This window comes from Ranitomeya imitator, chromosome 3, assembly GCF_032444005.1.
Source record: "Ranitomeya imitator isolate aRanImi1 chromosome 3, aRanImi1.pri, whole genome shotgun sequence".
NCBI lineage: Eukaryota > Metazoa > Chordata > Amphibia > Anura > Dendrobatidae > Ranitomeya > Ranitomeya imitator.
This window is the reverse complement of record NC_091284.1, coordinates 732,068,368-732,140,456: the sequence shown is the minus strand read 5'-3', so window position 1 is coordinate 732,140,456 and position 72,089 is coordinate 732,068,368. Positions and strand designations below refer to the sequence as shown.

General features: G+C 41.9%; 1 protein-coding gene across 1 annotated transcript; it reads right to left on the bottom strand.

The window, feature by feature from the left end:
- Positions 1–28,186: 28,186 nt before the first annotated feature.
- LOC138672315 (aquaporin-2-like) lies at positions 28,187–58,852 on the bottom strand. The gene is made up of 4 exons (XM_069760262.1): positions 58,403–58,852; positions 38,086–38,250; positions 31,746–31,826; positions 28,187–30,050 (listed from the first exon to the last, which is right to left on the bottom strand). The coding sequence occupies exons 1-4, from the start codon at positions 58,763–58,765 to the stop codon at positions 29,850–29,852; spliced, it is 810 nt and encodes a 269-aa protein (XP_069616363.1). The 5' UTR covers positions 58,766–58,852; the 3' UTR covers positions 28,187–29,849.
- Between the last annotated feature and the right edge of the window lie 13,237 nt (positions 58,853–72,089).

Here is a 72,089-nt window from a genome sequence, read left to right as displayed (position 1 = left end):
TCCCTATTGTTTGAGATTATCAGTCGATCCATTTCAGGGTTCTATGTTATCCAGGGGATGGTTAGGGTGATTTAGGGATAGCCACTGTTGAGTGGGGGAGCCTTCTCTCGTTGGTGGTTGGTTGTGGTGTCACCTTGTGCAACAGCATACCAAGTCACCGGGCCTTTATTGTCACCTTTTTGAGAATTTTAGTCATTTGTGTGGTCTTTTTCCTATATGTTTGATTGGTTTGAATACATTTTTAATAAATGTAGTCTTTTAAAGGTTCTTTATGATTGTGTACTTGGATGACACTGGCACATATAATGTACTTTGTACTTGTCAAGCCTGGACCTGGACAAACCTTGTAATTATTAGGATCAATATTTTGTCAATTACCAACATACACAACAACCTATACCTGTGTAACCCCTGAGTATGAAAGGAGCAGGCATTGATTGTCTCTCAGTAAGAGATATTACCCCTTCCTTCGCTGCATTGTCTTCTGGAAGATGAGGAGCAGCAGCAGAGGACAGCACTGATTGGTTGGGCAAGCAGGAGAAGAAGGGAGAAGGAGACAGTATCGGGGAACAGGAGGTCTGTCAGCCATCACTGAGAAGAGACAGCAGTGGTCTAGAAGGAGAGCACAGTGTGCAGACTGATAGTTCTGAAGTTCTATGTGAAAGGACAGTGAACCTTGGAGCTGGAGCACAACTACAGACCAGCCAGGTTATCCCACCTCCCTCTGTCTTTGTAGAAAGGAGAAAAACTCTGCCTCATGTCCCTAAGAAATTGAATCCTGAAGGTCCATGCTTGAACCCTGTGTGTGACACATAAATGAGTGAGTAGCCTGCTGGGACATGTGATTCCACTCTGGACTAGATTAAAAAAATTATCTATAGGGCAACATTGCTGGGACTTGCGGTTGAACAAACTTACATTTATAATAAGAGCCACTGTGAAGGAGTTCTTGCTGCTATGGCATTATGTGCACCAACAAACTCTTCAAGAGCGCCATCACCCATGGCAACCAGGCCCCAACATTGAGCATTGTTGTTTCCCATTGCTGCAGCCATTTATAGTTAAAGCAGTATTAGTTAGGAGTGTGCTTGTTGCGATTTAAAGGGAAAGCATCATCCCTAGCATTCAGAGTAGCTGCAAAGCCTTATACTATTTATATACTTGTAGATTGTGCAATAATGTTTGTTTTACTGTTACTTGATTTTCCCCTTAACATATTCACCATTTACCCACATCTATATATATAATTGTTTAAGGTCAGCTTCCGTCTGTCTGTTTGTCTGTCACGGAAAACCCGCGTCGCTGATTGGTCGCGGCCGGCTGGGGGCGACCAATCAGCAACAGGCACAGTCGGGACGCAAATTGGTCCCTCTCTTCTCCCCACCAGTCAGTGCCCCCTCCGTACTCCCCTCCAGTCAATGCCCACATAGCGTTTTAGCAGTCCGTTAAAGGACTGCGTTACACCGCGGCATAAATCGGTGTAACGCAGACCGTTAACGTTGCCATTAACCCTGTAAGTGTGTAAGTGTGACCAACTTTTTACTATTGATGCTGCCTATGCAGCATCAATAGTAAACACATATAATGTTAAATATAATAATAAAAAAATCATTACATTCTCACCTTCCGGCGTCTGTGGCAGCCTTTCCCACTCCTCGCGACGTTCCAGTCCCAAGAATGCATTGCGGCAATGACCCCAGATGATGTAGCGGTCTCGCGAGTCCGCTACATCATCACGGGTTATTGCCGCAAGGCATTACTAGGAATGGAGTGTCGCGAGGAGCATCGCTAAAGGTCTGGGCTGGATCCGGGGGCCGCCGGAAGGTGAGTATATACCGTATATACTCGAGTATAAGCTGGCCCGAGTATAAGCCGACCCCCCTAATTGTGCCACAAAAAACTGGGAAAACCTATTGACTCGAGTATAAGCCTAGGGTGGAAATGCAGCATTTACCGGTGAATTTCAAAAATAAAAATAGATCATTATTTCCCCATAGCTGTGCCATATAGTGCTCTGCACCTTCTTTCTCTATCAGCGGTCACCATTACCGCTAATTAGAGAAGTGAATAGGCGGCTCCACCCCTATGGGAGGTGGAGCCGCTTATTCATTTCTCTAATGAGCGGTCCCACGTGACCGCTGAAGAGGGGAAGAAGCTGCAGCACAGAAGACCGTGGGACGGCAGGGACAGCGCCAGGATCGCTGGGACTAGGTAAGTATGCCTCAGCGCCCTCAGCCCCTCACCCGCCGACCCTGCCACCCACCTTGACTCGAGTATAAGCCGAGAGGGGCACTTTCAGCCCAAAAATTTGGGCTGAAAATCTCGGCTTATACTCGAGTATATACGGTAACTTTTTTTTATTTTAATTCTTTTTTTAACAGGGATATGGTGCCTACATTGCTATATACTATGTGAGCTGTGTTATATATTACATCGCTGTGCTATATTCTACGTGGGCTGTGCTATATACTATGTGGCTGTGCAATATACTATGTGGCTGTGCTATATACTACGTGGCTGTGCTATATACTACGTGAGCTGTTTTATATACTGCATGGGCTGTGCTATATACTATATGGGATGTGTTATATACTGCATGGGCTGTGCTATATACTGCATGAGCTAAGCTATATACTACATTGGCTGTGCTACATACTATGTGGGCTGTGTTATATACTGTGTGGGCTGTGCTATATACTACGTGGCTGTGCTATATACTTCTTGGCTGTGCAATACCCTACGTGGCTGTGCAATATACTCCATGGCTGTGCTATATACTACGTGGCTGTGTTATATACTATGTAGCTGTGCTATATACTACGTGGCTGTGCTACATACTACGTGGCTGTGCTATATACTACGTGGCTGTGTTATATACTACATACCTGTGTTATATACTACGTGGCTGTGCTATATACTACGTGGCTATGCAATACACTACGTGGCTGTGCAATATACTACATGGCTGTGCTATATACTATGTGGCTGTGTTATATGCTACATATATGTGCTACAGTCATGGCCAAAAGTATTGACACCCCTGCAATTCTGTCAGATAATACTCATTTTCTTCCTGAAAATGATTGCAAACACAAATTCTTTGGTATTATTATCTTCATTTAATTTGTCTTAAATGAAAAAACACAAAAGAGAATGAAGCAAAAAGCAAAACATTGATCATTTCACACAAAACTCCAAAAATGGGCCAGACAAAAGTATTGGCACCCTCAGCCTAATACTTGGTTGCACAACCTTTAGCTAAAATAACTGCGACCAACCGCTTCCGGTAACCATCAATGAGTTTCTTACAATGCTCTGCTGGAATTTTAGACCATTCTTCTTTGGCAAACTGCTCCAGGTCCCTGATATTTGAAGGGTGCCTTCTCCAAACTGCCATTTTTAGATCCCTCCACAGGTGTTCTATGGGATTCAGGTCTGGACTCATTGCTGGTCACCTTAGAAGTCTCCAGTGCTTTCTCTCAAACCATTTTCTAGTGCTTTTTGAAGTGTGTTTTGGGTCATTGTCCTGCTGGAAGACCCATGACCTCTGAGGGAGACTCAGCTTTCTCACACTGGGCCCTACATTATGCTGCAAAATTTGTTGGTAGTCTTCAGACTTCATAATGCCATGCACACGGTCAAGCAGTCCAGTGCCAGAGGCAGCAAAGCAACCCCAAAACATCAGGGAACCTCCGCCATGTTTGACTGTAGGGACCGTGTTCTTTTCTTTGAATGCCTCTTTTTTTCTTCTGTAAACTCTATGTTGATGCCTTTGCCCAAAAAGCTCTACTTTTGTCTCATCTGACCAGAGAACATTCTTCAAAAACATTTTAGGCTTTTCCAGGTAAGTTTTGGCAAACTCCAGCCTGGCTTTTTTATGTCCCGGGGTAAGAAGTGGGGTCTTCCTGGGTCTCCTACCATACAGTCCCTTTTCATTCAGACGCCGACGGATAGTACGGGTTGACACTGTTGTACCTTCGGACTGCAGGGCAGCTTGAACTTGTTTGGATGTTAGTCGAGGTTCTTTATCCAACATACGCACAATCTTGCGTTGAAATCTCTTGTCAATTTTTCTTTTCCATCCACATCTAGGGAGGTTAGCCACAGTGCCATTGCCTTTAAACTTCTTGATGACACTGCGCACGGTAGACACAGGAACATTCAGGTCTTTGGAGATGGACTTGTAGCCTTGAGATTGCTCATGCTTCTGCACAATTTGGTTTCTCAAGTCCTCAGACAGTTCTTTGGTCTTCTTTCTTTTCTCCATGCTCAATGTGGTACACACAAGGACACAGGACAGAGGTTGAGTCAACTTTAATCCATGTCAACTGGCTGCAAGTGTGATTTAGTTATTGCCAACACCTGTTAGGTGCCACAGGTAAGTTACAGGTGCTGTTATTTACACAAATTAGAGAAGCATTACATGATTTTTCAAACAGTGCCTTTTGTCCACCCCCTTTTTTATGTTTGGTGTGGAATTATATCCAATTTGGCTTTAGAACAATTATTTTCGTGTTTTTTTCATTTAAGACAAATTAAATGAAGATAATAATACCAAATAATTTGTGTTTTCAATCATTTTCAGGAAGAAAATGAGTATTATCTGACAGAATTGCAGGGGTGTCAATACTTTTGGCCATGACTGTATATACTACGTGACTGTGCTACATACTACGTGGGCTGTGTTATTCTCTATGTAGGCTGTGTTATATACTATGTGGCTGTGCAATATACTACGTGGCTGTGCAATATACTACATGGCTGTGCTATATACTACATGGCTGTGTTACATACTACGTAGCTGTGCTATATACTATGTAGCTGTGCTATATACTATGTCGCTGTGCTATATACTACATGGGCTGTGTTATTTGCTACGTGGGCTCTGAGACTCTTTCGCCCGGGGCCCTCAGAAACCTGGAGCTGGCCCTGGCTTCACTGATTGGTCGCGCCCGGCCGGCCGTGACCAATCAGCGACAGACGCAGTCAGGCCGCGAATTGGCACGAGATTTGAACCACGTTTGGCTAATTAGTCACGCCCAGCCGGCCGAATCCTGTGTATTCATTGCATATTCTGAAATCTTCATAAATAAACTACATACATATTCTAGAATACCCCATGCGTTAGAATCGGGCCACCATCTAGTCATAAATAAACCTGTTCATACTTTCAACGCTCGAACCCTGGCAGAAGAGGAAGAAGGTACACCTGCATCCCACTACACCTCCCAGCAAGATTGAGGGTGGAGGCACTGCGCTATATTGAGGAGAGAATTGCTGAACACTCTGCCCACGGAGGCGGCTTAAAGGGGTATTACCTCTATATATTGTACTCTTCACGTACTGCATAAAAAAGTAAGGCTGTGAGAGATTTTTAAATATATGAGTACATTGGAGTTATATTTGTCCTCTTTATTTGTCTTCTCATGTGATTGATTCTTACGTGCGTGTTTAATCGCACTTTGTAGCTATGTTACGGTTCACAGGAATTGCAAAAGCCTTGTCATTTACATGTAAGTAAGGACACATTTGTTCAGGCATTACACATAATAAATAGAACTGCTTTGTTTTTGTTTGTTTGGACACTGTCTGCAAAATGAACGTGACACAGAGTTCAGCCATTTGCCCCGGCTCTTGTGTGGTCATAGCTCAAGCTGAGGGCAATCAGAGGGAAAGACATAAGTAGTAAAGAGGTGCTGCAGTGGTGACCACTGAGCCACGGCGCGTGGGATGCTCCTCTGCTAGAAATGAAGATGCCTAATAAATACATAAATATATTGAGTCAAGACCTTGTTACAGATTTATTATTGGGGCAGTGGGAGCTTCAAATTATGTTTCTGTGGACAGCCAACATGATAGGACATGAATCTGGCACTTCAATAAAACAATATCATTAATTAAGGCTTCAGCTAAAGGGAATCTGTCACCAGCTTTCTGCTATGTAATCTCGAAGCAGCATTTTGCGAGGTCAGAGACCCTGATTCTAACGATGTATCACTTACTGAGCTGATTGCTGTTATTTTGATAAAATCAATGTTTCATCTGCAGCAGATTTACCAGCTCTCTGACTACTGAGTTCCGTATAACCCCGCCCACAGCACTGATTGGCAGCTTTCTGTGTACACTGTGCAGAGGCAGAAAGCTTCTAATCACTCGCGGAGGCGGGATTATACAGAGCTCATGAATATGCTTGACTACCTGGCAGGTTTACTTGTCCTCTAGTGATAAAGTATTGATGAAAACTACACTTAGCAGCCCAGTAATGAATACATCGCTGGAATCAGGGTCTTTGTCTCTACATTATGCTGCTCTAGGATTAAGTGGCAAATAGTTGGTGACAGATTCTCATTAAAGATATAAAATCATCTACCTTGGACTCTGGCACATTTCCTGTGGTCTTATAAGAATCTTATAAGACCTACTAAATGCTCCTTATAACATAGTTTTTCATGTTTTTGCCCATCTATTTATTAGTAAATTGCTCTCATGTTTACCCATATTCTCGAGTTTGTTCTGTTTCGTTAGATAGGCGACATTTCTGAGAGGGTTTCTCTCTGGTATGATTCTTGTCATGATTGTTCAGTCTCTTTATTCATTACTCATTTTTCTGTAAGCTTGTGTTACATTATTTCAATTGTGTTGTACTTGTGATTATTTCAGATTTTGTCATTAAGAATTTGTGACTTTAAAATCTTTAATAAACCCGTACTAAAAGTAAGGTCAATAAAGATCAAAAGTGAAGATGCTTATCATGCTGACATAGATGGCGATTTTAGGGATGAGCGAACATATCCGGTGTGTGCTCAGCGAGCATTTGCCGGTGTTTGATTTCAAACTCGAATCCTCGCCCCACAAGTTTGCCACCTGTTACACAGCCAATACGCATGCGGGATTGCATGCGAGTTATTACAACCCCTGGCAAAAATTATGGAATCGCAGGCCTTGGAGGAAGTTCATTCAGTCGTTTCATTTTGTAGAAAAAAAGCAGATCACAGACATGGCACCAAACTAAAGTGATTTCTGGCTTTAAGAAACAATAAAAGAAATCAAGAACAAAAAATGTGGTAGTCAGTAATGGTTACTTTTTTAACCAAGCATAGGGGAAAAATTATGGAATCACTCAATTCTGAGGAAAAAATTATGGAATCATGAAAAGCAAACAAACAAAAGAACACTCCAACACATCACTAGTATTTTGTTGCACCACCTCTGGCATTTATAACAGCTTGCAGTCTCTGAGGCATGGACTTAATGAGTGTCGCACAGTACTCTTCATCAATCTGGCTCCAACTTTCTCTGATTGCTGTTGCCAGATCAGCTTTACAGGTTGGAGCCTTGTCATGGACCATTTTCATCAACTTCCACCAAAGATTTTCAATTGGATTGAGATCCGGACTATTTGCAGCCATGACATTGACCTGATGTGTCTTTTTTCAAGGAATGTTTTCACAGTTTTTGCTTTATGGCAGGATGCATTATCATCTTGAAAAATGATTTCATCATCCCAAACATCCTTCCAATTGATGGGATAAGAAAAGTGTCCAAAATATCAACATAAACTTGTGCATTTATTGAAGCTGTAATGACAGCCATCTCCCCAGTGCCTTTACCTGACATGCAGCCCCATATCATCAATGACTGTGGAAATTTGCATGTTCTCTTCAGGCAGTCATCTTTATAAATCTCATTGGAACAGCACCAAACAAAAGTTCCAGCATCATCACCTTGCCCAATGCAGATTCATGATTCATCACTGAATATGACTTTCATCCAGTCATCCACAGTCCACGATTGCTTTTCCTTAACCCATTGTAACCTTGTTTGTTCTGCTTAGGTGTTAATGATGGCTTTCGTTTAGCTTTTCTGTATGTAAATCCCATTTCTTTTAGGTGGTTTCTTACAGTTCGGTCACAGATGTTGACTCCAGTTTCCACCCATTCGTTCCTCATTTGTTTTGTTGTGCATTTCCTGTTTTGGAGACATACTGCTTTGTTTCTGGTCTTGACGCTTTGATGTCTTCCTTTGTCTACCAGTATGTTTGCCTTTAACAACCTTCCCATGTTGTTTGTATTTGGTCCAGATTTTAGACACAGCTGACTGTGATCAACCAACATCTTTTGCAACATTGCTTGATGATTTACACTCTTTTAAGAGTTTGATAATCCTGTCCTTTGTTTCAATTGACATCTCTCGTGTTGGAGCCATGATTCATGTCAGTCCACTTGGTGCAAGAGCTCTCCAAGGTGTAATCACTCCCTTTTAGATGCAGGCTAACGAGCAGATCTAATTTGATGCAGGTGTTATTTTTGGGTATGAAAATTTACAGAGTGATTCCATAATTTTTTCCTCAGAATTTAGTGATTTCGTAATTTTTCCCCTATGCTTGGTTAAAAAAAGTAACCATTACTGACTACCACATTTTTTGTTCTTGATTTCTTTTAGTGTTTCTTAAAGCCAGAAAGTTGCCATTTGAAATTACATTAGTTTTGTGCCCTGTCTGTGATCTGCTTTTTTTCTACAAAATGAAACAACTGAATGAACATCCTCCAAGGCCGTTGATTCCATCATTTTTGCCAGGGATTGTATAATGCTGTAGCCATCTTGGAAGCGGCATTACTGTGATTGGCTGGCCATGTGACATCATAAGGGATTATAAAGTACAGGCGCCGCCAGTCTTGGTACACTGACACCATTGCCCAGCTTTCTGACAGTTGTTATTGGAGGAAGAGAATACTTGCCCAGGCCTGTGTGTGCACAGTTTAACCCCTTAACCCTCAAGGGTGGTTTGCACGTTAATGAGGGGGCAAATTTTTGCAATTCTGACCACTGTCCCTTTATGAGGTTATAACTCTGGAATGCTTCAACGGATCCTGATGATTCCGAGATTGTTTTCTCGAGACATATTGTACTTCATCAGAGTAGTAAAATTTATTTGATATTAAATGTGTTTTTTTGTGAAAAAATGGAAATTTGGCGAAAATTTTGAAAATTTAGCAATTTTCCAACTTTGAATTTTTATGCCCTTAAATCTCAGAGATATGTAACACAAAATACTTAATAAATAACATTTCCCAAATGTCTACTTTACATCTGCACAATTTTGGAACCAAATTTTTTTTTCTGTTAGGGAGTTATAAGGGTTAAAAGTTGACCAGCAATTTCTCATTTTTACAGCACCATTTTGTTTCTACATCACATTTTGTGACTACATCACATTTGAAGTCATTTTGAAGGGTCTATATGATAGAAAATACCCAAGTGTGACACCATTCTAAAAAGTGCACCCCTCAACGTGCCTAAAACCACATTCCATAAGTTTATTAACCCTTCATATATTTCTCAGGAATTTTTAGAATGTTTAAAAAAAATGAACATTTAACTTTTTTTAACAAAAAATTTACTTCAGCTCCAATTTGTTTTATTTTACCGAGGGTAACCGAAGAAATTGGAACTTATCTAGATGTGTGGTGAGCATTTTGAGCCACCAAGTGCTTCACAGAAGTTTATAATGTAGAGCCGTAAAAATAAAAAATCATATTTTTTCACAAAAATGATTTTTCGCCTCCAATTTTTTTCCCAAGGGTAACAGAAGAAATTGGACCCCAAAATTTGTTGTGCAATTTGTCCTGAGTATGCTAATACCCCATATGTGGGGGCAAACCACTGTTTGGGCGCATGGCAGAGCTCGGAAGGGAAGGAGCGCCGTTTGACTTTTCAATGCACAATTGACTGGAATTGAGATGGGACCCCATGTCGCATTTGGAGAGACCTTGATGTGCCTAAACATTGAAACCCCCCACAAGTGACACGATTTTGAAAAGCAGACCCCCTAAGGAATTATCTAGATGTGTGGTGAGCACTTTGACCCACCAAGTGCTTCACAGAAGTTTATAATGTAGAGCAGTAAAAATAAAAAATCATATTTTTTTAAAAAAATGATCTTTCGCTCCCAATTGTTTATTTTCCCGAGGGTAACAGGAGAAATCGAAGAACAAACATTGTTGTGCAATTTGTTATGAGTATGCTAATACCCCATATGTGGGGATAAACCACTGTTTGGGTGCATGGCAGAGCTCTGAAGGGAAGGAGTGCGTTTTGACTTTTTAATGCAAAATTGACTGGAATTGAGATATGACACCATGTCACGTTTGGAGAGCCCCTGATATGCCTAAACATTGAAACCCCCACAAGTGACACCATTTTGGAAATAGACTCCCTAAGGAACTTATCTAAATGTGTTGTGAGAACTTTGAACCTCCAAGTGTTTCACTACAGTTTATAACGCAGAGCCGTGAAAATAATAAAAATCTTTGTTTTCCACAAAAATTATTTTTCAACCCCAGTTTTGTATTTTCCCAAGGGTAACCAAAGAAATTGGACCCCAAAAGTTTTTGTCCAATTTTTCCTAAGTACGCTGACACCCCATATCTGGGGGGAACCACCGTTTGGGCGCATGGCAGAGCTCGGAAGGGAAGGAGCGCTGTTTGGAATGCAGACTTAGATGGATTGATCTGCAGGCGTCATGTTGCATTTGCAGAGCCCCTGATGTACCTAAACAGTAGAAACCCCCACAAGTGACCCCATATTGGAAACTAGACCCCCTATGGAACTTATCTAGACGTGCTGTGAGAACATTTAACCCCCATGTAACATAGTAACATAGTTAGTAAGGCCGAAAAAAGACATTTGTCCATCCAGTTCAGCCTATATTCCATCATAATAAATCCCCAGATCTACGTCCTTCTACAGAACCTAATTGTATGATACAATATTGTTCTGCTCCAGGAAGACATCCAGGCCTCTCTTGAACCCCTCGACTGAGTTCGCCATCACCACCTCCTCAGGCAAGCAATTCCAGATTCTCACTGCCCTAACAGTAAAGAATCCTCTTCTATGTTGGTGGAAAAACCTTCTCTCCTCCAGACGCAAAGAATGCCCCCTTGTGCCCGTCACCTTCCTTGGTATAAACAGATCCTCAGCGAGATATTTGTATTGTCCCCTTATATACTTATACATGGTTATTAGATCGCCCCTCAGTCGTCTTTTTTCTAGACTAAATAATCCTAATTTCGCTAATCTATCTGGGTATTGTAGTTCTCCCATCCCCTTTATTAATTTTGTTGCCCTCCTTTGTACTCTCTCTAGTTCCATTATATCCTTCCTGAGCACCGGTGCCCAAAACTGGACACAGTACTCCATGTGCGGTCTAACTAGGGATTTGTACAGAGGCAGTATAATGCTCTCATCATGTGTATCCAGACCTCTTTTAATGCACCCCATGATCCTGTTTGCCTTGGCAGCTGCTGCCTGGCACTGGCTGCTCCAGGTAAGTTTATCATTAACTAGGATCCCCAAGTCCTTCTCCCTGTCATGTGTTTCACTAGTTTATAACGCAGAGCCATGAAAATAAAAAATCATTTTTTTCCCACAAAAATTATTTTTTAGCCCCCCAAATTTTTATTTTACCAAGTGTAACCAGAGAAATTTGACCCAAAAAGCTGTTGTCCAATTTGTCCTGAGTACGCTGATACCCCATATGTTGGATAAAACCCCTGTTTTGGTGCACAGGGGAGCTCGGAAGGGAAGGAGCACTGCTTCACTTTTTCAACGCAGAAATTGCTGGAATTGAGATCGGACGCTATGTCGGGTTTGGAGAGCCCCTGATGTGTTTAAACAGTGGAAACCCCCCAATTCTAACTGACACCCTAACCCAAACACACCCATAACCCTAATCCCAACCCTAACCATAACCCTAACCGCACCCCTAACCCAAACATGCCCCTAACCCTAGTCCCAACCACACCCCTAACCCCAACACACCCCTAACCCTAATCCAAACCCTAACCACACCCCTAACTCCAACACACCCCAACCCTAATCCCAACCATAACCCTAACCACGCCACTAACTCTGACACACCCCTAACCCTAATCCCAACCTTAATCCCAACCGTAAATGTCATCCAAACCCTAACCCTAACTTTAGCCACAACCCTAACTTTAACCCCAACCCTAACCCTAACTGTAGCCCCAACCCTAACTGTAGCCCGAACCCTAGCTGTAGCCCTAACCCTAACTTTAGCCCCAAACCTAACCCTAACTGTAGCCCCAAACCTAACCCTAATGGCAAAATGGAAATAAATACTTTTTTTATTTTATTATTTTTACCTAACTAAGAAGGTAATGAAGGGGGGTTTGATTTACTTTTATAGCTGTTTTTTTAGTGGATTTTTATGATTGGCAGCTGTCACACACTAAAAGAAGCTTTTTATTGCAAAAAATAGTTTTTACGTCTCCACATTTTGAGAGCTATAATTTTTCCATATTTTGGTCCACATAATCATGTGAGGTCTTGTTTTTTGCGGGTCAAGTTGACATTTTTATTGGTACCATTTTCGGGCACGTGACATTTCTGGATCGCCTTTTATTCTGATTTTTGTGAGGCAGAATGACCAAAAACCACCTCTTCATGAATTTCTTTTTTTTTAGGGGGGGCGGGGGCGTTTATATCATTCCACGTTTGATAAAATTGATAAAGCAGTTTTATTCTTTGGGTCAGTCTGATTACAGTGATATCTCATTTATATATTTTTTTATGTTTTGTCGCTTTTGTACGATAAAAAAACTATTTTATATAAAAATATTTTTTTTTGCATCGCTTTTTTCTGAGGACTATATCTTTCTTACGAAGCTTTCCATAGCGAAACGCGCGTCGGGTGTGGTGGGTCCCTGTCTCCTGGCTCTTATTGGGTAAGCATATGCTATATATTTTACATATGGGCTTTATTGGTGATATTTGTTAAATACTGAGGGCAGTTGCGTTCTGGCATTTTCTTACTTATGTTCTTATACTACAGAGTGTAGTCTGACTACATATACTATGGTAATGCACCTTATATTTATTATGTGATGCTTGATTGCTGCTGCCCGCAGTTTGTACTGATACAATATATATTAATATATAATTGTGTGAACAATTAAGTGTTTAGTCCCGTTATGTATTTGATATAAATTAAGTCATTCTGTAGCCATACCCACCGGTCTTTTTCCTGTACTTGATTCCTGTTTTTTATTTTTTTGTGTGTTTTTATTATATGGTAATATATTTGATAATAATAAAGTTTATATTATTTAAACCAGCATTGTGGGCGGTAGTTGGTGAATATTTGTAGTTTTTGCCTTATGTTGGTATTTATTATTGGGTTCACTGATTGGTGTTGATAAAAATAATTTTTTTTGCACGCTTTTTTCTGAGGACTATAACTTTCTTATTTTTTTGCTGATGATGCTGTATGGTGGCTCGTTTTTTGCGGGACAAGATGATGTTTTCAACGGTACCATGGTAATTTATATCAGTCTTTTTGAACGCGTGTTATTCCACTTTTTGTTTGGCGGTATGATAATAAAGCGTTGCTTTTTGCCTCGTTTTTTTTTTTTACGGTGTTCACTGATGGGGTTAACTAGTGGGACAGTTTTATAGGTTGGGTCATTATGGACACGGCAATACTAAATATGTGTACTTTTATTGTGTGTTTTAGATAAAGAAATGTATTTATTGTAACAATATTTTTTTTATTATTTAGGAAATTTTTTTACACATGTGAATATATATTTTTTACTTTTTTACTTTGTCCCAGCGTGGACATCATAGTATAGTGTCAGATCGCTGATCTGACACTTTGCAAAGCACTGTGTCAGATCAGCGATCTGACAGGCAGTGCTTCAGGCTTGCCAACACCTGCTCTGAGCAGGCGCTTGCAAGACACCTCCCTGCAGGACCCAGAAGCCATTTTGGATCTGGGGCCTGCAGGGAGGAGTACGTAGGAGACCATCTGAACAACACGATCACATCGCGTTGTTCCGAGAGTCTTAGGAAAGCACGCAGGGAGCCCCTTCCCTGTGCAATGCTTCCCTATGCCGACAGAACGCTGCGATCATGTTTGATCTCAGTGTTCTGAGGGTTTATGTGCCAGGAATGGTCTGTGACCACTCCTGGCACATAGTTCCGGATGTCAGCTGTAATAATCAGCTGACACCCGGCGTCGATCGGCTGTGCTTCCCCCGTGAGCACGGCCGATCGCCTATGACGTACTATCCCGTCCCTGGGAATTAAGTCCCAGGTCACCATCACGGGATAGTATGTCATATGGGATTAAAGGGTTAATGAATCATTGTATTTTAGTGTTGAAACTGGTGCTGAAGCTGAACCATCATACTAACAGTCCTTGTAAGGGCTAATTTTGTGCTTCGCTGTTTTTATCAGAAACAATATGCATTTAGTGTAGAGAGGGAGAAAGAGTTGCAGGAGCAGGGAGAGTTGAAGACACAAAAGAGAATGGTAAAACCAAAAACACTCAGTTTGAAAAAATGTTTGCAGTAATCCGCAAGTGCTAGTAAAAGATGTAAATAACAGGGTATTTGGTTGATACGTTTTTTGCAAAAAATGTATACTAAGCTGCTCTACCAATCTTCACGGTATACCCATATCAGAGCAGTCCTAACTAATGTATGCAATCCCTATCTGATGTATTTAAAAACCTGATCATCTGTATATTACCTGTGTGAACAGGGTTCAGAGAGGAAAAATCCATGTGTGCATACAGGGCAGAACAGCTTTTGTGCAGCTAGCCCAAGAGGAGTGGTGGAACTCCCCAGTCTTGTAGACACAAGAGAACAATCATGGAAACAGGAACACATGGGCTACTTGCACAGTGAACAAGTCTGTAAGAACATGTTCACACACCACCAAGAAACCTGAAGACACAAAAGAGAATGGTAAAACCAAAAACACTCAGTTTGAAAAAATGTTTGCAGTAATCCGCAAGTGCTAGTAAAAGATGTAAATAACAGGGTATTTGGTTGATACGTTTTTTGCAAAAAATGTATACTAAGCTGCTCTACCAATCTTCACGGTATACCCATATCAGAGCAGTCCTAACTAATGTATGCAATCCCTATCTGATGTATTTAAAAACCTGATCATCTGTATATTACCTGTGTGAACAGGGTTCAGAGAGGAAAAATCCATGTGTGCATACAGGGCAGAACAGCTTTTGTGCAGCTAGCCCAAGAGGAGTGGTGGAACTCCCCAGTCTTGTAGACACAAGAGAACAATCATGGAAACAGGAACACATGGGCTACTTGCACAGTGAACAAGTCTGTAAGAACATGTTCACACACCACCAAGAAACCTGAAGACACAAAAGAGAATGGTAAAACCAAAAACACTCAGTTTGAAAAAATGTTTGCAGTAATCCGCAAGTGCTAGTAAAAGATGTAAATAACAGGGTATTTGGTTGATACGTTTTTTGCAAAAAATGTATACTAAGCTGCTCTACCAATCTTCACGGTATACCCATATCAGAGCAGTCCTAACTAATGTATGCAATCCCTATCTGATGTATTTAAAAACCTGATCATCTGTATATTACCTGTGTGAACAGGGTTCAGAGAGGAAAAATCCATGTGTGCATACAGGGCAGAACAGCTTTTGTGCAGCTAGCCCAAGAGGAGTGGTGGAACTCCCCAGTCTTGTAGACACAAGAGAACAATCATGGAAACAGGAACACATGGGCTACTTGCACAGTGAACAAGTCTGTAAGAACATGTTCACACACCACCAAGAAACCTGAAGACACAAAAGAGAATGGTAAAACCAAAAACACTCAGTTTGAAAAAATGTTTGCAGTAATCCGCAAGTGCTAGTAAAAGATGTAAATAACAGGGTATTTGGTTGATACGTTTTTTGCAAAAAATGTATACTAAGCTGCTCTACCAATCTTCACGGTATACCCATATCAGAGCAGTCCTAACTAATGTATGCAATCCCTATCTGATGTATTTAAAAACCTGATCATCTGTATATTACCTGTGTGAACAGGGTTCAGAGAGGAAAAATCCATGTGTGCATACAGGGCAGAACAGCTTTTGTGCAGCTAGCCCAAGAGGAGTGGTGGAACTCCCCAGTCTTGTAGACACAAGAGAACAATCATGGAAACAGGAACACATGGGCTACTTGCACAGTGAACAAGTCTGTAAGAACATGTTCACACACCACCAAGAAACCTGAAGACACAAAAGAGAATGGTAAAACCAAAAACACTCAGTTTGAAAAAATGTTTGCAGTAATCCGCAAGTGCTAGTAAAAGATGTAAATAACAGGGTATTTGGTTGATACGTTTTTTGCAAAAAATGTATACTAAGCTGCTCTACCAATCTTCACGGTATACCCATATCAGAGCAGTCCTAACTAATGTATGCAATCCCTATCTGATGTATTTAAAAACCTGATCATCTGTATATTACCTGTGTGAACAGGGTTCAGAGAGGAAAAATCCATGTGTGCATACAGGGCAGAACAGCTTTTGTGCAGCTAGCCCAAGAGGAGTGGTGGAACTCCCCAGTCTTGTAGACACAAGAGAACAATCATGGAAACAGGAACACATGGGCTACTTGCACAGTGAACAAGTCTGTAAGAACATGTTCACACACCACCAAGAAACCTGAAGACACAAAAGAGAATGGTAAAACCAAAAACACTCAGTTTGAAAAAATGTTTGCAGTAATCCGCAAGTGCTAGTAAAAGATGTAAATAACAGGGTATTTGGTTGATACGTTTTTTGCAAAAAATGTATACTAAGCTGCTCTACCAATCTTCACGGTATACCCATATCAGAGCAGTCCTAACTAATGTATGCAATCCCTATCTGATGTATTTAAAAACCTGATCATCTGTATATTACCTGTGTGAACAGGGTTCAGAGAGGAAAAATCCATGTGTGCATACAGGGCAGAACAGCTTTTGTGCAGCTAGCCCAAGAGGAGTGGTGGAACTCCCCAGTCTTGTAGACACAAGAGAACAATCATGGAAACAGGAACACATGGGCTACTTGCACAGTGAACAAGTCTGTAAGAACATGTTCACACACCACCAAGAAACCTGAAGACACAAAAGAGAATGGTAAAACCAAAAACACTCAGTTTGAAAAAATGTTTGCAGTAATCTGCAAGTGCTAGTAAAAGATGTAAATAACAGGGTATTTGGTTGATACGTTTTTTGCAAAAAATGTATACTAAGCTGCTCTACCAATCTTCACGGTATACCCATATCAGAGCAGTCCTAACTAATGTATGCAATCCCTATCTGATGTATTTAAAAACCTGATCATCTGTATATTACCTGTGTGAACAGGGTTCAGAGAGGAAAAATCCATGTGTGCATACAGGGCAGAACAGCTTTTGTGCAGCTAGCCCAAGAGGAGTGGTGGAACTCCCCAGTCTTGTAGACACAAGAGAACAATCATGGAAACAGGAACACATGGGCTACTTGCACAGTGAACAAGTCTGTAAGAACATGTTCACTCACCACCAAGAAACCTGAAGACACAAAAGAGAATGGTAAAACCAAAAACACTCAGTTTGAAAAAATGTTTGCAGTAATCCGCAAGTGCTAGTAAAAGATGTAAATAACAGGGTATTTGGTTGATACGTTTTTTGCAAAAAATGTATACTAAGCTGCTCTACCAATCTTCACGGTATACCCTTATCAGAGCAGTCCTAACTAATGTATGCAATCCCTATCTGATGTATTTAAAAACCTGATCATCTGTATATTACCTGTGTGAACAGGGTTCAGAGAGGAAAAATCCATGTGTGCATACAGGGCAGAACAGCTTTTGTGCAGCTAGCCCAAGAGGAGTGGTGGAACTCCCCAGTCTTGTAGACACAAGAGAACAATCATGGAAACAGGAACACATGGGCTACTTGCACAGTGAACAAGTCTGTAAGAACATGTTCACACACCACCAAGAAACCTGAAGACACAAAAGAGAATGGTAAAACCAAAAACACTCAGTTTGAAAAAATGTTTGCAGTAATCCGCAAGTGCTAGTAAAAGATGTAAATAACAGGGTATTTGGTTGATACGTTTTTTGCAAAAAATGTATACTAAGCTGCTCTACCAATCTTCACGGTATACCCATATCAGAGCAGTCCTAACTAATGTATGCAATCCCTATCTGATGTATTTAAAAACCTGATCATCTGTATATTACCTGTGTGAACAGGGTTCAGAGAGGAAAAATCCATGTGTGCATACAGGGCAGAACAGCTTTTGTGCAGCTAGCCCAAGAGGAGTGGTGGAACTCCCCAGTCTTGTAGACACAAGAGAACAATCATGGAAACAGGAACACATGGGCTACTTGCACAGTGAACAAGTCTGTAAGAACATGTTCACACACCACCAAGAAACCTGAAGACACAAAAGAGAATGGTAAAACCAAAAACACTCAGTTTGAAAAAATGTTTGCAGTAATCCGCAAGTGCTAGTAAAAGATGTAAATAACAGGGTATTTGGTTGATACGTTTTTTGCAAAAAATGTATACTAAGCTGCTCTACCAATCTTCACGGTATACCCATATCAGAGCAGTCCTAACTAATGTATGCAATCCCTATCTGATGTATTTAAAAACCTGATCATCTGTATATTACCTGTGTGAACAGGGTTCAGAGAGGAAAAATCCATGTGTGCATACAGGGCAGAACAGCATTTGTGCAGCTAGCCCAAGAGGAGTGGTGGAACTCCCCAGTCTTGTAGACACAAGAGAACAATCATGGAAACAGTGCAAGTAGCCCATGTGTTCCTGTTTCCAGGAGCAGGGAGAGTGTCTGAATACATTGTCTAGGCAGAGATTAGGGCTTTGCAGTCCGATGCTAAATATATAGCTGTTGCAGGTGACCACTTTTTGGAGGAAGGTGTGAAGAAATGGACTATATTGTCATCTATATACTATTACGTGCTCAGTGGTACATTTCGGTGGCATATAACACTTCCGAAAAGCATTTAAAAATGTTTCTGCATTCAATTATTCCTCCATATACTATTATATACTCAGTGGTACATTTCAGTGTTAAATTACAGTCGAAAAAAGAGTTGAAAATTTTATCTGGATTCAATTACCCAGCCACATACTATTAAATGCTCTGTGGTGCAATACGGTGTATTTTTCAGACTATAAGACTCACCGGACCATAAGACTCACCTAGGTTTTAGAGGAGGAAATTAGGAAAAAAAAATTGAAGCAAAAAATGTGGTAAATTCTGTACTTAATAGCCCCTATCCTGGTAAACATGGTCCCTTCATCCCCATTCTGATACACATGGCCCCCTCATCCATATCCTGGTGCGCATGGCCCCCTCATTCCTATCCTGGTGTGCATGGCCCCTTTATCCCTATCCTGATATGCATGGCCCTCATCCCCATCCTGGTATGCATGCCTCCTCATCCCTAGCCTAGTATGCATGCCTCCCTTATCTCTAGCTTGGTAGGCATGGCCCCCTCATCCCTATCCTGGCAGGAATAATCGCCCTCATCTCTATCCTGGTATGCAGGGTCCCCATCTTATCCCAGTACGTATGGCCCCATCCCTATCATGGTATGAATGGCCCCATCCTTATTGTGATATGATTGGCTCCATCAGAAAACATTTAAAAAAAGCATTACACTTACCTTCCCAGCGTTCCCTCGCAGCGTCCTGTCCTGAGTCAGGCAGCTGCTTTATGCTTGTAAGCAGTGAATGGCAGGGACGTCATGCGCTGCTTGCAAGCCGAAGGGCAGCTGCTGGAATACTCACTGCTCTGCATGCCAGGACAGTGTTCGCAGAGAGCAGTGAGTATTCATTGCTGGGATCAAATCCCACCAAGGACAACATCTGCAAAGAGTTTGTATGTTCTCTCCGTGTTTGCGTGGGTTTCTTCCGGGTACTCCGGTTTCCTCCCACATTCCAAAGACATACTGATAGGGAATTTAGATTGTGAGCCCCAACGGGGACAGTGATGATAATGTGTGCAAACTGTAAAGCGCTGGGGAATATGTTAGCGCTATATAAAAATAAAGATTATTATTTATTATTATTGCTCTGTAGTAGCGCGCACAGTGTCAGACGGAGCCTTCCTGCAGCTGCAGGCGGTCACGTGTGCCGCTACTTAAGAGAAATGAATGTTCACCGCATGCCCATTGAGCCTTTAACACCTTATTGGGTATTTTAGTCATTTTTCTGGTCTTTTTTTCTAATGAATGTAGCCTTTTAAGGGTTCTTTATGACTGTCTACTTGGATGGCCCTGTACTTGTCAAGCCTGGACAAATCCTATAATTATTAGGATCAATATGCTGGCAGTTACCAAATTTCACAACAACATATACCTGAATATTGCGCCCTTCATATTCTTCTTAAAAAGGCACAGGAGGTTTGTGAGGGATGGCTAAATGAATGAGTAATGGAGATATATTTGTTTGATTCTTACGTGCGTGTTTAATCGCACTTTGTAGCTATGTTACGGTTCACGGGAATTGCAAAAGCCTTGTCATTTACATGTAAGTAAGGACACATTTGTTCAGGCATTACACATAATAAATAGAACTGCTTTGTTTTTGTTTGTTTGGACACTGTCTGCAAAATGAACGTGACACAGAGTTCAGCCATTTGCCCCGGCTCTTGTGTGGTCATAGCTCAAGCTGAGGGCAATCAGAGGGAAAGACATAAGTAGTAAAGAGGTGCTGCAGTGGTGACCACTGAGCCACGGCGCGTGGGAAGCTCCTCTGCTAGAAATAAAGAGGCCTAATAAATACATAAATATATTGAGTCAAGACCTTGTTACAGGTTTATTATTGGGGCAGTGGGAGCTTCAAATATGTTTCTGTGGACAGCCAACATGATAGGACATGAATCTGGCACTTCAACAAAGCAATATCACTTTTTAAGGTTTCAGCTAAAGGGAATCTGTCATCAGTTTTTTTGTTATGTAATCTGGAAGCAGCATATTGCGAGGTCAGAGACCCTGATTCTAATGATGTATCACTTACTGGGTTCCTTTCTGTTATTTCTATACAATCAATGTTTCATCTGCTGCAGATTTACCAGCTCTCTGACTGGCAGCTTTCTGTGTACACTGTACATAGGCAGAAAGCTGCTAATCACCGGTGGGGGGGGGGATTATACAGAACTTGTGAATATGCGTGACTGGCTGGCAGGTTTACTAGTCCTCTAGTGATGATCGATTGATGAAACAGTGATTTTATCAAAACTACATGTTTTTATATTGATTTTAACTATATGTTATTTATAACATTTTTTCACGTTTCTGCCCATCCATAAGTGAATTACACATTTATTAGTAAATTGCTCTCATGTTTACCCACATTCTCCAGTTTGTTCTGTTTTGTTATATAGGTGACATTTCTGAGAGGGTTCCACTCTGGTATGATTCTTATCATGAATGTTGATTCTTTATTCATTTCTTTATTACTCATTTTTCTGTAAGCTTGTGTTACGTTTTTTCAATTGTGTTGTACTTGTGATTAAGATTTTTTCATTAAGAATTTATCGTTTTAAAATCTTTAATAAACCTGGATTAAACCTAAGATCAATAGAGAACAAAAGTAAATATGCTTAACATACTGGCATAGCAAAAGTGATCACCTGTAGATGCAGATTTCTTTACATTTTTTCGTTATATTGAATGGACAGGCTTTGTGTTGATGCTGGAGCCGAACTTACTGCCCCATATTCCGCACCCTGGAATCACGATCCACCCGCGGCTATTTGCTAGTTAAATGCCGCTGTCAAACTGACAGAGGCATTTAAATGGTGCTTCTACGCACATCGGTGACCTGCGTCACATAATCGCGGGTCACCAGTGTGTCGGCATGACTACCCAAGGTCCCCTGGAGACCTCTATGGTTGTCACTGCCGGATTGCCGTGAGCGCCATTCAGTGGTCAGCGCTCATGGCAAGTCAGCAATTCTACTACATAGAGGTGATCTGACGATCGCCTCTATGTAGCAGAGCTAATCAGGCTATGGCAGCTTCTAGTCTCCTATGGAGACTATTGAAGCATGCAAAAAGTAAAAAAAAAATGTTTTTAAAAATATAAAAAAATTAATAAATTATAAAAGTTCAAATCACCGCCCTTTCGCCCCAATCAAAATAAAACAATAAAAATAAAATCAAACCTTCACATATTTGGCATCGCAGGGTTCACAGTCACCCAATTTATCAATAAAGAAAGGATTAACCTGATCGCTAAATGGCGTAGCGAGAAAAAACTGAAAACGCCAAAATTAAATTTTTTTGGGTCTCCGCGACATTGCATTAAAATGCAATGATGGGCGATCAAAAGATCGTATCTGCACCAAAATGATATCATTAAAAACAACAGCTCGGCACGCAAAAAATAAGCCCTCACCCGACCCCAGATCACGAAAAATGGAGACTCTACGAGTATCGGAAAATGGTGCTTTTTTTTAACAAAGTTTGGATTTTTTTTTCACCACTTAGATAAGAAATAACCAAGACATGTTTGGAGTCTATGAACACGTAATGACCTGGAGAATCATAATGGCAGGTCAGTTTTAGTATTTAATGAACCTGGTAAAAAATGGCAATCAAAAACAAGTGTGGGATTGCACTTTTTTTGCAATTTCACCGCACTTGGAATTGTGTTCCCGTTTTCTAGTACAGGACATGGTAAAACCAATGGTGTCATACAAAAGTACAACTCGTCCCGCAAACAACAAGCTCTCAAATGGCCATATTGATGGAAAAATATAAAGTTATTCTTTAGGAAGAAGGAGCGTGAAAAAGAGAAACACAAAAACGAAAAAAGGCTGCCGCATGAAGAGCTTAAGTAAAGGGCATGGTTTGCCATGAAAATTTGCCAAGGTTGACTTCATAATTTTTTTTATATTGAAGTAAACAGACAATGTAATTCTTATAATGCTTTTACATTGCATTTAGGCACCAATTCAGTGGCCCAGTTGGGACATATGAATACCCCACAAAACTAGATTCGGGCATATGCACCGACAGGGCCAAATACTATAATGGTGCCAACAGAGCCAATGTGTGTTCTGACATGCATTATGTTTGGCATATATATCTGCTGTAGGCGGACACCCAGATGCAGTCTGCTACGGCTAGACGTCCAACTCCAGTATACTGTACATACACATCCAAAAATTATGCATGTCGGACCACACATTCACTCTGTCGGCATCATTATAGTCTATAGCCCCGTTGGCCATATGTTCAAATCCCGTTTTGTGGGGGCTTCGGAAACAAATCCTGATGGGGCCACTGAGCAGGACGCAAAATACAATGTGAAAGTACACTTACTGCAGAACGAAATAAAACATTTTTTTTATTTCACCTCTATTATCCATCAAATATTTGGCATGCAATGAATTAACTTTAATCCAACCGTGTGTTATAAGATATTTTTCATTGGGGCGTGTACTTTTGCCTCCTGTCTGACAATGACAAATCATAACAAGTAGCAACATAGAGGTGCAGAAGGACTTGTAATCATAAGAGTCACATGACCTGAGTCCACAGGTCCTATCAGCAGCAGTGTACAGCCTAATTGAGCACTGAAGATAAATTACACAGCACAGAAGTGTGGATCTATTTACTCGAGTTAACAGCTCCACACTTCTGTGCTTTGCATCATATCTTTCTAATATCACCACAACGGAGAGGAAAAGTTAAAACACAAATAAAAAGATTCCATTCTGCTGTCATTACTACATGATGAGTGAAGTTCAATGTAAAATACATGTATTTAGTTACAAGTCATCGTCAAATCAGGGCTTTACATAGAGAAAATGGCAGCCTGTTGCAAAACTCACTACTGATCTTGGCTCAGGCCATCAAATGATTTTCATATCCCATCTCAGAGCGAGGGCACTCTTGTAGCTTGTTTACTAGCATTGCTAGAATGATAAAGAAGGGGAACTTTGAGCACATGGACCTAAATCAAAGGGGAAAGTGCTGGTTTTCTTCTCATAGGTGGCACAGCAAATGCAAAATGGAAGCGAAAGAGCCACTGGTGCTAGATATTTCACGGGCAGATGAGATGCAAGGCAGCTACGGTGCTTGTTACTGTACCTGGGTAGCACCAATTTCTTTTCATGAAGAAAACAGGTAGTCCAATTGGACATCATATTCGTTATTATCCATCTAATAACCATCATATTGATATTAATATGCCTTGAGCACCAAGAGAGCATGTCCTGCTCATTCTGTGGTCAATACACTACAGGCAGTAACCCTGAGACATTTTTGCATTTAGCACCTTTCATTCCAAAGTGATGCATACCATGTTTAAGATGAAAAATCAAACCAGTATTTCCTTCCTTTATTTTATGACACCAATCTACTAAATACATATAGATGTAGACAAATGAATTATTACACCACAGCTTAAAAAATATATCTGCACATAAATTAAATATGGATTTTAGGCTTTCGCTTTTTCTTTGTAAGCATAACATATTTTGTCAGGCAGTGAAATAATTACATTTCCTATTCCTATATAAGATCATTCTTTGTAAATAGTTACACTTCGTATAGCATTTATAACAAGCTCCCCTGAGTATAACGATGGACTTTATTTTGGTTGTTTTAGTAGGGTCACGGCTGTTGTCTGCATTGCTCTAGGAATTCATGGGCTCATGAAAAAACGTTATCGCCCTCCATATCCATATCATTTTTAATTTGATCTTCATTTTTTTTTATCTTTGCCCCACCACAACATATTATGAACTAGCTATTGAACCCGTTCTATGCCCGGGTGGCGAGCATTTATATTGGTATATGGTCTCCATCCTGGTATGTGCTGCTCCATCCTGCGTCCCCATCCTGTCATGTGCTGCTCCATCCTGCGTCCCCATCCTGTCATGTGCTGCTCCATCCTGCGCCCCCATCCTGTCATGTGCTGCACCCATCCTGCGCCCCCATTCTGTCATGTGCTGCTCCCATCCTGCGCCCCCATTCTGTCATGTGCTGCTCCCATCCTGCGTCCCTGTTCTGTCATCCTGCTCCATAAGATGCTCCATAGTATATGCCCCGTATCAGGTGGTGTAAGTAACAAATAGCTGTGGCACTTCATGCCACAGCCTCATGCCACAGCAATTTGTTACTTGGGCCACCTGATTCCTTTCCGCCGCCATTTTCTTGGTCCTCCTGCTGGCAGAATTGGTGCCTGTGCAGTCCGCGCTTTCCGGCGCCATTTTCTTGAAGACACACTGCAGTGCGCAGGTGCCGATTCCGGCAGCAGGATAAAGAAAATGGCGGCAGAAAGGAATCAGGTGGGGTAAGTAACAAATTGCTGTGGCATGAAGTGCCACAGCTATTTGTTACTTACGCCATTCCTTTCCGCCCATTTCTTCGTCCTCCTGCTGCCGGAATTGGCGCCTGCGCAGTCCACGCTTTCCGGCGCCATTTTCTTGAAGATACACCTGCAGTGTGTCTTCAAGAAAATGGCGCCAGAAAGCGCGGACTGCGCAGGCGCCGATTCCGGCAGCAGGAGGATGAAGAAAATGGGCGGAAAGGAATGGCGTAAGTAACAAATAGCTGTGGCATGAAGTGCCACAGCATAAGCAGGATGCAAATATGTGCACGGTGTCCCGCTGCTCCTGACCCCCTGCTCCCGGCAGTCCGCGCCTTCCGGTTCCATTTTTTTTTCCTGACACTCTATAATGTAATGCTAGGAGCGTCGCGCCTGCGCAGTGTATAAAGGCTTCGGACAGAGTGACGCTCCCAGCGTTATATTATAGATAAGGTCTTATAGGTTCTTTTTAAATCGTCCCATAGTTAGTAGAATTTGCTTGCCTTCTGCTGCATTTTTGGGGCCCTTTTGAATTAGAAGTAATCTAATACAACTTGTCTAAAAAATTCTTTGAGATCTCTGATTCCATGTGGATGACACATGAATTAATATTCTCCCCCTTTACATTTTGTAGGTTCTTTTGTTAGTAAATGTAAAGGGGTGTTCCAGGGGATATTTTTCATTAACGTCTTAGACTGTTCTAAAATAAGAAAATATATTATACTCACTTTCACACGATTCTTGTTCTCACACATCGTGAGATCCTAAATGATCTCTGCTTGCTGCTCTTCCAGAAATATCTGAAAATGCCTGGTCAGTAGAGATGAGTGAATCAATTGGGGTGGTATTGAATCCTACTCAAATTTTATAAAAAATCTATATTCGCCAAAATCCAGATTTTTGGTAATTTGCCTCAGTGCAGATTCAGCAGAATGGCTGCTAGTTTTCTGAACCGTAATGGGCCAATGAAGGTAAAAAAATGTTGTTTTTCTCACCTCTCTGCTCACTTCTTCGGCCCCTCCTCTATTTGCTGCCACCTGTCCTATCCTCACCAAATCTTCTGATATTCAGTGGCTCATAATGGAATCTTCAACCCTCCTTCATCTTACCAAACTTCTGGGTGCTATGGCACCTGGGAGAGTTCTGCACAGGTGCATGGAAGGTCAACGGCATAATGACATCACAACATGCGCCATTGACCTCCCACACACCTGAGCAAGACCCTAATGGGCACCATGACACCCAGAAATTCAGCACAGAGCAAGAGGACCAAAGATTCCAACACGAGTGCCTGGGGATCAGAAGATGTGGCAAGAACCATAATGGTGGCAGTGAGTGGCAGAGGGACCAGAGCGATAAGCCAAGGATGAGTATAATGAATATTTTATTTTGTACACAATGCGTTTTTAATGCTCTGGGGTCTGGAAAAACCACAGAGCATAGTAACACACGAACAGGCAAATTCAAATGTTCCTTAATCACTATTGGTCAATTAATCACTGGCTGAGCTGGATCACCATTGCAGTTATTATTTAGCTGAGTAGCCAATTTAGGACATTAGCCTTGGGTTGAGGACGGGACTAGAAATCAGAGGCCATAAGGGAGCAGATGAGCCAGAACTGGACCTGTCGAGCATTGTGTAACATTTTTTTATTTTTAATTAAATTCTACTTGAAGAACGGTTATAGAAGTGTTCAACTATCTATAATACATAAGACAGAGCGTGACATGCCGCATAGTGAAAGCTTTCTTTGTTTTTCGCTAAAGGGAATCTGTCAATAGGTTTTTGCTACCTTGAATGAAATAACCAGTTTCCATCAATGTGTCACTTATTGAGCTTCTTATTGTTGTTTTTATAAAACCACTGTCTTATTAGCAATTGATTATCACTAGATGACTAGTAAACCTGCTACCAGGTAGTCCACCACCAAGCCCACTAATGAACGCCTACATTCTGCTTATGGTCAGTGTACACAGAAAGCAGCCAACCAATGGTGCAAAGCTTAACATTCAAAGAACTGGCAGATCTAAAGCAGGTATAATACAGTGGTATTTTAACTACATACATACAATCTATATATATAATTGTCTAAGGGTTTTTCCGTCTGTCTGTCTGTCTGTCTGTCTGTCTGTCCTGGAAATCCCGTGTCTCTGATTGGTCGAGGCCGCCAGGCCTCGACCAATCAGCGACGGGCACAGCATCGACGTAGAAATCCCGCGTCTGTGATTGGTCGAGGCCGATGTCATAACGGTTGCCATGGCGACGATGATGTCATAAAGGTTGCCTCGACCAATCAGCGACGGGTACAGTCTGCCGCGAATTCTGGAATCATCATTGTCCATATACTACGGGGACATGCATATTCTAGAATACCCGATGCGTTAGAATCGGGCCACAATTTAGTAAATAATAAAGAGCTGTAAAGTAAAAAAAATATATATATTGGTATCTAAAAAGGTTTCTGTAGCTAATATTTCCCTTATAATTGACTTTATAATCTTCTGGTTAGAGGTAAAATGTTGCCAATATTTCTCATGTAGCTGGCAGCAATTGTAAGGACTATGGAGAATCATGGCAGTATCATGATTTAGGGTTACGGTGATGCCATGGGTCCAGGACAGCCTGTTATCATTGAAAGGAATCTCTCAGCAAATTTATGCTACCCTAACCTCAGGCAGGTTCCCCTAATGGAACTTTGGATTTGTATATGTATTTCAAATGCTATAGCAGAATATTCAGGCTTTGTCCATTAACATCAGCTGGAAAGAAAGTGAGTTTTGCAGTAGAACCACAACCAAAGGAATGCAAAAAACTTCAAGCTTAGTATCCATTATTATAACAAAATGTAAAAAAAAATACACTGGTATAAAATAGTTTTAAAAAATGCATGATTAAGAAAGGCAATTAATAAGTAGTGATCTTATTCCAGTTTAGCAGGTGTGAACGTCACCAGTTTTATTCTGGTGATCAATTATATTTTCAATATTTATTAACAAATTGCCGTTACAACACATCAAACTCCCATTTTTCTTAGTTTATTGGATTAGCTTTTGTTTCCATTACATATTGTTCTAGTTTTGAAAGGCAGCTTGGCGAATTTAAACTTGTATGTGAAAGGATCTGTCAGCAGGTATTTGCAATGTAATCTGTGGACAGCATGAGACATGGGTTAAAACATTGAATTCATCGATGTGTGATTTATCAGCTTTTGTCTTGTTGTTCACTTAAAATGGAGGTTTTATCACCAGGACATTATCATTGTGAGGACTAGTTGCCTCCTGATCTGACTCCACTCCCTCCACTGATAAGCAGCTCAGTGTCTATAGACTATGTATACAAAGCCTGGTGTGGGTGGAGGGGGAAGCTTTCTCAGCTCTGCTACATGCTACATTATTGTGTCAGAACTGCTGTATCCGGTAAACTAAGTGATAGAGAGCTAGAGATACCGGAGAGAGATAGCTTTAGAATGAGCGCTGTGAATTACAGAAGAGGGATCTTTTGAAATTCTCATTGGCTTCCTTCGTCGAGTTTTTGAAATGACCAAAGCCTCCAATTTCCCGGAACACATGTGATCTCCTAGGAAAGTATTGAACATTTTTCAAGCTCTTTATTGCAAACACAACCTTAGTAACCCCAACATATATTTCTATTGATGAATGGATGGTAGTTGATTTTTACTGCTATACTATAACACACTATCTGCAATTTTTATTCACTGTTTTATTCACTCTCTGTCCTCATCTCCGTTACTAAACTGTGAACTGTGACATCTTCTCACTATCCAGATTCACTAGAAAGTGACTGCTGCATTCACTGCCCCTGCTTTTATACAGGCTATTAATGGCTGATTGGCTGTGCTATACCATGTGATGTGATAGCTATAAAGCATTATCGGGAAGCCCATGTGAGTTTATTTGTGCTTTCTCCGGCTCATCTTCTGCTTTGTGTAAAACGGTGATGAGCATTTTTTTTATGTTTTATGTGAATTAAAGTGCAAATTGTTCCAATTTGTGAGGCCCAGAAAGTTTCCTACAATTTGACATTAATTTGATTCACATCGAATCACTCATCTCCAGTATAAGAAAACTCTATGGTCACAAATATTCTCATTTCTTCAGTTTCTCTAATGCATCAAAAATGAAAAATGAAGCAACTACAATTTTACTTTCTTCCTATCGTGCATTTGATAGGTTAACAAATAGCATGGGGAAATGTAGAAGGGAGCGCGGGTTCTGGATCAGACCACACATGATTTATTTGTAGTCTGTAATCTGTAGTCCAAGGAGACGCGTTAATTTGCATAGCGAGTATGGAGACAATATAATAAGGTTTTTTTTTATGAAGACTTAAATATTTTCAACAGTTTTGTTATTTGTCATTTTAGATGCATTTGAGCTATGCAAGCGCTGCATTGGTGATCTTATTTGATTTAATGTGTTGAACATGATATTCCTGTGATAATAAGCCAGTAATATTGTCCGCACATACTTATTTTCCCACCACACACTGTCTTCAACAGCTTTATAGAAAATGCAATGAGTCTGTATTTTATATTAAAAACTGTATTTCCTTCATTTTTAAGATTTTCCAACCTATCTTCTATCTTACTTATAGTCTCCTATAGAATATGACAAGTTAGAGTGTCATCACGGCTCTTTTTCCGCCAATCCCATAAAGTAAAGGTTACAATGTCTGAAGTTCCATGGATTTTCTCCTGGGCTGTTCCTGTCTTTCTTCCCAATCTTCTTCTACTTCTCTCAAAGTTGGCATTCTTCCTAGGAGCATAGACAACTTCTCAGAGAAGCTTTGCTCTTGGGGACATAGCACATAATTATAGATTAAGGAAGCTAGGATAGCCCCTACCATTGGTCCAATCCAGAAGATCTGCAGAGATAAGAAAAATATAGAGAGAGATAAAGATTTATCCTGATGTTTGTATAAGATAAAATATTGTCTGTTAGAGCCTCAACTATTAATAAATAAAGCCAAGCATTATTGTGGACAACCCCCGGGGCCCTGCCTTGTCCGTGTACAGGGCGTGGTGTGGATAGGAGGCCAAACACCACCGCTCCCAGCGCTAACGCTATTCAGGGGTCCCTGAATGCCGGACTCTCCATCATCAGCTGCTGCCAAGTTACATGCAACACTATGTCTCCTGGTTCAGGTATGGGGTGGGAGGTTCCTTTCTCAGCGCCCTCCTAGCCCCTTCCTCTTCCTCTCTGGACAGAGGATGGAGAGTGAGCGTTGCCACTGCGGTGTCAGGTGATCCATGAGAGGGATATTTAATCCCACCATATCCTCTTGCTCACCGCTGATTATTAAGCCACACTTCAGTGGTACAGTTGGTAGTTCTTGGTGAGTGCTTCTTTAGTCTGTCTCTGGCTCTTGTGTATTGTGACCTCTGGTTCCTACATCCCTGTTTATGCTCCCTCACCTTCCAAGTTTAGTTTGCTAGGTTCGTCTCTGCCTTATCAGTATAGCTTATTGGTGTGTTTGACTTAACTGTGGCAAGTGTGCCCAGCCAGCAGCCACCCCGCTATTGGCACCTGGGAAGGGCTCTGCAAAAGTCCCCTCTCTTTAGTGGGAGTGGGTGAAGAATACACCTGACCCTCAAGGATGTGTATAAGCATGACGGCTTGGGCCAATTGTGTCTGGCATTCTGCTATTGTTGGCCTTCAGTCCGGTTATCTCACCATTACTCTGATGTTGCAATATGTGTTCTAAGTGATAATAGGGCCATCATTATTTGCCCATCCGAGATCTTATTCCTTGCTTTTCAAAGTAAGCGGCGCTGTGCACAATAGGAGCTGAAGAGAAGCGGACAGAGGCTCTGTTATGCAAAACTGCACTTACTTTGAAAAGACCATTATCAAGGTCCTCCAAGGTTCGATTTGCTATATGTTGATGAATTGGAACTTATATACATTATCATTGACCAAAAAGATTTCCAAGACCTTTGGTCCAGGGTCTACGTCGGTTCTCCGAGGCAGCCGGACCAATGCAGTATAGAGCCTCCTTGATCATCACATTTATTCAGGGTTCCTATGCACCTCTTGTGAGTACTATCATCGTGATATAGCATGAGGCATAGTGATCGGGTCTGGGTATGTTAGTTAATAGGCCTCCTGTAACATGATGATGTTGTGGAGCCGAGCAATCATTAGGTAATAACACGGCACATAGGATGCCAGCATCCAGGAGTCAACTAAGGAAGCATTGTCCTGGTCTAACTGCCACGGGGTAAGATGTGGACACTGAACAAGGCTCCTATGAATCTTTTTGCTTAACTCTACAGTAATATACACAGACTACTATTCGGTCATTACATATACGTTTGTGGCATTTTGTTACGTGTTCTGTTACAGAGTTGAAACCCATACAGCAAAAAATAAAAATAAACTTCCTTTATCATTTACGGTACATCTATTTTATTTTTTATAAATATCCAACAAATTGGAGAAATACCTAATGCAGTCGCCATTTTTTACACCCAGTGTCATAAATAATGTAATAATTTCCACTTATTGTCATCTTTTCAGGGTTTTTACTGCATTTTAGAGGTCTCTTCATTTGTCTTACCCAGTGTGTGTTGAAATTTCCAACTACCAGAGCTGGTCCAAATGAGCGAGCTGGATTCATTGAACAGCCGGTGAAATAAATCTAAAGTCAAGGACGAAAGAACAGTTTATATTGGGATATTACATCATCTAGTAAGAAATATATTAATGTTATTATCTGCAAGTGTTGGTGGCAATTCAATCATTACAACAGATTATCACAAAGAGCCCATTACCATTACTCACATAGATAAACATGTAACCCGTGGCATGATAATGTGATGCAAGTAGATGAAAGTTATTTTGTTTACTTTTGTCATCATTGGGCAGAAAAGTATTCACATCGATTTGTTTACTTTTATAAGCTGATATCAATCAAATATTTCATGTTATTAAGATTAACAAAATATTTAAAGGCATTGATTGCTTTAGTATTAAATTAATAGAATAATCCCACAACAATAAGCGGATTAACTAGTTTAAGACCTGGACATTTTTTCCCTATTGATGACCAAGGACAGTAACATAATTTTCAAGAGTTTTAAAGATTTCTTTCACTTGGATAATCAAATGACATTTATTGTATATATATATATATATATATATATACACACACATGTATATATATATATATATTTATATTTAAGTTTTTTTGTTTAGGGCAATCTTGCCTTGTGCAGGCGTGTACTACGGAGGACAGAGAATGAAATTCAATCCAATATTGCAGCCAGCATGCAGCCAGCGGGTAAAGAAAGGGTGAATCAAACACCCGAAAACCCCGCCTCTATGGCTGAAGATTGTTCCCTCCAAATTCAGGTGACAGAGTCCCTTAAAACATTTAAATGCTGCTGTCAATCATTGACGCAGCGTAAGCACAGGGTTGTCATGGTAGTCGAGCGCCTCCTGGAGCTGCCATCTTTGTCCTACTGTGAAGCCCAGCCAGAGAACATAATTTTTTGTATATACTGCAATGCAAAAGTATAGCAGTATATTGGTCAAGGGATCTAGTCTTGATCAGTAAAAAACAGTAATAAATAAATAAAAAAATTAAATATATATAAAAAATATATAAATATTTGAATCACCCTCTTTTCCCTTCATTAACAATAAGGGAGTAAAAAAGAGAATAAGGATATTTGATCTTTAAAAGCATAAAATTAATTAACATCTTTCTGATGTTAGACATACTAGTGTATCCAATGTCGGCTCCCTTGCTTTTGATGTGGGCTCATGAATTAAGCCCTCATCCTTGCTGGTAGATGATGGCTGTGTTAGGCTACTTTCACACTAGCGTTGTTTGGCGGCGTACATCGCAATGCGTCGTTTTGGAGAAAAAATGCATCCTCCAAATGTGCCCGCGGGATGCGTTTTTTCTCCAAAGACTTGCATTAGCGACGCATTGCGACGTATGGCCACACGTCGCAATTTAACGTTTTTTTGTGCTTCAAGTCCGCCATTTTCGACCATGCATGCGTGGCCGAAACTCTGCTTCCTCCTCCCCGGACATTACAATGGGGCAGCGGATGCATTGAAAAACTGCATCCGCTGCCCCCATTGTTCATTTCTTTCACAACATGCGTCGGTACGTCATGCCGATGCATGGCAACGGCCCTGTACCGATGCAAGTGTGAAAGTAGCCTTACTCAGCCATCATCTGCTACTAACGCATGCTGCGGGTATCCTGTTAAATGCTGCTGTCAATCTGTGACGGCAGCCTTTATAGTGTGATGCAAGGAACAAGGTATTCTAACCACCCACTAGGTTCAGGCTTGAGATCCAACTACCAATTAAGTATATCAGGTGATGTGCATCTCTGCAATGAGGAGGGGTGTTGTCTAATGACATCAAAACCCTATATAAGGTGTGCTTCATTATTAGACAACCTCCTTTCCTTTGGCAAAATGGGTCAGAAGAGAGATTTGACGGGCTCTGAAAAGCCCAAAATTGTGAGGTGTCTTGCAGAGGGATGCAGCAGTCCTGAAATTGCCAAACTTTTGAAGCTTGATCACCGAACAATCAAGCGTTTCATGGAAAATAGCCAACAGGGTCGCAAGAAGCGTGTTGGTCAAAAAAGGCGCAAAATAACTGCCCATCAATTGAGGAAAATTAAGCATGAAGCTGCCAAGATGGCATTTGCCACCAGTTTTGCCATATTTTAGAGCTGTAACGTTACTGAAGTAACAAAAAGCACAAGGTGTGCAATACTCGGGGACATGGCCAAGGAAAGGAAGGCTGAGGCTGAAAAACGACCACCTCTGAACAAGAAACATAAGATAAAACGTCAAGACTGGGCCAAGAAATATCTTAAGACTGACTTTTCAAAGGTTTTATGGACTGATGAAATGAGAGTGACTCTTGATGGGCCAGATGGATGGGACAGAGGCTGGATCAGTAAAGGGCAGAGAGCTCCACTCTGACTGACGCCAGCAACGTTGAGGTGGGGTACTGGTATGGGCTGGTATCATCAAAGATGAACTTGTGGGACCTTTTCGGCTTGAGGATAGAGTGAAGCTCAACTCCCAGACCTACTGCCAGTTTCTGGAAGACAACTTCTTGAAGCAGTGGTACAGGAAGAAGTCGGTATCGTTCAAGAAAAACATGATTTTCATGCAGGACAATGCTCCATCACATGCCTCCAACTACTCCACAGCGTGGCTGGCCAGTAAAGGTCTCAAAGAAGAAAAAATGACATGGCCCCCTTGTTCACCTGATCTGAACCCCATAGAGAACCTGTGGTCCCTCATAAAATGTGATATCTACAGGGAGGGAAAACAGTCCACCTCTCGGAACAGTGTCTGTGAGGCTCTGGTGGCTGCTGCACGCAATGTTGATCATAAACAGATCAAGCAACTGACAGAATCTATGGATGGAAGGCTGCTGAGTGTCATCATATAGAAAGGTGGCTATATTGGTCACTAATTTTTGGGAGTTTTGTTTTTGCATGTCAGAAATGTTTATTTCTACATTTTGTACAGTGATATTGGATTACCTGGTGAAAATAAACAAGTGAGATGGGAATATATTTGGTTTTTATTAAGTTGCCTAATAATTCAGCAGAGTAATAGTTACTTGCACAAACAGATATCCTCCTAAGATAGCCAAATCTAAAAAAGACTTCCAAAAATATTAAGCTTTGATATTTATGAGTCTTTTGGGTTGATTGAGAACATAGTTGTTGATCAATAATAAAATAATCCTCTAAAATACAACTTGCCTAATAATTCTGCACACAGTGTATTTCTACGCAGCTGAATGCTCTGGTCTGAACCGCCGGCGGCAGTGCCAGGAATTGATGTGAGAGACTCTCGCGAGTTTCTCGCATTGCACACGCAAGTGTGACCCCGGCTTAACCTAAAGAATCAAGTTGCAGGATAATTTTTACTGCATAAAGAAAACCATAAAAACAAAACTAAAAAAAATTGATGAAAATAAGTTTTTTTGGATAATTTTACTGCACATGGAATTGTGTTCAAGTTTTTCAGTACATTATATGGTAAAGTAAAAGGTGTCATTCAAAACTACAGCTTGTCTTATATAAAATAACCCTCTTGTGGCTATGTCAATGGAAAAGCAAAAAAAAACATTCAACTCTTGGAGAAAGGGCAGAAAAAAAAATGATACTGCAAAACCAAAAATTGACAATTGCAAGGGGGGATTAAGGGGTGCCTACTTTTCAATTCTCTTTGAAAGATTGGTAAGAAACAAGATCATTAACTAAGTATAAGTATCACTAACGCTCAGCTACACACTGACATTTTTAAGTTTTTCCTTCATAAAATTGAAATATAGTAGCATTTATTAGAATAATACCATCAACAGCAAGAAATATTGGGCATCATAATGTAAAGTTATGACGGGCTGTAAAAGTTAATGAGAGTTTCAAAGAAGATCTGACATGTAAATTTCCATCTCTCTTCCAAGAATCCATCTGCTCAGATCTCCTACTGTGTGATGTATCATGGACAGAATACTTTATGTAGTCATCAATGACAGGCAGAAATAATTACACAATATTAATGAATGTTTAATGACATGCCTGAGGTCTCCTCGAACGTGCGTGATTTACCATTACTGATGTCAATACTTGGTTACTGACATCACAGTCTGAGCTATTAGGACGCAGTAGTCAGCTGAAAAATGACAGTAGGACTTGACACATTGTATTGCACAATCCTAGGAGTTTCTCTTGAATTTTCATTAAAAGAGTTCAACAATTGAAGAAAAGGCAAGACTTTGTATGAGACTTCACCTTAGGGCTCCCTCACATGAGCATTAGTGATGAGTGAGTGTACTCGTTGCTCGGGTGGTCTCTGAGTATTTGTGACTGCTCGGAGATTTAGTTTTTGTTGACGCAGCTGCATGATTTACAGCTACTAGCCAGCCTGAGTACATGTGGGGGTTACCTGGTTGATAGGGAATCCCCACATATATTCAAGCTGTCTATCAGCTGTAAATCATGCAGCTGAGGCAAGGAAAACTAAATTTCCGAGCAGTCACAAATTCTCGGAGACCACCCGAGTGTGCTCGGGAAAACCCGAGCAACGAGTATACTCGCTCATCACTAATGAGCATATAACATGGCCGATTGCTCATTGGCTAGGACTTGGCACAATGTTATACTATAGGGAAGTGCAGATCTGCTATTTTTTTCATACCGATTCAGCATGACAAACAAATTGCAGCATTCTATTCCACGAATTCCAGAATTCGGATCAAACGCACCAATACAAGTCTATCGGTGCACGTGAAACGTTGGACTGCACTCAGATGTCAGCGGACTGAGACTATGGAGAAGATGGAGAAATTAAGTTCTCCATCTTCTCCACACCTGTGATGCGATTCTCTCATGTGAAAGAATCAGATCACACTAAAATGACACTCGGCACAGACTCTGACGGAGTTTGAGCCGAGAGTCATTTCGAATAGCAGATCCGATACTCTTGCAGGAGAGAATCATTGGTCGCGTGACCCCAGCCTCACTGCCCAAATTAAGTTTATTTGCCACGGTTAACTCCATACCCTCCCAGGGGATTTTTTTTGTTTCTGCAATTTCATTTTTTTTTTATCAACTTCTTTGTGGCATTGACAATTTATTTATTTTATTTTTTTCTTTTGTTATTTTTACACTGGGAAGAGTAGCGGGATTGAAACTTTTATATTTTTTTATTTTTTATAAGCTTTTTTTCTTCATTTTACTTTATTTTTCTAATCCCTTTGGAAGACTTGAACTCGATCGCTTGATCACTTCTATATACAACAAGCTTGTGGCTGCCATGGCAACTGATCGGGAGCCCACAATCTCATTGTGGGTGGGAAGCTGTGGGCACCAGAATTAGGATAGTGCCAATTAAACTCTGCTGTCAGAGACTGACAATAGCAGGTAAATTATTTGACAGCAGCAATTGGAGCTGATATTAGATGAAGATGCTGGTGGAAAGAGTTAATCTAACAGATTTGGCATGAGAAGGTACATTTACTTGAGCGTATTATTGTATGCGTACAAAATCATGTGATGGTTTGATATTATTCTTGCTGATAGCGCCAAAAACAGCTGTTTGTCCTCATATTAGTACAAAATAGTTGTCCCATTACCAAGATGAGGATAATAATAATATAGTTAGGGAAAAGCATTATGTGACACCTTAAAATCAATGAAAAATATAGAAAAACAGCAATTCGGCCATTTTTTTAAAACTTTTTTATTATGATGCACATTTATTTGGGGTATTGACCATTTGAAAAAAAAGTTAACTTACAAGATATAATTACATCGACTTAAAGGGAGCTTGTTAGATCATAAATGGGTTCTGAACTAAGCACATCAGCTTTTTGGACTGCTTGCCCTGAGAATATTTGTACCTGTATTGTCAAAATACGTGGTTTATGTTCCCAGAAAAAATTATTTATTTGATAGCTGGTCAGTGCACTGGGGGGCGGTCTGATACACCTTTTCTCAACCCATCTCCCTCCCCCTTAAAGACAGCGATGGCTTCAGTTGAGCTCTGTATCAGGGCAGGCGCAGAACAGACACTCCTAGGGTTTATCTTATCCTGATTTTGAGCCTTCACGGGATTTGAGGCCAGAAAGCACTTCAAAGCTACGGCATAGCGCTTAGAAACACACTTGAACTTATCAACAATTTTCAAGGAGGTTTAGGCCCCAGCAGTGACTCTTACTGCAGTGTATAAGACCATTCATATACAGCATTTTTTTTAGAAACTCTCAATGTCCTCCTGGCTCTACAGATATAAGATCGGAAGATCTTTATAGTGGCTAAGCTTTGCTAAGTTACACAACTATTTACTATAGAAAAGGCATAATACAAAAAATGGGCATAACCCAAATAAAATACCAGCACTTACCCCAACTAAGTGACCCACCACCACAGAAAGACCAATGGAAAGTGATGGTGAGCCCACATTGTCATCCCGTCTGTCGTCAGTAGCGGCATAAATGCAGAGCACTAGTTGCAGTGTCAGGATGATTTCCACAGTCACGGCCTGTCCCTCCGTTGCATTATTACTAGGCTGGGAAAACAGACAGAAAAAGAACTTAATGACATTTCAAATTCCCAAATGCCGTCAGACGTGATGAAATTACTTACTGTTTCCCTTTGATAAACGAGCTTCATTAAGATATTATTTTTATTTAATAGCTTTTATTGTATTATCCGCACTGTCGTATTAGATGACAGAGCAGTATCTGATTCTTACATGGAAATGGAATAATTTATTAGCATTGTAAAGTGATACATTCTTCAGTGCAAATATAATTTCCAGGGGGCTGATATTTAAAAAAAAAAATGAATATTTCTGGATATGAAAAAGTGCTGGTTTTATGTTTTTCCATGTAAAAAAAAAAAAATAACTACACAGCAAAGTTACTTTTCAGCTTTGCTGTGTAGACTGAGACCAGTGGCAAATTAAATTTACCTTAAGCTCCTTACAAAATTTGGGCTTCCTCCCTAATTCTATAGTAACAGCGAGCGGGCAGACATATTTTGACCTGTTATGCATTTCTGATCCAATGCAGTCAGAAGCAGAATAAACAGCTATTAAATCCCATGACTCACAGGTGGTATTTCCTCAGATTGTAGTGATTCACTTTCCTTTTCATCCATATTCAGTTCATATCAACATGATGACTTCTTTAAGTGATGACTTAAAATGGAAATATACTTTCCACAAACTTTGCATAAATCAATAGTATAGGAGGATATAAGAACCTCTGTTATACATATTATCAGGGAAATCCACTACCTCTCTCTCCCACTTAGCCACTTCTACCTCTCCGCTCTGCTTCCTGAACTTATTCACTGTGAAAATCAGCTCTAATCCTTCTTGCCCTGACAAGAAAGACTGCAGGAGTCTTGTAACTTAGCCTGTTATACTCTATGGAGCGGAGCAGAAGGAAGAAGAGTAAGGAGCAGGGACAGGAAACAAGCAGAGGGAAACATAGAAAGATTGTGGTGGAATTCTAACAAGTCTGTTACCTCATCCCAAAGCTGATTCACATCCTGACAGCTGAACATTATAGTATTTTGTCCTCTATGTTGTTGCTTGTCTCTATGTGCTAAAAAGTGAGTGATGAGGACAAATCCATCTCTGTAAGCTGTGCTGTTGTAGGAGAGATCACTGCAGCACATGGATTGCGAATTAAAAAATGGAGCATGCAGACTGGTAAACTAGTGATAATGTAATATTTACGTCATAGACTGGCCAGATATAGTGTTATTCTTCATGTATACACACAGTACAGCTTATTCTGAAAAGTTACTCAACAGTACAGTTAGCCTTTATTTCTGTACTGCAGACAGTTTTGCGCCACCTTGAAAGGGACAGCAAGAAGCCTGAGGCACTTGGTGCAGGGGCAACAAGAAGAATTTGTTGTGCGTGCACGGGGGGTAACAGAAACAGTACTGCACATGGGGCAGGGAGACAGGAAGGACAGTGTGGAACCTAGTGTATGGCGGGGGAAGGACAGGGAGAAACCTGGTTTGGGTGCATGAAGTCTCCATAAATTAGCATGCTTTTTAGCAAGGTTCACCAACAAAATTGGGAAATGTGTCACCTCACCAGCTGTGCCGATACTGTGTAGCTGCATGCACCATAGTCTTTATCCCAATAAAGGAGTCAGCAGGACCATACTACCAATCGTGGGTCATATGATCAGGGCAGTTTCAGTCAACAGAGCTACAAGCTCTGGGTACAGAGCTACAACACCTAGAGAGGCTAGAGAGCTACAACAGCTAGAGAGGCTAGAGAGCTACAACAGCTAGAGAGGCTAGAGAGCTACAACAGCTAGAGAGGCTAGAGAGCTACAACACCTAGAGAGGCTAGAGAGCTACAACAGCTAGAGAGGCTAGAGAGCTACAACAGCTAGAGAGGCTAGAGAGCTACAACAGCTAGAGAGGCTAGAGAGCTACAACAGCTAGAGAGGCTAGAGAGCTACAACAGCTAGAGAGGCTAGAGAGCTACGACTAGTGGGATAATATGAGTCATGTGGGGTAAAATGTGACTGGCCATGTTTTAAAGGAAGTGTGTCACCAAGTTTTTGCTAGCCCAAAGCAGCATGATGTAGGTGCAGAAATCCTGATTCTAAAGATGTATCACTTACTGGTCTACTTAGTGTAGTTGTGATAAAAATCAACTGTGTCCTGCAGTTTTTATTTAAAAAACTGTTTTCTCTGCTACAAATCTAGCGGTTCTCTAAAGGCTGAGCTCTGTATAACCTCCGCCCACACCACTGACCGGCTGGTTTCTGTGTACACTGTGCATAATTAATGTCTACACTTGAATACCAAAGTCATTCACAAACCACTCATGCACATATAAAATATATTCTACATTTTTATTGTACAAGGTTAGGAATATAAAAAAATAAAAATACGCTTAAAAATAAAGTTTAAAAAGAGACTAATCAAGTAATGAGGACGTTGGCTATAGTAAAGGGCAAGGTTAGCAGTTCACGTATGTTAAGAATAGCTCCAATTTATAAATGACCGATCCTGCACAATGGCCTATAGACACAGGGGTATCAATATACACACGTCACACAGTACTGCTACTGCCCACCCATACTGCAGAGCAGAGATCACCGCAGCCATATCGAAGTGCTTTTTACAAGAAATGCTTTGTCAAAGGATCGGAGCCATTCTTAACATATGTGAACTGCTAACCTTGTTGTTTACTTGAGCCACCTTACTTGATTCATCTCTTTTAAACTTTATTTTTACATTTATTATTGTTATTTTATTTCATTTGAATATATTTTATATATGTGTGAGTGGTTTGTGAATACCTTTGTTATTCATACAGTATGTAGGCACTAATATTGGAAGAATCCACTCCACTGATTGTTTCTAAGCATCGATAGGGAGTCTGATATGAGTATGTTTCTAGCCAATACTAATACATATGCATGCTTTATAAATATTTGTTTGTTACACTATACATAAGCAGAAAGCTGCCAATCAGTGGTGGGGTGTGCAGCAAGTCAAATAGTCTTCTAGTGATAATCTTCTGCTGATAAAACAGTGATTTTATAAAAAATTCTCTAAGCAAACAAGCAAGTGACACATCACTGGAATCAGGGTTTCTGCTGCTCTCATATTGGATGGTAAAAACCTGTTGACAGATTGCCTTTAAGATAATGGCCTGTGAGGATCTAGAGCAGTGTTCCCCAACTCCGGTCCTCAAGAGCCACCAACAGGTCATGTTTTCAGGATTTCCTTAGTATTGCACAGGTAATAATTGCATCACCTGCACAGGCAATAATTCCATCACCTAGGCCATACTAAAGAAATCCTGAAAACATGAGGACCGGAGTTGGGGAACACTGCTCTAGAGAATTGGGCCTAAACTGCCCATAATATAACTCACCAGCCCAGCACCAGGTATAGGGAGGGCAGAGTAATCTCAGTCATTATCATTAGAGGATTTACTGATAGATGACAGCTTTATTGCACTGCTGAAGACCTAAATTAGATTGGGTATACACACAAATATTGCTCTCTAGGGGAGAGAGCTGTAATCGACTTCTTCCTGGAGACTGCTTTTGTCTAGAGACATTCGTTCCTACATTTAACAGTTGCTCCAATGTGGAAAATGCATGGGATAGAAAACAGATGGCTCCAGTACTTCAAACCTACCATAACAGCCATATTATTGCTCCTCTATGGAATTAAAGGTATTGCAGAGTTGTGATCATGCTATACTCTCCTATTTCAGCAACAAAAAACTCCCATAATGTGTAATACTTATGGGAATATGAAGAGATCCAAAACCAATAAATGATAAAATTAAGCTTTATTACATAGCAGTTACAAATACCATCTAGCAAAGCAAAATACCATCCAGGGACACCAAGCGAAAAAAGAGGGAAGTTACATCAAAGTGGGTACAGATAATCAACAATATGAAACTCATATACCAACAAGCCCAATTTATATAACACATATAATGAAATTTTGCTGGAATCTTTGAAACGCTTTTTAATTAAAGATCAAAATTCTAAGCCAAGAATGCCAGACTTTCATAAAGGGTTCTCAATTCCGTTTCTGTAGGAACTTCGTGGAACATTTTCCTTAAAAGCTTTAGTATTTGAGTTTCAGTCCAGTCAAAATCAGAGTCTCAAGTGAACTAGCTCACAATATAAGTTGCCATGCCTTCTTCTCTACACTGCTGAAATCACACCCCGCTCACACAGCAGAGAATGGGAAAAGACTTGAAAAATATATCTTAAATACAAAAATATTAAAACTTGAGAGTCCTCAAACTGCACTACTCTATGTCCTTTTGTGTATAAATATGCGACTCTTCAGATTTTGCGTTACATAATGCTTAAAGAGGAGACCTGAGTAGTCTCGAAAGCTTGACATTTATTACCATCTTTTCCGTAAGCCAACAAAAGATATCAATTACTGAGGACTCTCAATTTTAATATTTGTCCGATGAAACACTGTGAATCTCTGACTCAGTGTAATTGCTGTAATCACAAGACATTGTTAGCTAGAAAGTTGCCTGTACAAACTGAAAAAGAGCACGGAATTCCATTTCTGTTAGATATTCAAGTCATTTAAGCTTTCTGTTCTTGTAAATTACATTATTTTAGATTTGATGCTTAAATTTACAGTTTGAAGTGTATCTTCTTTTAAGTGGATCACTAGAGGTTAGCTTTTGGGCTACGATCACTCAGCTTTGGTGCTGCTTTTGAAAGGAAAGATTAAATTGAATTCAGCAAGTTTTTACTTAATTTTCATTTTTTAAATCTACTACTGGATTTTGCTAAAAAAAGACTGCATCAAACTTAAAAAAACAAAAACAGGTAGGATTGTGATTCCAGACAGAATTCCAAATTCTGAAAATTTGTCTCAAAATGTAATTTTGTTGGCAGTGGATTAATCTCTGTACTGTTCAGTTGTTCAACAGTGAATATATATTTATTCAGGAGCAAAGATAACACAGCTTACATCCGGTATTTCTTATAGCTTATGATCTTAGCATCTTGTCTGTCAGATTGCAAAGAGAAAGAAAAATATGCTCCAGCTACACACACAGTGAGCAGGAACTTCCTGTTTTGTTGTTTTTAACAGTGCTTTACTGGCAATATAACACTATTGCTGGAGACAGAAACTCATGCACTACCGAACAATAGAAAGCAGTAATTGTGGCAATATATACAATAATATGCATTATTCCAACACCCCCACTTAACAACCACTTATCCTCTTAGTCTTATAGTGGTTCTGAATTCTTCAAATTTGGCTCTTGGATGTGATTTTCCCATAACATCAGCTATCATCTGGTCAGTCTCGCAATAAACAAATTTAATTACGCCACATTATATAAAATCACGCAGGATTTTCCAGAGCTGACTACTCCCACCAGTGGCACCCTGTTTTTGGCGGGCACTCACAGAGAAGAGATAACAACAAGCTTAGGAAGCTAACCAAGAGCAGTGAAGTATGTAGCCACGTGACCTAATTGTTCCAACCTTCAAGATGTCTATGAGGGTTTAGCGATGGTCAATGGAACAGATCTGTGTTCTTCCAGCTGAAGCCATGGTTTCCTAACCTGGCATCCTGCAAATTCACTTGAAATAGAGGCAAAGTTTCCTTATATAGTTCACAACTGTCCTTCAAGCCATCAATAAGGGGAAGGGGTGATGAGGTTAACCCGCATTGTTTGATTATTCATAGTTTATCCTTCAATGTTTGCAAGTCAACAAACTGCATGGCCTGGTATAATGTATAATCAACAGATCAGCAAACATCACTGTTCAGTGACGTTGCGTCCCTTTTTTGTAAAGATAACAGTATAATAAACTGTAGGAGCTGATATAAGAGGTAAATAACAACCATTCATCAATTTGCAAATATCAACTCCATCTACAAGAATAATCAATAATTCAGACAATAGTCTATGATTCTGGGCCTACAGAATTAACGTCTGGCAAAATTAAGAAGAAATTCTTTGTCATCATAGTCATGTACAAGTCCTCTTCAATTTCACCATTTAAAACGGCAGTTTTGATGTCAAAATGTCTGACAAACATCTTTTGTACAGCACCTATAGCCATTAGAGTCCTGAATGTGGTCTGTTTAGGAACAAGAAAAAATGTGACAGCATAATCTTCACCATATTTCTGAGAATATCCATATGCGACTAATATTGCTTTAAATCTGTGAACGTTGTCTTCGGAGTCATACTTGGTCTTACAAACCAATTTACATTTGATTGCTTTCTTGCCTTGGGTAGTTTTTTGAGTTTCCAAGCTTATAGAAGAAGAAGGGATTTAATTTCCTCATTAGCAGCATTAAGCCACTTAAGTTGTTCATGGACAGATAGTTGTTGCAAAAAAGTATGATAGACACTTAGTTGGTATACCCTTGTTTGATCTTGACAATTTCCTGACTTCAGGTTCACTTGAATTTTCTGTTGCTTCTTCAGTGGTTTCCTTGTTATTTTGAAATTGTGAATGAGATTGTTGTTGCTTTAGATGGACTACTGGTATGATGTCATGATATGTCATCATGGTATGAATTGAGTAACACGATGTTCTCATTAATCATTACATCTCTTCTTATTGTGACCTTGTTGGTTCCTGGGTGCAAGATCCTATATCCTTTTTTGAGTTTAACTATACCCCACTAGAATACCCTCCTTTGCATGAGATTCCCACTTGCCACATTTTTTTTGGGGGGGGGATATGTACAAATACTTTACTTCGAATATTCTTATGTGTTGTAGTTCAGGCTTCTTGCTGTTCCATTGCTCCAATGGAGTGTTCTCAGTAGCTTTACCTGGTAGTCTGGTTTTGAAGATAGCAAGCTGTCATGATTGCTTTGCCTCAATATGTTGTTGACAAATCTGTGTCAAATAGCATATTTCTTACACTTTTACAAAGTGTCCGGTTCCTTTGAAAAGGGTTGTATGATACAGTCGTCTGAAACACGCTTCTGTTTTCCTTAAAATGCTTTGTGTCTTATTACTTGTGTATTCAGTTCCATTATCTGCATGTTGAATTTTTGGCATTTTCCCAAATTTGTTATATACTTCAACGAGATATATTTCAAGTTTCTCTGGAACTGCATCTTTGCTGTGAAGCAAATAGCCAACTGTGAATCTTGAATGCTCATGGATAAATGTGAGAAAATACCTCTTCTTTCCACCAGTTTGAGTACTCATTGAACCACAAACATTTGTGTGTATTAAGTCCAGAATCTGTTCTGATTTTGTAGTTGTATTATTAGATTACCAGACCAATGCCCAAACCCCATAACCTACCTATCCAACATCACTGAAGGGGGGCTTAATTGTCTCCTCTCCAAATCGCACCTCACCACCTGTGTGCTCAACCCCATCCCATCCCACCTCCTCCCCAACCTCACCACCACTCTTATCCCATCCCTAACCCACCTCTTCAACTTAACTTCTGGCACTTTCCCTTTTGCTTTCAAACATGCCACAATCACGACTATCCTTATAAAGCCAACCCTCGATCAAATAGCTATGTCCAGCTATCGCCCAGTATCGCTGCTCCTATTTGCTTCCAAACTCTTGGAGCAGCACGTCCACGCTGAACTTTTCCTCCCACCTCCCATCAAACTTTCTCTTTGACAATCTACAACCTGGTTTCCGCCCCATCACTCAACTGAGACAGCCCTGACCAAAATCACTAATGACCTATTTACACCCAAAGCTAACGCACAATACTCTGTACTCCTCCTTCTAGACTTGTCCTCTGCTTTCAATACAGTTGACCACTGCCTCCTACTACAGATCCTCTCCTCCTTTGGCATCAAAGACCTCGCCCTATCCTGGATCTCATACCTTTCCAACCGCACATTCAGCGTCTCCCACTCCCACGCTACCTCCTCATCCCACCCTCTCTCAGTTGGAGTCCCCCAAGGCTCTGTTCTAGGACCCCTACTCTTCTCAATCTATACACTTGGTCTGGGACAACTCATATAGCCTCATGGATTCCAGTACCACCTTTATGCTGATGACACTCAGATCTACCTTTCTGGTCCAGACATCACCTCTCTACTGTCCAGAATCCCGGAGAGTCTATCAGCCATATCCTCCTTCTTCTCCTCTCGCTTCCTCAAACTCAATGTGGACAAATCTGAACTCATCATCTTTCCTCCATCTCATAGATCTTCCTTACCTGACCTGTTATGACCTGGTGGTAAGGACAATAATGGACCTGGTGGTTAAGAGCACACGGAATGACCTGATAGTTACAAATAATATAGGACGAGCTCTGAGACGTGGGAACTCTGCTGACCGCAATCCCTAATCCTATCACACACACTAGAAATAGCCGTGGATTGCTCCTAACGCTCCCTATGCAACTCGACACAGCCTAAGGAACTAGCTAGCCCTGATGATAGAAAAATAAGCCTACCTTGCCTCAGAGAAATTCCCCAAAGGAAAAGGCAGCCCCCCACATATAATGACTGTGAGTAAAGATGAAAATACAAACACAGAGATGAAATAGATTTAGCAAAGAGAGGCCCGACTTACTGAACAGACTGAGGATAGGAAAGGTAACTTTGCGGTCAGCACAAAAAACTACAAAAAGACCACGCAGAGGGCGCAAAAGACCCTCCGCACCGACTCACGGTGCGGAGGCGCTCCCTCTGCGTCCCAGAGCTTCCAGCAAGCAAGACAAAAATCAAAATAGCAAGCTGGACAGAAAAATAGCAAACTAAAGAAAAACAAGCAGGAACTTAGCTTCTGCTGGGAAGACAGGTCACAAGAACGATCCAGGAGTGAACTAGACCAATACTGGAACATTGACAGGTGGCATGGAGCAATGATCTAAGTGGAGTTAAATAGAGCAGCCAGCTAACGAATTAACCTCGTCACCTGTGGAAGGAAACTCAGAAGCCGCAGCCCCATGGACAGAACCAGCCGAAGTACCATTCATGACCACAGGAGGGAGCTTGACAACAGAATTCACAACACTGACCTATCTATCGCAATTAATGACATCACGCTTTCCCCCAGTCCGCTGCTTTGAGGTAACCCTTAACTCTGCCCTGTCCTTCAAACCGCATATCCAAGCTCTTTCCACCTCCTGTCACCTCCAGCTCAAAAATATCTCCAGAATCTATCCTTTCATCAACCGTCAATCTACTAAAATGCTTGTGCATGCCCTCATCATCTCCCGCCATGACTACTCCTTTTCTGTGGCCTCCCTGCTAACACCCTTGTACCTCTCCAGTCCATCCTTAACTCTGCTGCCTAAATCAGCTCTCTCCTCACTACTCCTCCCCTTCCCCCCTCAGCAAATCTCTTCACTGGCCCCCATTCCTTCAGCGTATCCAGTTCAAATTACTAATACTAACCAACAAAGCCCTCCATAACCTGTCTCCTCCATATATCTCTGAACTAATCTCCCGATATCTTTTCTCACGTAATCTCCGGTCCTCCCAAGACCTCCTTCTCTCCTCCACACTTATTCGCTACTCACCCAACTGCCTCCAAGACTTCTTCTGAATATCCCCCAACCTCTGGAATTCTTTGCCCCAATACGTCCGACCATTAACCACATTCGGATCCTTCAGACGGAACCTGAAAACCCACCTCTTCAGGAAAGCCTACAGCCTGCACTGACCCCGCTGCCTCCTCACCACTACTGAAGCTACCACCTCACCAACACCGGAGCTCCTGCAACCCTTAACCTATTGTCTCCTTCCCCACCATCCTGTAGAATGTAAGCCCGCAAGGGCAGGGTCCTCGCCCCTCCGTATCATTCTGTAATTGTTAGTTTGCTTACTGTGAGTGATATCTGTAATTTGTATGTAACCACTTCTCATGTACAGCACCATGGAATCAATTGTGCTATATAAATAAATAAATAATAATAATGATGATGATAATAATATTAGGAAAGGATTTTTTTGACATTTTCACCAATGGCAGTGCTTCAGTCTGGACTTCAGATGGAAAATGAGATTCAGTCATATCTACCGATGAAGCCATTGAATTTAATAAAGCTGATGGAGTCACTTTGTGGGCGGCCTGACCTCACTTTCGGCATTGTCCTCCTTTTGAGGTGGGCACAAAAAACGTGGTCAACCATATTTTTATGAATTACTCGAAAAGGATGACAATTCTAAAACTGAGGTCAAATAAAGCACAAAGTGACTCTATCTCAGAATCAAAATTCTATGCCAAAAATATCAGAACTGAGAGTTAAAAAAGAAAGCATGCTACTACTAAACACTTTCATACTTATGAGACTGCATATTTTGGCTGCTAAAACCCCTTCAACCAAGGGACAATATTCTTCCTTGATATGCTTTCTATTCAAGACAGGTTTATTTGTACCTTCATGGAAGATATAAGGAATCTACCATATTTGTTCAGTATTACAAGCATAGAAGCTCATTTACGAGTAGTAATTCTCCTTGATGTGACAAATGATCTCCGTGCGTTAAATTGTACGTAAGAATATCATTCCAAGGGTAATTGCCCTCTTGTATTCAACCAATTATCACTTAAGTGATCATCAATGGGAGTTGTTGCAGTAAGTTAAATCAAAGATATCATTAAATACCGAGCATCAGCCCATTAAGATCTATAATTAATATTCTACATGTGACATGGCAAAAAGTTATGAATGAGGTCATGATGCAAATGTGGAAAATCACCCTACAATAAGGAAGTAAAAATAAAGTTTTAGGTTAAAACTGAAAATTAAAAGTAGTTATGATCTTTAAATCGTTTCTGGTGTACCTTCAAGTATATCAATCATTGAAGCATAATTTCTATGTCTTCATATCCCAATTTCTATTGCGGCAAAAATTTCGGAAGTGCTGAAGTTATAATTAAAGCACAGGGAGTATTTATATTTGTAAAGTATGAGACTCCAAATCCATGAAAGCAAATTATGACAGGACCAGGAAAACACTTTGGGAAATCCCTGTATGCTGTGTTAAAGGGGTATTCACATCTCCAAGATCCTATTCCAATATGTAGTAAGTTTAATAATAATAATAATAATAATAATAATAATAATATTAGCAAATACCTCCAATTAGAAATGTGGTGTATGTTTTATGATTTGATGTGTCTCTTTCCTCATGCGCGGGCATTACAGGACCTTAAGTATTCATGGTTACGACCACTCACAAATAACTCTCAGTAGAACAGTAGTCATAACCATAGATACCTAAGGTCCTCCAATGCCTGAACATGAGGAATGTGACACAACGAATCATAAAAACTATACTACATTTCTAATTGGAGGTATTTGCAAAAATTGTTATTATTACACCTACTACATATTGGGATAAGATCTTGTAAGTGGAAATACCCCATTAAATTTATTAAAGAGTTAAGGAGATATAATGAACAAAAGCTCTCTAAAACAGAACCTGCAATAGAGTATAGAAGAAAAACTTAGACCCCCTGGGCGCTACTGAAATGCATGATGGCTCATAGGTAGAGTTATTGGTCACTTTATTGAGGTACCATGTGCTTCAACAACAAACAGGAACCTTCATCAGGCCTTTCAGTGTTGAAATGTGTTGCCGCAATACCGTGACCATTCCTCTTCCTATGAGTCCTCGTTCTTTCCTTCATTGGTTCCCTTTTTCCTATGTGCTCCATGGCGCTTACTGCGGTTGCCATCTCATATAACCAGCACATGGAGGAGCAGCAGTTGATGCAAGTTTTCGGACAGAGATGTGCCAGTTAGAAGCTCATCTCCTTAAGGTGAACAGTTCCGATTACTCTCACAGTTAATTTATTCACTCAAACCTCTATTCTGTCGAGCACCGCTTTTTTATCTTTTTCCATTAGATTTAAATGTAGCCTTTCATGTATCTGATCTGCAGGCCGGATGTTATAGAGATGAAGTAGCTGTGGGATTTGTGGGAAAATGTTCAGTAATCCTTTCATATTATTAATTGACGTCTCTGGTATTTGTATGTAGCTGAGTCCAGTGGGCAGTCATAGTCAGTATTTGAAAGTCTTCACTACATGACTGTGTTTGCAGATATAGCTCTGAATCATTTAGGAGGACCGCCAACAGGTCTAATGTTCTAAAAAAAACAGGGATGTCAGTGACTAATATGCAAGTCATCCTTAAAGGGAACCTGTCACCCCCAAAATCGATGATGAGGTAAGCTCACCGTCATCAGGGGCTTATCTACAGCATTCTGGAATGCTGCAGATAAGCCCCCGATGTTACCTGAAAGAGGAGAAAAAGAGGTTAGATTATACTCACCCAGTGGCGGTCCCACTGCGGTCCGGTCAAATGGGCGTCTCAGGTCCGCTCTGGCGCCTCCTATCTTCATTCCATGATGTCCTCTTCTGGTCTTCACGCCGTGGCTCCGGCGCAGGCGTACTTTGTCTGCCCTGTTGAGGGCGGAACAAAGTACTGCAATGCGCAGGCAGCGGGAAAGGTCAGAGAGGCCCAGCGCCTGCGCACTGCAGTACTTTGCTCTGCCCTCAACAGGGCAGACAAAGTACGCCTGCACCAAAGCTGCAGTGTGAAGACAAAAAGAGGACATCATGGAATGAAGATGGGAGGAGCTGTACCAGACCTGAGACGCCCACCAGAGCGGGACCGCCCCTGGGTGAGTATAATCTAACGTTATTTTCTCCTCTTTCAGGTAACATCGGCGGCTTATCTACAGCATTACAGAATGCTGTAGATAAGCACCTGATGACGGTGAGCTTAACTCACCATCGATTTTGGGGGTGGCAGGTTCCCTTTAAATGTTTACTGAAAAAGTAGATATCATTTTGCTCAACTACTCCTTCTCGGTTTCTCAACTCTTCCATTATCTTTTGTCTGTCATGCTTTGCAATTTGGTATCACAAAGAGATGCCAACAGAAAGCAGCTGGTCTGTACTTGAAATCTCGAGGCTGACATATAGTAGGTATTAAAGATCGCTCCTGTCAAACCAATCTAATCAGTTTTTATGAAGAGGTAAGCTATAGACTGGACCACGGTGAGTCATTGGACGTGGTATATCTCGATTTTTCCAAAGCGTTTGATACCGTGCCGCACAAGAGGTTGGTACACAAAATGAGAATGCTTGGTCTGGGGGAAAATGTGTGTAAATGGGTTAGTAACTGGCTTAGTGATAGAAAGCAGAGGGTGGTTATAAATGGTATAGTCTCTAACTGGGTCGCTGTGACCAGTGGGGTACCGCAGGGGTCAGTATTGGGACCTGTTCTCTTCAACATATTCATTAATGATCTGGTAGAAGGTTTACACAGTAAAATATCGATATTTGCAGATGATACAAAACTATGTAAAGCAGTTAATACAAGAGAAGATAGTATTCTGCTACAGATGGATCTGGATAAGTTGGAAACTTGGGCTGAAAGGTGGCAGATGAGGTTTAACAATGATAAATGTAAGGTTATACACATGGGAAGAGGGAATCAATATCACCATTACACACTGAACGGGAAACCACTGGGTAAATCTGACAGGGAGAAGGACTTGGGGATCCTAGTTAATGATAAACTTACCTGGAGCAGCCAGTGCCAGGCAGCAGCTGCCAAGGCAAACAGGATCATGGGGTGCATTAAAAGAGGTCTGGATACACATGATGAGAGCATTATACTGCCTCTGTACAAATCCCTAGTTAGACCGCACATGGAGTACTGTGTCCAGTTTTGGGCACCGGTGCTCAGGAAGGATATAATGGAACTAGAGAGAGTACAAAGGAGGGCAACAAAATTAATAAAGGGGATGGGAGAACTACAATACCCAGATAGATTAGCGAAATTAGGATTATTTAGTCTAGAAAAAAGACGACTGAGGGGCGATCTAATAACCATGTATAAGTATATAAGGGGACAATACAAATATCTCGCTGAGGATCTGTTTATACCAAGGAAGGTGACGGGCACAAGGGGGCATTCTTTGCGTCTGGAGGAGAGAAGGTTTTTCCACCAACATAGAAGAGGATTCTTTACTGTTAGGGCAGTGAGAATCTGGAATTGCTTGCCTGAGGAGGTGGTGATGGCGAACTCAGTCGAGGGGTTCAAGAGAGGCCTGGATGTCTTCCTGGAGCAGAACAATATTGTATCATACAATTATTAGGTTCTGTAGAAGGACGTAGATCTGGGGATTTATTATGATGGAATATAGGCTGAACTGGATGGACAAATGTCTTTTTTTGGCCTTACTAACTATGTTACTATGTTACTATGTTAAAGTCTTTGGGTTTATTAGGTTTTTAGTCTCTAGGTTTATTAGGTTCTCTTCGACTCCACAGAAAACTTTATCTGTGGTGGAGAGTCTAGTAAGAAAGACTACAGATAAAAATTGTGAAAGAGTAGAAAGACCTTCTGCTCCACAACAAAGTACAGGAAGCCGCAACAAGAAGGGATTCGCCATGGCATCCAGAAAACTGTCAAATCTCTATGTGGCTCCCTAAGAACAAGGGCTTACAAAATCAGAGGAAACAATCGAGTTAGTCCAAAACAAATTAAGTGGCTTTGTTGAAAGGTAAATTGCACTTAGTGTTTTGACTCCATGAGAAAAATACTTTGTTATCGATTAAGGGCATGTGCAGATGTTCAGGAATTGGCAGCGCTTTGGACACAGCACATGTCCACTACATGAAAAGCCCTGTCGGCTATTGAACGCAGGTGAATCCGCATGTGTTCATTGAACCGTGCAGATTCAATGTGTCCAATACATTGTACGGGTGAAATTTATCTCGCGTCTCCACAAGATAAATAGACTTGCTGCAGTCTGGAAAGATGCGCCGCATGTCAGTCTCCGCGAGTGATCTGCGGGCATCTGTGCACGCATAGTGGGCATTGGATTTCTTGAATCACATCCACTATGCTGTAACATCTGGAAGCTGCGGGTTGGACACTGCACAAGTACGCAACATCCAACCCGCAGCGTTTACTGATCGTGTGCACCTACCCTAATAGTGTAAAGAGTTGCACCAATTCCAGTTCAGACACTGTCATTGCCCCCATAATAATTGTCATTAATTCACTAGACTGTTTCAGAACCTGCACTCATTGGTGGCTGGTTTGGTCGAACAGCAAGCCTTACAAACGCTATCTAAAAAGGACTCTTCAAATAAATGTACAGGTGGGCCATGTATACGGATACACCTAAATAAAATGGGAATGGTTGGTAATATTAACTTCCTGTTTGTGGCACATTAGTATATGGGAGGGGGAAACTTTTCAAGATGTGTGGTGACCATGACGGCCATTTTGAAGTCGGCCATTTTGGATCCAACTTTATAAATGGCCCACCCAGGTGTGTCCATATAAATGGCCCACACTATATAACACAATCTACAGTCTGTCTTATATTTCTATTATCTTTGAAGGTAACAGTACACCATAATCCCTTAAAATCTTGTACTTAACCTGTTAACCTTTATAGACTATTATTTCCCGGGTAAAGGGCTTTTCGCCTAATTTATCTACTTCGCATCTCTATTCACATCACATGTGCTGTATTGTTTAAAAGAGAATCTGTCAGGAAGATCACCCTCTCTCCTCCAGCTTCAAACCACATAAAGGGGCATGCAGCTCCTTGTAATGTAAAACCATATACACCTTCATATCTTCTATGCTGCATAACCAAGTACTTAGCATTTAAATCATATGCAAATAAGGAGTAACTTGATCTATTCATAACAGAGTGCCTAGGGAACAACTGCCTTCCAAGGCCGTTTCCCCTCCCAACACCAGCCTCTTTAGCTTGATTGATAGCTCACTGCTTTTATGAGGTCAGCCACCAGGCAAGGAAATTATATAGTTAGCTATCACCCAAGCGAAGGGCAATTGCAGACGGTCATATTATAGGTCCAACAAAACATCAGATCACACTCGGACCAATATTATTGGGGCTGCACACGTCTGATTAATCCTCAGAGTCTTTCTGAAGAAGAAAAAATTGCTGCATTCTCGAGTTTGATCCAATATTCGGATCACTCTAAGCCATGCAAGTCAATGAGTGCTTGGAAATTTCCGCGCACTGGCACACTGGAAAAGATGGTGAAATTTTGTTCTCCATCTTCTCCCAGTGTTCTCCGATTCTCTCATCCAAGAGAATTGGATCACACTATGTTGAAACTCTGATCAAAGTTTCATTAGAGTGTCATTTGCATAAGCGGCCTGATTAAATCGGATGAGAGACTCTGTGGCCATCTGCATGAGCCCTAAAGAGGATAATGGTAGATGGGGAAAGAATCTCAGGAGGCAATGGCTCCTTACATTCTCTGTCATGCACAGAGCAGCTCCCTGACCTCCACTGGATGCCGATTATGCCAGAACGTCACAGTACTGGAGGGGAGTATAGGCTGTATTTATTTTATAGGGTGCAATATAGCAATTGAGAAGGGGTTGCTTGAGTAATTGACCACCCCCCCTTTCAGTTCAGCACAAAACTGTGCTCCCAAATCATGGCAAATGTTTTCCTGGCCAAGAAGCTGTCTACAAGCCGTTCATCACCAAACTCAATGTAAAGTGCCATAGCGTATAGTGGAAAGGCTTATTCAATGGAGAAAAATAAAGTATGCCAACATATTGTGTCCTATTGCTTACCAAATGGATAAAGTTACGCTAAGCTAATACATGAACATATTTGTAGGCAAGTGCTCCTAAGGCTACGTTCACACTAGCGTTCGGCTAGTGTGTGTCGCGCTAGCGTCGGGCGACGCAGCGGCGACGCACGCGTCATGCGCCCCTATGTTTAACATGGGGGACGCATGCGTTTTTGCTTGTTGCGTTTTCCGACACGTGCGTCTTTTTTGACGCTAGCGTCGGACCAAGAAAACGCAACAAGTTGCATTTTTCTTGCGTCCGATTTTCGTCAAAAAACGACGCACGCGTCGAAAAACGCGTTTTTCGGTGCGTTGTGCGTCGCGTCGCCGACGCAGCGGCGCACAACGCTAGTGTGAACGTAGCCTTATACAGGGTGGGCCATTTATATGGATACACCTGGGTGGGCCATTTATATGGATACACCTAAATAAAATGGGAATGCTTGGTGATATCAACTTCTTGTTTGCGGCACATTACTATAAGGGAGGGGGAAAACTGTTCAAGATGGGTGACGACTATGGAGGCCATTTTGAAGTCGGCCATTTTGGATCCAACTTTATAAATGGTCCACCCAGGTGTATCCATGTAAATGGCCCACCCTGTATATATGCTGGATGGATATTACAGATGTAATAGAGCCCTACAAATCAATGTTTACATAATTAGAGAAGTTTTCCAATTTCAGAAAACTCCTGTAACTGGCTTTTAATATGTATTAAAAAAAGCAAAATAATCTTTACTTACCCTTCCCGGTCCAGCGATGAGTCCTGTTGTCTATTATTATTATCGCTGTGACAGTGCTGTAACCAATCAGTGATCTCAGCAGCTCGAGCAGGCAGTACAGGCCGCTAAGAGCCTCTGAGCTCACTGATTAGCCGCAGCGCCTTCAATGTGATGTCAACACTGCAGACAATTACATACACTGCGTTTAGCATCTGAGACTCCGCTCTGGACCTGAGAAAGGTGAATAAAGCTTTTTTTTTTAAAAAAAACTGCAGCCAGAGGACAGGGGGTTTCTGAAATCATAAAAACCCTTTAATCTATATAATTATTCAAACAGCTAGTTCTTCATTTTCTTAAAGTATTCATTCACCTTGCTTTGGATAAATATGAATGAATTTCTCGGTATAGAGAAATGTTTGCTTCTTTTCTGTAAAAAGTAGTTCCCATTTTATTTCAGCATTTAACAATGGTCTTTCATCCTCCGCAGCAACATAAGATTTAATTGTGTTGTCTTACAATCCGTGAGATATAATCAGACTGTGCTCTTGGCAATGTTTCTTTTCCATCTTTTATAGTGAAGCTTTTTATTATTTTTTTCTTAGTCTAACAATATTTTCACAGACATTACGTTATGAAGCAAATCACATTATTTCTAACCCCCAGACACACATCAGAGGTACATGGGCTGAGTTTATTAACTAAGCTAAAAATACATTTGTCACATTCTGGTAAAAGCATACAGTGTAATATTCGCTTACACACAGGTTTACTGCTAAATATAAAAAATCTTCACTATTTTATACTGTGAAATATATTTTACATTTGCCTTTTACATACTCAGTTAGACTTCAGACTTGATAAGAATATTGAAAATTGTTCACCGGTCTCTCAACCAATATCAGTCCCTGTAAGCGCTTGTGCTCATAACCCTATTTCTAGTCCAAACGCAATCCGACAAACCATCGGATCGCACTCAGGCCAATTGTTGTATGGGGCCATGTATATGTCCAATTTCTTCCTTGCAGCAAGCTCAATTCGCTTCCAATTATCGAATCGCACTTAGCCATGCAATTTACTGGGTCCATGGAAAACAACTGACTGGACTCAGATGACATCTGAGTGCAGACTGATTTTCACAGACTGACAGAATGGAGGAGATTGTGAATTTCTTTCCATCTTCTCCTCATCCAAAAAATCAGATCACACTCAGATCAAACTCTGATCAGAGTGTGGTTAGCATTATTGGCCCTGTTCTCTCAGATGGGAAAAAATACGTTTGTGTGACCCTAGCCTTGTAGTGTCGTATTTCCTTCATGTAGGGCAACGGAAGCTGAAATAGGGATCGTTATTAACACATCAAACCCCATGTTCAATGCAAATGAAAGAGGGAATTGCACAACGACAGAGTTGCAGTAATATGGCCGATTTTCACAGATTTACTAATCCTTATAGATGTGGACAAACATTTTATCTGATTCAGCAGCCTAACAAAGGTGACTCATAAACCCCAACATATTTGCAGCCCTAAAAACATGCTACCTAAAGAAATGTTATTATTTCTCTAATAAGTAGACAAGTACCTAGTATACACTATTATGCTCCTCATTCTTGGAAAATATGACTACTTTGTGGTTTTGCATTTCTACTCATTTCCCAGACATACATTTTGTTCTAGATGTAGCTTTATATACAAGGCTATACATAGTTTATATAGATAAGATATACTGTATGTACACCAGAATAGCACTCAATGCCCATGCATCCACTCCGAAACAAATTTTTACCAGTGTGTGCCAGTGAATTAGAATAATGTTGGCCGGCCCATTAATTGTGGCATGAACAAACGACCATCTAATGTGTTCCGCTGACCCAATGGCTTTTAGAATGGGGAAAAACAAATTGCCTGTTGGTTTTCAACATGCAAGATACTTTTGCTTTCAGATAATGGAAGGCGTCTGGTAGGGATTTTCTCCATTCCTCCCATTCTGGACAAGTGTATGATTTGACCAATCAAGCATGCCTGTGTGTGGGGGGTCAGGAGAAATAGGCTTCAGCCTAAAAGCTTTTAGCCAACACCTAAATAAAATGTACAGCCAGGTTTAATTAGCCACAAGTGCTCTTCCTAAAATGCATTAATTTGGTCCTCAAGCTCGATCTGCAGCTGCCTGGTGGATTGACACCTATACCATTTATGTAGGTTATTCTAGATGGAGAATGCATTCAGAAACATATATCGTATCCATGGGGTGTCCTTAGACCAGATTTAGCCATACATTCTTTACTAAGTTGGAGGTTCCATCTAACATCACGAAAAACAGAATTTGGACATTCCTGTGACGGAGTTATAGCCTTCAATTATCAAACTAAGTCCAGAACAAGTAACTTTGGACTCTGAGCTTTTTTTAGTCTGTTTCCATCTTTGAAGTTTGAAGCAATAATGCAGTAGACTACTCTACTGTTTATGGCTTCAAAGACCAAAAAAGCTCAAATGGAGTCTAAAATTGCATGTTTTGATGTCTATTTGACAATTGAAGTCTATGGTTCTGTTGTGGGGATTCAGACTAAACACCAGACGGAGTGACAAATTTGTGATCACAGCATGATGTGAGTCAGGCCTTAATATAAGAGTCATAGTTAATTAAATAACAGTATCCAATGTCGCGGGAGCAACATTGAGTCCAAATGATGTGTATGTTATCCGTACATATTAATAAATGAATGTACTACACAAGTCCTATCTACTAAAAGTAATAGAGCCCTTATATATATAAAGGTAAGATTTACCAAAGATGATAAGGTAATAATGACTGCTTTTTCAGCCATAGTCAGATTTGATGATGCTATATTTACCGAACCTTGGTCACCCTAATGTTACAAACCAATAATAAAACTTACCATATTGACTCCAAAGTTACCATGGACTTCTTGCGGGGTGAACTCATACAGTAAAGCAGCTCCAATCACTGCTCCTAACATCTGGGCGCAAACGTAGCAAACAGCACGGAAGAGCGAGATCTGTGATGATACCAGGAAAGCCACAGTCACAGCTGGATTAAGATGGGCACCACTGATGTGCCCTAAGGTTTGAACGAGGGTCCCTATGCCCAGGCCAAAAGTCATGGCGATCTGCAGAACTGTTGGAAGCGCGGACTGCCAATTCATTGCAGAACCGAGGCCAAAAAAGACGAATATGGAAGTACCAATGAGTTCTCCGGCAAATGCCCTTGTGAAGGGCCCAGTGCACATCTCCTTCATCATGGGTGGTTTGGTTAACGTGCAATCAGGGAAGATAAGCTGGCAGTTCCTTTTTCAATTGTTTGTCTTCTTGTGATTTCAATAAATGATAGGTGCACGAATCCAGCACAAATTATATACAAGGCAGGGAGATTGCAGTGCTACAAGGGGTGGCACCCAGTCCTCAGAAAATGATAGTTGCCATCTACTGCAGGCAGAAAAGTTTCCAGCTTCAGGCAGCAGTCGTCACTCCTCTTTTATTAATATGGCTCTTATAACTCACCTCTTCCCCTGCTAGACACAGAAATGAGTATTTACATCCATGTGATCCAGCTACATCCTCTCCTTACTCTATTCTACTATGACTAGGTTTGCAGTGACTGGCAGCCATGGATTTCTCAGAACACCACATTATCCACAGAGTGAATGTTGTTGTTGTTACATGATTCATCCATGTTACTATTGAATTTCCTATTTTATTTTATATGAGACACGAGCTGAGTGAGAGCACGAGCGTGACAATTACAGACAGTTAGAATATGGATCTGACTAATTACTGTCCAATAAGGAAGTAAAGCAATATATACAAATGATCAAGATGTTCTCATACCGTCTGTATTTTGGAAGTGACTTGTATAATCGTAACTGTAAGACAGCTCAATGCTGCCAGTTGATAAATTGGTTCAGTTATAAAACTATTAGGCCATTGAGGTTTACTCATTATATTTGGCCCCCCGCAGGTGCTTTCAAAATAAAAAAATATACCGTAACCTTCATAATAAACTCATGGTTACCGACCCATAAGATAACGAGATTGTAACATAAGCTCTCACTGACTGTGATCCAATTCCAGCAGTTTTTTCCCTTGGATGTGGCTGTCAATATTGACTGTGGCTCTGCAGCAGCTTTTTTACACGGCGCACTTTGTTCACTTTGCGCACTCATTGCTGTCCAGTTGCGGTTTCTTAGCAATGGTTTCTACGCTATCGGACATTAGCTACCGCTACTTCCGTACCTGCGCATTGCACCTTACCGCTGGGTAGTTTGCTGCGTGTACTTCCGGCCGTCGCCTTCTATGACTGGAGGGCGCGCACCGGATGTTACGTCGGCGGCCTGAGCCATATGCCTATTGACATGGCAACTACGGTTTCATCTTGTGCGCCTGCGCATCTCTACAACAGCGGTCTTTCTATTTCCGGTATATCGGCGTTCCATGTGTATTAGTGTGTTGGACTATGTCATACATGTGTTCTGTCTGTGTGTCCCTGCACAGCAGGTATATATTACTAGTTTGATTTTTGCACCTTTTCTATTGGCCCTTGGGGGACATATATACTATAGCTGGTCAGTACCCAACCACCCTTGGACGAAGCATTTCATTGCGAAACGCGCTTTGGGAGTGGTGGGTCCCCAGGAGTACTTCATTGGTAATTATATTGCATTATTATTTCTTTATATACACTTGTATTATTATTATATGATTGTTATTTTTGTGCTTGATTGTACATGGTCACACAGTTTTTGTACACATCACTAGGTTTGAGCGACTTTTATTTTTATAGGGTCGAGTCTCAAAAGTCGGGTCGAGTGAAATCGGCCAATCCTATAGAAAAGTCGGGGTCGGCTGAAACACGAAACCCAATGCAGTGCAATGGGATACTAATGGTTCCCAAGGTCTGAAGGAAAGGAAACTCTCCTTCAGGCCCTGGGATCCATATTAATGTGTAAAATAAAGAATAAAAATAAAAAATAGGGATATACTCAACCTCGGACGCGCCCTGGTTCTAGCCGGCAGCCTTCCTTCCTAAGAATGAGCAAGTGAAGGACCTTTGATGACGTCGCGGCTTGTGATTGGTTACGTGACCGCTCATGTGACCGCTCATGCGACCAATCACAAGCCACGACGTCACCGCAGGTCCTTCACTCGCTCATTCTTAGGAGGGGAGACTGCCGGTTAGAACCAGGGCGCGTCCGAGGGTGAGTATATCAATATTATTTATTTTTATTCTTTAAAATAGGGATATACTCACCCTAGGACGTGCCCTGGTTCTAACCGGCAGCCTTCCTTCCTAAGAATTAGCAAGTGAAGGACCTTCGATGACATCGCGGCTTGTGATTGGTCGCGTGACCGCTCATCTGACAGCTCACGCGACCAATCACAAGCCGCGACGTCACCGCAGGTCCTTCACTCGCTCATTCTTAGGAGGGGAGACTGCCGGTTAGAACCAGGGCGCGTCCGAGGGTGAGTATATCAATATTTTTATTGTTATTCTTTATTTTACACATAAATATTGATCCCGATACCGATTCCCGATATCGCAAAAATATCGGAACTCGGTATCGGAATTCCGATACCCAATAAGAAGATCGCCGACCTCATGGCCGACTCCACACAGGGATCGGGTCGGGTTTCATGAAACCTGACTTTGCCAAAAGTCGGCGACTTCTGAAAATGACCGATCCGTTCCGCTCAACCCTACACATCACTGTTACCTATTTATGTGCCATATTTTGAGGTTACTACCTGGGTTACCCACCTTTTCTTACCTTTGCCTGTGGGTATATACCTTTGTACTAACAAACCCGTTGAAGCACATTGAGTGCGAAACGGCCGTCGTCCACTTTCTCTCCCTGCACCCTCCTGCACGCCTGATGTATTACATGGACATGTAACAATTTCTTCATGTCGATCTAATAAAAACAGCACGATTTCACAACCAAAAAGGGTGAGTGCCGCATTTCTTTCATTTTTTTGCATCATAGACTTTATGCTATTAATGCTGAGCATCTCGATCCCTGTTAAAGTGGAGTCACGTGTGTCCAAGTTCTCGAGTTGGTCTACAATTTTGGAACCAATTTTTTTTTCCTAGGGAGTTATAAGGGTAAAAAGTTGACAAGAAATTTCTCATTTTTACAACACCATTTTTTGTTTAGGGACAACATCACATTTGAAGTCATTTTGATAGAAAATACCCGAGTGTGACACCATTATAAAAACTGCACCCCTCAAGGTGCTCAAAACCACATTCAAGAAGTGTTTTGGAATGTTTAAAAAAAATGAACATTTAACTTTTTTTCACAAAAAATGTACTTCTGATCCAACAACAGAGGAAATTGGACCCCAAACATTGTTGTGCAATTTGTCCTGAGTGCGCTAATACCCCATATGTGGCTGTAAACCAGCGGTTGGGCTCATGGCAGAGCTCAGAAGGGAAGAAGAGCCATTTGACTAATCAATTCAAAATTGGCTGGAATTGAGATCGGACACAATTTCATGTTTGAAAAGCCCCCGATGTGACTAAACATTAAAATCCCCAAGTGACACCATTTTGGAAAGTAGACCCCCTAGGGAACTTATCTAGATATGTGGTGAGCACTTTGAACCCCCAAGTGCTTCACAGAAGTTTATAATGTAGAGCAGTAAAAATAAAAAATCTTATTTTTTTCACAAAAATGATTTTTTGCCCCCAATTTTTTATTTTCCCAAGGGTAACAGGAGAAATTGGACCCCAAAAGTTGTTGTACAATTTGTCCTGAGTACGCTGATACCCCATATGTGGGGTAAACAACTGTTTGGGGGCATGGCAGAGCTCAGAAGGGAAGAAGCGCCATTTGACTTTTCAACGCAAAATTGGCTGGAATTGAGATGGGACCCCATGTCTCGTTTGGAGAGCCCCTGATGTGCCTAAACATTGAAATCCCCAACAAGTAGCACCATTTTGGAAAGTAGACCCCCTAAGGAACTTATCTATATGTGTGGTGAGTAGGGTTGAGCGAAACGGATCGGTCATTTTCATAAGTAGCCGACTTTTGGCAAAGTCGGGTTTCATGAAACCCGACCCGATCCCTGTGTGGGGTCGGCCATGCGGTACGTGACCTTCGCGCCAAAGTCGCGTTTCATATGACGCATTCAGCGCCATTTCTCAGCCAATGAAGGAGGACGCAGAGTGTGGGCAGCGTGATGACATGGTTCTCGATCTCCACCATCTTAGAGAAGGGCATGGCAGTGATTGGCTTGCTTTCTGTGGCGTCACAGGGGCTATAAAGGGGCGTGCACGCCGACCACCATCTTACTGCTGCTGATCTGAGCATAGGGAGAGGTTGCTGCCACTTCGTCAGAAGCAGGGATAGCGTTAGGCAGGGTACATTAACCCCCAAACCGCTTGTGCTGTAGCGATTTCCACTGTCCAACACCACCTTTTCCTTGCAGGGACAGTGGAAGCTAGATTTCAGTGCATCAGCTCTGTAGCTTATAAGGCTGCCTTATAAAGGTACCTTCACACTGACTAACTTAACAACGATATTGCTAGCGATCCGTGACGTTGCAGCGTCCTGGATGGCGATATCGTTGTGTTTGACACGCAGCAGCGATCTGGATCCTGCTGTGACATCGTTGGTCGGAGCAGAAAGGCCAGAACTTTATTTCGTCGCTGGATCTCCCGCGTGTGTGACGCCGATTCAGCGATGTCTTCAGTGGTAACCAGGGTAAACATCGGGTTACTAAGCGCAGGGCCGCGCTTAGTAAACCGATGTTTACCATGGTTACCAGTGTAAATGTAAAAAAACCAAACACTACATACTTACATTCCGGTGTCTGTCGCATCCCCCGGCGTTCTGCTTCCCTGCACTGTGAGCGCCGGCCGCCCGTAAAGCACAGCGGTGACGTCACCGCTCTGCTTTATGGCTGGCGCTCACACAGTGCAGGGAAGCAGAACGCCGGGAGACAGACACCGGAATGTAAGTAGTGTTTTTTTTTTTTACATTTACACTGGTAACCAGGGTAAACATTGGGTTACTAAACGCGGCCCTGCGCTTAGTAACCCGATGTTTACCCTGGTTACCCGGGGACTTCGGCATCGTTGGTCGCTGGAGAGCTGTCTGTGTGACAGCTCTCCAGCGACTATACAGCGACGCTGCAGCGATCGGCATCGTTGTCTAGATCGCTGCAGCGTCGCTAAATGTGACGGTACCTTTAGGCTCCCTTATAGCTGCATTGCTGTTTGTACGCCGCTGTGCAAACCAACTGCTTTTTTCAAAGCACAATTCCTGTTGTTCCTTCCTTTCTGCACAGCTATCTTGTTTGTTTGTCCACACTTTTGTGTGCAGCAGTCCACTCCTTTTATTGCTGCCTGCCATACTTTTCTGAGATTACTGTAGGGAGATAGTAATTGTAGTACAGTCCCTTTTTTTTATATATATATATCTTCAAGCCACTTTCTGCCCCTGAAACTGTGTAGTGTGAAACAGTGGGCCTGTATTTTTCTGCACTGTCCCACACCTAAAAAGGGAGATTTATATTGCCAATCAGTGCATCAGTCATTTTGTGCCACAGAAACAATACTGTAAAACAGTGGGCGAGATTTATTCTCTAGTCTTCCATATAAAAACAAAAAGGGGAGATTAATATTGGCAAATCTGTGCATCTGTGCCAGTCCAGTCTGTGGTATCGGTCTATCATTTTGTGCCACTGAAACACAACTGTAAAACTGTGGGCCAGATTGATTCACTAGTCTCCCATCCCCCCCCCCCCCCCCAAAAAAAAAAGAGGAGATTAATATTGGCAAATCTGTGCATCTGCGTCAATCCTGTTAGTGGCATATCTGTCAGCCACTGTCTGCCACTGAAACACTACTGTAAAACTGTGGGCCAGATTGATTCACTAGTCTCCCATCCCAAAAAAAAGAAGGGGAGATTAATATTGGCAAAACTGTGTACTGTAATACAGTGGGCCTGATTTTCACAGCACACTCACACACCTATGAAGGGAGATTTAAATTCACAACAATTTTGCGTCCACCTTGTAACTGGTTTTACAATACCAAATAACATTTGTAAGTTTGGTTACATATTTCCAAGAATGAGGAAGTCTGGTGGAAGAGGTCGTGGCTGTGGGCGGTCATTGCCAGCTGGTAATGATGGTAGTGGTGGTGGAGCATCAAGTGGTCGTGGGACAAGCAATATAGCACCTAAGTCTCGAGTTGTTCAGCCACCGTCATCGTCTGGCAACACAAGGCCTCGAGCGCTCCCTTTTCTGGGAGTAGGAAAACTGCTTTTAAAGCCGGAGCAGCAGGAACAAGTTTTGGCTTTCCTTGCTGACTCTGCCTCTAGCTCTTTTGCCTCCTCTTCGGAAACTGCAAAATGTAAAAGCAGCGTGTCGACAGTAGATGTTCCTGGTCAGGGACAAGTCGCTTCCTTGCGTTCTTCACCCAGAACAACAGAGAAGGATGCGTCAGGCGACACAACGGGTTACTCCATGGAGCTCTTTACATATACCGTTCCTGGGTTAGAAAGGGAAATTGTTAACAGGTCATGCCCATTACAAGATGAATCGGACATGGAGTGCACAGATGCACAGCCACAGCCAGATTCTTATGCTGTTCCTTTGACTCAGATCACAACATTGCCCTCGCAGTGTACTGATCCAGAATCTGACCCAGATGAGACTATGGAGCCCCGTCACGAATGCTATAGCACCGGCTTACACGGTGACACAGAGGAAGGTGCACAGGACATAGAAGAGGAGGTCATAGATGACCCAGTTGTTGACCCCCATTGGCAGCCATTGGGGAACAGGGTGCAGCCGGCAGTAGCTCCGAGGCGGAGGAGGAGGAGCCGCAGCAGGCATCAACATCGCCACAGGTTCCATCTGGCAGGCCCGTATCTGGCCAAAAACGTGTAGCTAAACCAAAACTAGTTGTAGGACAGCGTGGCCATCTGGTTAAAGTAGCTCAGAGTGCAATGCCTGAAAACGTATCCAATAGTAGGAAGAGTGCAGTCTAGCATTTTTTTAACCAACATCCAAATGATCAGTGCAAAGTAATCTGTAAGAAATGCTCAAGGACTTTCAGCAGAGGTCAGAATGTTAAAAGTCTAAATACAAGTTGCATGCGTAGACATTTAAACACCATGCACTTGCAAGCCTGAACTAACTACCAAACGTCCCTTAACGTTGTTGCACCCTCTCACAATGAAGCTAGTCAGCAACACTACATCCCTTCCCTCACTGTAAGCCCAACGTTTACCACACCACCTGCAGCAAATGTGGAGGTTTCGTCGCCAAGCCAAAGCAGTCAGGGAATCACCAGGTTCTTGGTAGGAAACACTGTATATAGAGCAACAGCAAGAACACCATCACCAACCCTCTCTCAGTCTGCCATGTCCACCAGCACCCCCACTAGTCCACCATATGCAGCTCTCCAGTCCAGCTCACCCTACAAGAGACTATCGTTAGGAAAAGGAAGTACTCATCCTCTCATCTGCGTACACAGGGTTTGAACGCCCACATTGCTAGACTAATCTTGTTAGAGATGATGCCCTACCGGTTAGTTGAAAGCGATGCTTTCAAAGCCCTGATGGACTATGCTGTACCATGCTACGAGCTACCCAGTCGACACTTTTCAAGAAAAGCCATCCCAGCCCTCCACCAGCATGTAAAAGACCGCATTGTCCATGCACTTAGGCAATCTGTGAGTCGAAAGGTGCACCTGACAACAGATGCATGGACCAGTAGGCATGGCCAGGAGCGTTACATGTCTATCACTGCACACTGGGTTAATGTGGTGGATGCCAGGTCCACAGGGGACAGCAATATTGGGACAGTTCTGCAAAGCCCACGGTCTAGGAAACAGTTGGCTGTAGGTGTTGGCCCCCCCTCCTCCTCCTCTTCATCCTCCAGCAGAAGCGACAGCTCGTCCACAGACCACAGTCGCACGACCACACCATCCGCTGCTGCCACTGTTGCACATGAGGTGTCCCATTATGGAACAGCTAGTGGCAAGCGTCAGCAGGCTGTATTGACAATGAAGTGTTTGGGCGACAACAGACACACTGCGGAAGTTCTGTCCGAGTTCTTGCAGCAAGAAACTCAGTCATGGCTGGGCAGTGTACATCTTGAGGCAGGCAAGGTAGTGAGTGATAACGGAAGGAATTTTATGGCTGCCATAGCCCTTTCACAACTGAAACACATTCCTTGCCTGGCTCACACCTTAAACCTGGTGGTGCAGTGCTTCCTGAAAAGTTATCCGGGGTTACCCGACCTGCTCCTGAAGGTGCGCAGACTTTGCTCGCACATCCGCCGTTCGCCCGTACACTCCAGCCGTATGCAGAACCATCAGCGGTCTTTGAACCTTCCCCAGCATCGCCTAATCATCGACGTTGCAACAAGGTGAAACTCCACACTGCACATGCTTCAGAAACTGTGCGAACAGAGGTGTGCTGTTATGTATTTGTGGGAGGATACACATACACGGGCAGGCAGTTGGATGGCAGACATGGAGTTGTCAGGTGTGCAGTGGTCGAAGCTACAAGACCTCTGTCAAGTCCTTCAGTGTTTTGAGGAATGCACATGGCTGGTTAGTGCAGACAATGCCATAACAAGCATGAGCATCCCCCTAATGCGTCTGCTGATACAAAGTTTGACACACATAAAGGAGCAGGCGTCTGCAGCTGAGGATGATGGAAGCCATGATGACAGTCAGCCATTGTCTGGTCTGGGAAGTCTACTGGATGAGGTGGCGGGCGAAGAGGAGGAGGATGATGGGGATGAATATTTTTTGGATGAGGAAGCTTCTCAGGGGGCAATAGAAACTGGAGGCATTGCAAGGCCAGGTTCAGGTTTTTTGAGGGAGGCAAGTGATGTTGATTTGCCCGAAAGTGCTCCTCAACCCAGCACAAGCAGTGAATTGACAATTGGAACATTGGCGCACATGGCGGATTATGCCTTGCGTATCCAAAAAAGGGACCCCCGCATTATAAAAATGATGACCGATGACGATTACTGGTTGGCCTGCCTCCTAGATCCACGCTATAAGGGGAAACTGCAAAACATCATGCCACATGAGAACCTTGAACACATATTGGCAACCAAACAAGCAACTCTTGTTGACCGTTTGATTCAGGCATTCCCAGCACACAGCGCTGGTGATGGTTCTCACGCGAGCTGCAGGGGGCAACAGGGCAGAGGTGTTAGAGTTGCACAAATCAGAAGTGGCGTTGGACAGAGGGGTTTTCTGACCAGGTTGTGGAGTGATTTCGCAATGACCGCAGACAGGACAGGTACTGCAGCATCAATTCAAAGTTACAGGAGACAACATTTGTCCAGTATGGTTACAAACTATTTTTCATCCCTTATCGATGTTCTCCCTCAACCGTCATTCCCATTTGATTACTGGGCATCAAAATTAGACACCTGGCCAGAATTGGCAGAATATGCATTGCAGGAGCTTGCTTGCCCAGCAGCTAGTGTCCTATCAGAAAGAGTATTCAGTGCTGCTGGTTCAATACTGACCGAAAAAAGGACTCGTCTGGCTACCCAAAATGTTGATGATCTAACCTTCATTAAAATGAACCACTCATGGATTTCTAATTATTTTGCCCCACCTTTCCCCGCTTACACATAGCTTTCCTTTAAAAAGGTCTTGCTTTTGGATTGGTCTTACTGAGAGTTCCAATTTCTCCATTTGCAGCTGCTGTATGTCCAACATACGACATGTTTACACCTCCCTAAATGGGCTGACTCCCCCCATGGGGCCGTGGTCTCGCCACTTGGTGAAAGCACCCGTGAGAGTGCCTTTTTTTCTGAAGAGGTGGGTGTGCCAACTTTTGGTCGAAGGCACTGGCACCGGGTCCCTCATAGTACAATGAAGTGTCTCTGGCGGTGGTGTCGCACACCCAACGTCAGACACACCGTTGTAACATGAGGGGCCTTGGGCCAGTACCGCCGGGCATGAGAGAGTGCCCCCCACTCCCCAGGTCAAACTGTGCTCTACCACTTGCAAAATTATCTGTCACTGCTCCACCACTGTTTAGTCTATCCGGTGAAATCCTTCAATGCCTGGCACTGACAATACCAATTTGCTGACATGTATGATGCTACTTAAAATATTCAGTGGCCCTGTCCTACATTTACACCAGTAAATACTTTGCGCAAAATAACAATGTCTGAAAGTCAGCAGAGGAGCCCACCCCTGTACCTAAGTATGCCACCCTTTTTTTTTTGGTTTTGTTTTTTTGCGAGACATTAACATCTATATATTCTTTTGGAGTACTAACTGTGTCAGACACTCCTTCCAATTGTCCTCCACTGACCACACCAATGCTGCCTGTGTACCCCAGGAACCTACTTAAAAGTGCATAGAGCCACCTTTTTATTATTTTAGGCCTACTAAGTCTGTCTGTGGTCCCTCCTTCCAATAGTCCTCCGCTGACCACACCAATGCTGCCTGTGTACCCCTGGATCCTATTCAACCCCTTAATCCCATATGACGTACTATCCCGTCGAGGTGGGGTGGGCCTTAATTCCCACCAACGGGATAGTACGTCATAGCGATCGGCCGCGCTCACGGGGGGAGCGCGGCCGATCGCGGACAGGTGTCAGCTGCCTATCGCAGCTGACATCCGGCACTATGTGCCAGGAGCGGTCACGGACCGCTCCCGGCACATTAACCCCCGGCACACCGCAATCAAAGATGATCGCGGTGTGCCGGCAGTGCAGGGAAGCATCGGGCAGGGAGGGGGCTCCCTGCGGGCTTCCCTGAGACGATCGGTACACAGTGATGTACTCACCGTGTACCGAGCGCCTTCTCCCTGCAGTACCCGAATCCAAAATGGCTGCGGGGCTGCATCCGGGTCCTGCAGGGAGCACTTCCGGGTCAGGAGCAGGCTGCAGCTCTAATCCTGACCGGCTGTTTGTCAGATCACCGATCTGACAGAGTGCTGTGCACACTGTCAGATCAGTGATCTGTGATGTCCCCCCCTGGGACAAAGTGAAAGAGTAAAAAAAAAAAATTCCACACGTGTAAAAAAAAAAAAAAATTCCTAAATAAAGAAGAAAAAAAAAATATTATTCCCATAAATACATTTCTTTATCTAAAAAAAACAAAAAAAACAATAAAAGTACACATATTTAGTATCGCCGCGTCCGTAACAACCCAACCTATAAAACTGTCCCACTAGTTAACCCCTTCAGTGAACACCGTAAGTAAAAAAAAAAAAAAAAACGAGTCACAAAACAACGCTTTATTATCATACCACCGAACAAAAAGTGGAATAACACGCGACTAGAGTTGAGCGACCTTGACCTTTTTAGAGTCAAGCCGGGTTTCGCGAAACCCGACTATCTCAAAAGTCGGGTCGAGTGAAATCGCCCGATTATGACGTAAAGTCGGGATCGACCGAAACACGAAACCCAATGCAAGTCAATGGGGCAGCATAGTCGGCAGTGAGTGGGGGCCAGGAAAACACCTAGAGTGCCCATTTTAATGTCAAAACCATCCATTCTTCTTAATGAAGCTTGTCAAGCGTAATTTACCTTATAATAATTGGAAGGCATTTGAAATTGGGGGTCATTTGGCTAAAGTTGTGGTGGGTAGGGCTGGTTCAAATAATTAGTGGGCCCAGGAAATCTGGACCATGTCACGGCAGTGGAGCAGGGAGAGGTAAGTATTTCAACTTTGCAAGTGCTGTGAACCTGAGCAAGCAGGGGGGGCCCACTCGTTGGCATTGGCACTGGCACAGGGCCCCTCAAAGTACAGCGGTGTGTTTGCACGGCGGGGGCGCCTCCCACCGGCAGCAACACTTTTGCGTACCATGAGAGGCCCTGTGCCAGTGACGTCGCCAACTAGTATTCCTCCCCCCACCTGATGAAGGAACCTGCACTTTCATCTGCACCTTCCTGTTTGTCCCCGTGTAAGGTGGTATGGTATGCGGGAAGGGGGACCTGACTTTCAGCAGGGTCACAATCTTGCAGTGTAGCGTGCACGGGAAATGTTGCGTTATGGGTCAATGTACCAGCAGACTCATATATCACTGGCTGGGCAATGGGCAGGATGAGGAGGAAACACAGATATATGCCCAAAGAATAAAGTGGGCTAAATGCAGTTCAAAATTGGTAACACAGGACTAATCAGGGGGCATTGCAGTGGAGGACAACTGGAATGAGAGGCTGACACAGAGAGTAGGCCCAAATCAGTAAGTAGTCGAAATGCAGTTCAAAATTGGCAACAGTAGTAAACAGGCGGCACAGCTTTGTTCAGTGGAGGAGAACAGCAAGGAGTGGCAGACACCGATAGTAGGCCCCAACCCAACTAGTAGGCCAAATGCAGTCTAACATTAACAACTACTTAACGAGCGCCTGAAAACGGAATTTCAGGACAGGAAACCAGGAGAATAGCAAGGAGCGGCAGACACCGATAGTAGGCCCCAAACCAACTAGTACGCCAAATGCAGTTGTTCCGTTTAACCACAATTTAATGAGAGCCTGAAGATAGAAGTTCAGGAAAGGCAACCTGGAGAACACCTTGGAGTGGAACACACCATCTCTCTACACCCCATACCCAATTTGTAGGCCTAATGCAGCGTAGTTTCCAACAACTACTAAACGAGAGCCGGAAGATCGAAGCAATGGAGAGGAAACCTGGGGAACACCTTGGAGTGTAACACACCATCTCTCTACACCCCATACCCAATTTGTAGGCCTAATGCAGCGTAGTTTCCAACAACTACTAAACGAGAGCCGGAAGATCGAAGCAATGGAGAGGAAACCTGGGGAACACCTTGGAGTGGAACACACCATCTCTCTACAGTGGAACACACCATCTCTCTACACCCCATACCCAATTTGTAGGCCTAATGCAGCGTAGTTTCCAACAACTACTAAACGAGAGCCGGAAGATCGAAGCTCAGGAAAGGCAACCTGGGGAACACCTTGGAGTGTAACAAACCCTCTCTCTACACCACGGAAGGGCTGATTCTTAGGAAGGAAGGCTGTCGGAAAGAAGCAGGGCGGGTCCGAGGATGATTATATTCTTATTAGGTATATACTCACCCTCGGACGCGCCCTGCTTCTTTATTTGTAATGAATGTTTATTTGCAATGTGGTTTTGACTTACTCTCTTTATTTGGTAAATAATGATTTTATTATTTTCATTGTTTTGCATCTTCTTGGCAATAATATAAAGAAGACGCGACAGGACAACACTCGGTGGATGCCATATCTGTGTTTAAAATTGAAAAAACCTTTCAGTTAACTACTTGCAGGAGAAAGTTATTGTAGCTGGTGGCCATTTTTAGTACTGTACCAGATTTTTGTTGTATGTGTTTGTTTTTAATGTTAAAATGTCTGCATTTGATATCTCTCCAGTATTTTCTTTTTTATAAGCAAAATACTTATTTTTATATTTTCTGATGTTGGTTCCAGGGGTACACGGGCAGCAGTGGTGTGGTCAGTGGAGGCCTAGTGGAAGGAGTGACCGCAGACAGGCATCGAAGGCCTAAAATAATAACACATGGCTGTAGGCAATTTTAAATTGGTTACAGGGGTACACGGGCAGCAGTGGTGTGGTCAGTGGAG

Excerpts from the sequence above, each read along its gene's own strand:
- LOC138672315 (XM_069760262.1), bottom strand. The coding sequence starts at position 58,765 with ATGATGAAGGAGATGTGCACTGGGCCCTTCACAAGGGCATTTGCCGGA. Across the intron at positions 38,251-58,402 it reads GTAACTTTGGAGTCAATATG|CCTAGTAATAATGCAACGGA; the intron begins GTAAGTTTTATT and ends CTGTTTTCCCAG. Across the intron at positions 31,827-38,085 it reads TGGTGGGTCACTTAGTTGGG|ATTTATTTCACCGGCTGTTC; the intron begins GTAAGTGCTGGT and ends CCTTGACTTTAG.